At 34.3% G+C, this 69,046-nt stretch overlaps 2 protein-coding genes across 6 annotated transcripts; one reads left to right on the plus strand and one right to left on the minus strand.

Annotated features, from left to right (window-relative positions):
• The first annotated feature begins 291 nt into the window (after window positions 1-291).
• Window positions 292-15,009, plus strand: LOC111046894 (queuine tRNA-ribosyltransferase accessory subunit 2). The gene is made up of 9 exons (XM_039431579.1): window positions 292-692; window positions 1,562-1,711; window positions 2,094-2,212; window positions 3,001-3,157; window positions 4,414-4,605; window positions 6,001-6,164; window positions 10,689-10,790; window positions 11,918-12,043; window positions 14,329-15,009. Exons 1-9 carry the CDS (start codon window positions 561-563, stop codon window positions 14,408-14,410), a joined length of 1,224 nt encoding a protein of 407 aa, XP_039287513.1. The 5' UTR covers window positions 292-560; the 3' UTR covers window positions 14,411-15,009.
• An 860-nt stretch (window positions 15,010-15,869) lies between these two features.
• Window positions 15,870-58,335, minus strand: LOC111046879. Of its 5 annotated transcripts, none has more exons than XM_039431583.1 (5): window positions 57,946-58,335; window positions 55,549-55,690; window positions 25,233-26,370; window positions 21,018-21,890; window positions 15,870-18,399 (listed from the first exon to the last, which is right to left on the minus strand). In XM_039431583.1, the coding sequence occupies exons 1-5, from the start codon at window positions 57,962-57,964 to the stop codon at window positions 16,015-16,017; spliced, it is 4,557 nt and encodes a 1,518-aa protein (XP_039287517.1). In that variant the 5' UTR covers window positions 57,965-58,335; the 3' UTR covers window positions 15,870-16,014. The 5 variants fall into 5 exon arrangements, with proteins under 5 accessions (XP_039287517.1, XP_039287515.1, XP_039287516.1 ...); XM_039431581.1 differs by lacking the exons at window positions 55,549-55,690; window positions 57,946-58,335 and adding exons at window positions 44,105-44,520; window positions 45,878-46,001; XM_039431582.1 differs by lacking the exons at window positions 55,549-55,690; window positions 57,946-58,335 and adding exons at window positions 44,105-44,463; window positions 45,878-45,996.
• Window positions 58,336-69,046: the final 10,711 nt, after the last annotated feature.

Consider the following 69,046-nt stretch of genomic DNA (forward strand, 5'->3'; position numbering starts at 1 on the left):
ACTTTAGTATCTGAAGACAGTATGAAGAGGTAACGCTTGATAACATGATTTGTTCTAAACTTTCATCTGTGAAATTTCTTCAACCTTATTTTGTGATTTTTTCAATAATTTTGAGCAAGTGAATATCGCAACATCGATACAATCTATCAAGGTGTAGTATCACAACATAAATATCGATATAGAAAATAATAAGTATTGATACTTTTGTTTGAAGCAAAAGTATCGATACAATAAAACTATCGGTATCGGTCCTATCGGATCAACCCTATCGATACCCCATACCCATGCACATGGCTGTTGACGGAAGCAAATCAATATAACCTATAAATTCTAAACTAGGAGGAACATTGATTATTTGAAAATAATCTATGAAAAGTGATATAGTTTGGGGTTTTTCTTGTTTAAGAATAATATTTAATACCTGAAAATGATTGTGAAGTGTTAGAACTATTAGGGATATGTCATGATTTTGTAGTAATTCAATTGTACAAGCCAAGTGAGATTTTGTTCCATGCGGTGACAAATTGCTAATTTAGAAATTTAATTTCTTATTTTATACCATGAAATTCATCTTACAAAATTCAATACATTCATCAAATGGCTCTAATAAACTCAGATTTGGAAAAATCTGTTCATTATTCCGGTCTCCCAATTTGGAACTTGAAACACCAGTTCTATTAGTTAACACAAAGGTAAGATGCTCTTACTACACTATACCTATTATTCAATGATATTCTACTACATAACATATCTTTTAAAGTTAACAAGAATTTTTTGTTCCAAAATTCTTACGTTTTAATCGATTCTTGAGTCTTGACCGCCACGTAGTGTCGTGTCATTTCATGAAGATAAAAATAATTATTTATATTTTATGTAATTGGGTCTACTTCTCTACTATAACTCAAGAAATGTTCGATATACTAGATAGCCTATACTGGTTTGTTCAACTTACTACATAGTTACAACTTACATAATAGAGTTTTTTTTACCAAATAGGCTACTTGAACAGTGTTCTAAACTTGCATATCTATGTGGGCGAACCACATGGTTTTTGGGGTCAGACAAATGACCATGCAAATCATGTCATGATTTAACATGTGTAAAACATAATATATTTTTCTCGGGCAACTCCCGTGTTTTGGATGGACACGTCGAACTGTCGGTTCCGGCTCCCTAAAAAAAAAAACAGTCGTTAGATCATGTCAGAGGCCCTGAAACTGATCAGTTACGACCTTAAAACTCTGACACCAGACCTGAAACAGGTCACTCGATATTATTATTATTATGTGAAAAATTACCGCGAAAAGTGTACTCCATAGGCGTACAACGATAGATGTATTCATTGGGGCAATCGTAACGCAACTGGCTTTGTGACTTTACTTTTCTCTTGTCGACTGGAGTGTTATTATTATGAGTGGTAAAGAAGAGGGGATCTATGAATGTCAACTGGCGGAAATATTTAAATGTGCGGACAGTATTGGAAGGAATTATTACACAGTTCTTACCACTACTCTTTATGTTTTTATGTAATTATTTCTCACGTTTATTTTGTGTTTTTCAGGCTGGTAGCGTTATGCACCTGAGTCACGAAGTACTAATGAAAATTGATGGTCTAATACAATGTCTACAAGTTCCTCTTTCCAATAGTGCCAAATGTTATGAAGGAGCGAGAGGGTTCAAGAGAGGTATCGTGGAGTTTGCTGGAATGAAGGTATAATCATAGATAAAATAACTCTCATCTGGTACTGGTGATACAATAAAATTGACATAGTTTTTCCATTTATTGTAACAACATTTTGCAGACAGAATTCCAGATTTTTTTGAGTTCACAAGTGACTACTCCAATTTTTGATACTGTACCATAAAAATTAGTGTAATACGCGATCTATCCAAGTAATGCTTGGACATTGATCCACGAATGCTTGGAAATTGGTCCTGGAATTGGAAATTATTAAAAAATCAAGCCTATTAGATATTTGAGAAGAAATTGTTTGTTTTCTTATACTTGAGTATTTTTCACCTACACCTTACTAACTGCTTTGTTTACAAGGTATGAACTTTTTATAATGTAAGTTTATCATTGTTAATTTCAGGGCTACCTATCTTACTGCTCGGTCCATGATCCTGCGGAAATGTTGATAAAGGGTAAAAATGAGAAGGATCAAATTTCATTAAACACCTGCAATGGAAGGATATATCTCTCTGTTCAACGGTAATTGATATATATTATCATAGAGAAACAATAGCGTAAGTAGATATCCCATGGTATAGGGCGTTTATGTCGCAACTTCTACTGTTATCTCAAGCCGATTACTGTCTATCTACTTATGCCATTGTTTCTCTATGATATTATTTACTATTTGTAATGAATAAGGTATTTGATGAAAGAAAGAGATGCTAAAAGATTGGTACTCATTCATTTTGAGGTTCTAAAAATCCACAAATAAATAAATAGAGCAAATATTCAAATTTTGATCAGTCAATTACAAATTCTGTGTAAAGACTGTTTTGTTTCAATGAAAAACAAAAATGTACCAGATTTCAATTTGATTTCTCATTTTTCTAAAAAGTTCATCATTCGGTTCTTCAATATTGTCTATAATATCATTGTCTCATTCATTTAATTACATTGAATAATACACATATCGAATCATATGAATTGTGGTTTTCTATTCTCCATGGTTTAAAATGAATAGCACATTATTATTATTATTATTATTTTTATTGATTCAATGATACAAAATTATTATTTAAAATAATTTGGGGAGGATCAACAGGCACAGCCCAAAACTGTTCCTCCCCCGAATTTTGATTCATTAAAATAGTCCAGAAAAAAGGTTATGTTTCCTATGTTTACATGATGAATCGAGTAATAGAATTAGTTTACAATAATTGTTATTCATAAAATGAAGTGTTGTACAATTAATTTAATCAAATCCTGTCATAATTATGTAAGACTCTCATTAGTTTGATCTCATTGAAAACAAAATATTCTTCCAGGTACATGGAGATGATGGAAGTGTTCCAACCTGACATCTATGAGGCGTTATCAGATAGCTATAACGACAGCAATAGCTCTAATCGACGTTTATGTAAATCAACTGCAAATTCAATCAATTACTTCGATGAATGTATGAGCATACATGGAAAAAGTGAGGTTGGTATCAGGCATTTTATTCATTTCATGAATTAATTTATTCATCTAATTGAACTCATTGAATCGAAATTTTCTATTCTTCATGGGTTAAAATGGATTGCACAAGATGGTATTTATTTTGAAAAATGTATATCTTTTCTAATGTTTTATTAGAAATTGTAAAGTGTGTTATTTCCAATCAAATAAGCATCCTATTCATTTTGTGGATACATTTATTCATTTGATTACATTGAATTATATACATATCGAATCATATGAATTGAGGTTTTCTATTTTCCATGGTTTAAAATGAATAGCACAAGATGATATTCATTTTGAAAAATTTGTATCTTTTGTAATGTGTTATCAGAAAGTGAAGTGTGTGTTCCAACTAACAAAATTTAGAATTTGAATACGAGATCACATAGGCTATAAATATATTAATTATTTTAAAAAATAGAGATAAAATGAATGTAATTTCCTATAAAATATAAACAATCAATCAGATTATCCAAATAATTCATCTTGATCGACTTGGAAATTATTTGAAAGTTGAGACAATAGTTATTTGTGCAACTAGTGCGCAAAGTGACAGTTTTCTGCACCGAAAGAAACGTTTACGCCCGAGCCGTAGGCGAGGGCGGAATGGCTTCTTGAGTGCAGCAGAGGAACTTTGCGCACGTATTTTACATTTAATTTTTCCTACAGTTACCATTGAATATGAAAAGTGGGTAATTATGGGTAAAATTGCCTGAAATGCATCAAATGTTTTTCTGTGTAATTTTATTATTACTAAATAAAATAGAATAATGTATGTGTGTTTGAATGAAGGGGCGGCTGTGTGGGTGGTGGCTGTCCTCAAACTCGGTGTCCTTGATATTATGACACACGTGCAGTGAGGTATACCACAGTCATTGTTACCAACTTAATTTTTGTTTTCGTGCACTAATCCTCCATATAACCCACCAACTATTTTGCGTTGCCATGTTGCAAATCTAGAGTGCAGAAAAAATTTTTCCCGCACTAGAGCGGAAAAGTGATTCTTTGCGTTCTGTATTCAGTGCAGCAATGGTCACTTTCCAAGATAACTGTAGGAAAAAATATTATTGGAGTTTCTCAATAAATTCTAAATTTCAAACCTGTTCAGTCACAAATCAAGAAGTTTTGGAGAATTAGTAAAGTATAGTTAGATGAATTTCATGAGATAGTATTTCATTCCTAGAACGACTCTTTTGCGATATAAGTTCGACATTTCATTCTCTTATTTTGTGTTGCAGATTCTCAAAAAAGCCTCCGTATTTGGAGTAATTGAAGGCGGATACAACTCCATTTACAAAGAGAAAATAGCATCTCATCTACTCCTGAATCCCAATGTATGCGGATTTGTAATTGGTGGTCTACATTCCAATGGGCCAGAAGTTGAGAAAATACGTTCCAGTAGTATTGAATCTGTGGTTCATCAGACTTTGGTAAGTATCAATTAATATTGGAAAAACTGTTGGATAAAAATATTCTACTATAATGTTGAATAAAAAAGACTAAGAAATTTACAGATTTAAACCTGTGGTTTTTTAATAATTTCTTAGTCTTCTTCATTTAATATGAATAATTACCACAATATCAACTTTTCAACTACACAAAAAGTGATTCTACTAGGCCTATAACTTAATCAAATAAGAAAAATACAAATTTCTTAAGAAACATATTTTATACCTTCTTTTTCATTCATTATGATATTTATTATGACTTGACACTATATACAGTAGATTGTTTTAGTTAATTTTTTATATTAACATTCTAAATTCAATTCTACTTGATTATTTTGGGATCAAAATGTATGTGTTTAAAACTGCTGAAGAATCATAACCTCTTTTGGACTTATATGCAATCAAAATTCGAGAATGGAATAGTAAGGGCTGTCTGTACGCCTGTTTTTTCGTTACCAATCATTTTATGATTAAGTTGTTTTGTCATTGTTGTTGAATTATTCAAACTTTTGGAATCAATAGAGCCATAATAAAAGAAAAAAAACAAACTATGAGTTCAAGATCACAGTACTTAGGGTCCAACCCTCAAGTGAAATCCTACTTTTCAATTATTGTGAAAAGAAAAAAAACAAAGAATAAAAATAAAGAGAATTATTAACTCAATAATGTTATGAAAATTAATTATCAAATCATAAAAATATTAATCTTTATTATGAATATATACGTATATTTGCGATTTAATTGATCATTGATAACAAGAATCAACGATCAAAAAATTTGGTCAGTTGTGAAAAAATAAAAATTCTACCGGGATGACCACAATCACAATTCTTTTGAAAATGACACGGAAAAAGAAAACGTGACAACTATGCACTTCTATGAAATGCACTGACTTGAAACAAAAATATTCTTGAGAACAAGAATCAAGGATTAATATTAGGTCAGTTGTGAAAAAAAAATTCTACCGGGATGACCACTATCACAATTCTTTTAAAGAGGACAGGGAAAAAGGAAACGTGACAACTATGGACTTCTACGAAATGCACTGACTCAAAACAAGAATATTCTTGATAACAAGAATCAAGGATTAATATTAGGTCAGTAGTAAGAAAAGTAAATGCTACCGGGATGACCACAATCACAATTCTTTTAAAGAGGACACGGAAAAAGAAAACGTGACAACTATGCACTTCTATGAAATTCAATGAATTGAAACGTAAATCTCAACTTAGCTGTTCTCCTTGGTGTCAGTCGATATCTGCAGTTTGAAACTGTAGAAGATACTGATATATGTAGAAGTCTGCTGGGAAGTTGTAGCATATTATTTTGAATTTTTGATAAGTCAATAATTATTGATTATTACATTCTAATTTTCAGAAACTCTTACCAGAAGACAGAGTGAAAGTTGTACATGGCTGTTTCCGGCCTGATGTAGTCGTGAGACTAATAGAATTGGGCGTCGACATTTTTGACTCCTCTCTAGTGGATATTGTGACGAATCGTGGATGTGCGTTTGTTTTCGGCTGGAGATCGTTAGACAAGTAAGTAATGATTCATCTCGAACACTTTTGATAAGTCCTCCTTTAGAGTGATTACAATTCTATATTGCATATCACAACTACAGTTTTCTCCACGGCATATTATATTATTGGGATCTAGGCGCTCTAGATCGAAATTCAAGTGACACTTTTTCACTCACGAATTTGAACGGATGGATAACATAAACAATATGCCGTGGAGAAACCTAAAGTTGTGATATACAACATAGAAATAGTTATTTGTATATCTAGAGTGAAAAGTGCTGTTTTTTCTCCCTGAGGGAAAAGTTTGAAGTTTCTCCCAACAATTTTCCTGAGGGAGAAAAAACATTTTTCACCCGTGATATACACAACATTTTTCCTCCACCTACATTTTTATAAAAACTGCAAATAAAATAATTTTAAAAAACGTGCGTGACCAAACAATGTGTTACAACATAATCTAAAAAGTAAACAGAAACAGCTGGATTGTAATCACAGTTATCCGCCGACAGCGCTATCTGTCGGCAAAAATTGTAACAACAATGGCCGCCACAACTACAGCTATAGTGGAGTTCCCGTTTCAAATTTGATTAGTTAATAAGGAATATTCGTTGGCTGGTATTTTGAATAGCATGGAATGAAAAAAAATTATACATTTTTTTAGTATAGTGATATGAAGTTTGTAATAATTTTAGCATACAAATATATATTTCATATGTTGATCAAATCTGGTTGAGGTATTGAATTTAGTTGGCTCAATGACTACTCTATATGCTTCTTCATCTGATCTTAGACCTTCTTACTTATTATAATGTAAGTTTTTAAAATAGAGTTGCTTCCCATGTTATTCAAAAGGAGTCACTTTTCCTCCCTAGGGAGTTTTTCTGTTTTTTACTACCGAGAGCGAAAAAGTGACACTTTAGTATTATGTTTCAGGGAGTAAAGTAAGTACTTTAGACAGTAGGTGTAGGAAAAGTAATTAAAATAGTTAATTTTATTTTTTTCTAGAGATTTATATTTTTTCTAGTGATTTGTTACGTTGTTAAATTTTGCTAATAAAGAATTGAATTGAAAATTGAATTGGAATCACTCCAACGGTTTCACTTCAATTCTAACGAATTCACCAGTGAAGCTGGAATGGCCGTAGTCGAGTGGATTAGAAGCTGGCTTCATAATCCAGAGGCCCGGGTTCGAATTCCAGTCCGGGAAAGATATTCTTCTGGGGCCACTCCCGTGTTTTGATGGACACGTTACCCGTCGGTCCCAGCTGCCTGAAAAGCAGTCGTTAGGTCATGTCAGAGGCCCTGAAATTGATTAGCTGCGACTGAAAATTGTGACACCAGACCTGAGCTAGCCAGGTCACTCGATATTATTATATCAGTTGAACTAATCATTGATGACAAACTGCAGTATTCTATACATTGTAAAAGTGAACGATAAAAACGAAAAAAAATGAATTATATTATTTTTTCTCATAGTCATCCAATCTCAGCTGTTCCATGCATGAAACACTATCTCCGTAAACAAAGCCATAGTGCATGACAGGTGGTTGATGGTAACGTCAGCACGGGTAGGGCTCCTACACCAATAAAAACACTAGCTGATATACATCAGCTGAAATCAACACATTTTTATTGGTGTAGGAGCCCTACCTGTGCTGACGTCACCAGAATGCACTATGGCTTTGTTTACGGAGGTAGTGCATGAAATCAAGCCAGTAAACTGCTGTTTACAGAACAAATAAACATATGATTCTCATTACAGCATACTACTGTAATGAAACCATATGTTTTCTTTATAGTCGAGTATGTTTCTAGAGCCGAAATAGGAACAGCAAAACTGCTCCAAAAAATCAAGTTCAGCGCTCTAGGGAAAAGTTTTGTCAACTTCCACAAAATTCCTGATTTGGAATTTGTAAACTAGGTTATGTTTATAGAATGCATGTAGTAACTTCAGCACAAGCAGGTGGTAATGTTTTCTATTTCCTAATTATTCTTCTTTAGATTATTATGACAAAAAATAGTGTACGTTACTTGGACGTGAATGTCTTTTGCAGCGCTCAAATGAAATTCTAGTCTCGGCTAACGCCTCGACTAGAAACATCATTCTCGCCTGCAAAAGGCCCCTTCCCGACTATGTGACGTAAGATACTATAACTGCATTCTGGGGGTACAATAAATGAGCATTAAATTAGAATATGAACATGAAATATGAAATTATGATCTGTATCTTGTACTCTATGATACATAAATACCTCTTACCTGCAATATTCAATATCCTTGCCTCCATGGTGCACATTGGGTAACGCTAAATGGACTAGCAAATAATGGCGGTCAGACAAACTTATGTTCTCCTGACCGAAAACTACATAACATCTCAAAGAATTTGGAAATACACAGTGTATATCTAGGCATATACTTATTGACTATCTCTCATGAAAACTTTAAAAAAGTAAATACCGAACATGCTAAAACTGTATATCAAAGATGTAGAGCACTTTACAAAAAATCATTAGATGAGGCCAAGAGAGAGTCTATTGTTTCAATTATAGAGTCCTCGAATAACAGTTGAAGGAAAGCATGGCAAATAATCAAAACGATATCTTCAAGTAATAGTGTTCAAGATTTCACTACTCCAATGCCAAATATCTTGAATGAATATTTCATACAGTCGGTTGATGATGTTCATGAAAAGATAGTGAAGCCATCCATATCAGCCATCGAAATGCTAAATGGAAGTGTTGATAAAGAGCATAATGCCACTTTTAGTTTTCATGAGGTCAGTCAGGAAGTTATCTCTAGAGTGGTTCATAATCTAAAGCCATCTAAAAGCGAGGACTTCTATGGCCTATCCAGTTGCCTTCTTAAAAGTATTGCAGGTGCAGTGGTACCAGCACTGACTCGATGTATAAACATCTGCATTTCAAAAGGTATTTTTCCTAATGTGTTAAAAGTGTCCAAGGTCGTTCCGGTTTATAAGAAAGGTTCTAAAGAAGAACCGTCTAGCTTCAGACCTATTCAGATAGTGCCTGTGTTTTCAAAAGTGCTAGAGATTGTCATGTACATACAGGTATACGAATATATGATAAATATTAGAGTGTTATCAGAACATCAATTTGGTTTTGTGAAGGGAAGATCTACCACTGACGCCTTTGATTCCCTGATAAAATTTGTGATTGAATCATTTGAGAGTAAGTGTTTTGCTCAGGCCGCATTCTGTGACCTGAGCAAAGCATTTGACTGCGTGGAACACAATATCCTGCTGGATAAATTGGCATTTTATGGAATCACTGGGAAGAGTCTCAGTCTCTTTAGGTCCTACCTTAGTGAACGCAAACAGGTTGTATGTGTGGGCAATAATAAATCAGATCTTGCCAGAGTGAAGTATGGTGTCCCCCAAGGATCAATTTTGGGACCTCTCTTATTTGTGATTATGATTAATGATCTCCCTCTCTCACTCAATAGTAAGACTGTGTTGTACGCTGATGATACCACTTTTCTTCATTCTCACTCAGATGCACACACACTAAAGAATATGACAGCTAATACGTTAATAGAAGCTTCCAAATGGTTCAGAGCGAATGGCTTCAAATTAAATGAAGACAAAACTCAGTTTCTGACATTTAGCCAGAGAGATCACACACTAAACAACAGCAATAGTATCAAATTCCTTGGATTAATGTTTGACCCCAAGTTGACTTGGGAACCCCACATAAATTTCATTACTGGTAGGCTAGCTAGAGTTATTTATTTACTGAGACAATTGAAAACTTCAGTTCCAGAACAATATCTCAGGAACTCATACTTTGCCTTTTTTCAAAGCATAATTGCCTATGGTATCTTAATATATGGGAATAGCAGCCACATGAACAAAGTATTATTATTGCAAAAAAAAAGCAGTCAGAGTTTTGTCAGGTGCAGACTATCTGAGCCACTGTCGACCTCTTTTTAAGAAACTTAAACTATTGACAGTCATAAATTTGTATATCTACAATGTAACTATTTATACAATGAAAAACTTACCTAATTTGAAGACAAGATGCAAAATTCATGCTCATGATACAAGATATAAACATCAAATTGACATACCATATCAACGTCTCTCCACAAGCATGAAGCATTATGACAGCATAGGACTAAGAATCTATAATAAGTTACCTACAGAGATCAAATGTTGTGCTAACATTGTTCATTTCAAGAAATTACTATTTAATTGGCTTGTTGGAAGACCGTTTTATTGTTTGAACGAATTTTTTGATAGTACCTGAATGAATGTATTTTGTGTTCTATATTTTGTTTACTGTGTGACTTTGTCAATTACCAATGTTGGTTTATGACAATAAAATTTATTTATTTATTCATATTTTAGACTCATGAGCTATATATTTGTTGTGTATCTGCCATACGCTAAATAAATAAACCTGCAATAAATACCTCTTTCAATTTACGTTAATCTGGTCTCTTTGGTTTATTGTGTAATAAATCTAAAATTATAAACATGAAATGGTATGATGTAGATTTAATAATGCATTCATCTTATTTCCAGGAGTGATGCAATGGTTAATGGTAACAGTGATCACGCTGTCGACTGTCCTGTCAAGGATGAAGCTCCATCATATAAGCTTGAAATATCAATGAAAGACAAGGTGTAAGTTACCACTCATCATCAGTTATCAATCACTTATCAATTATTTAATCTCTGTACTCTACAAATTGGACGTTTTTAGCTTCACTATTGCCTCTACTTCAAACTGTGGTCTAATATTTATAGCAAAAATAATTTTTTGAGACTATTTGAAAAAAATTATTATCACTAAACTTTCAAGATTGTTTTTCCATGGTGGAGTGATTGAATACCAGCTTAGCTTTATCAACTACATGAATATATGGATTTGGAATAAATAAATGGACTGGGCACAGGCTCATCTAATTTGTATGCTAATACCTTTACTATAGGCTAAGCACAAGAAGGATAATCATATTTGTGAGTGACTCTAATAAAATAAATTTCTTTCCCTTGCTTGTAACAATTTCAGTTACTGTTTATTCTGTTTGAATTTCTCAAAGTTAGTAGCTATTGAACTAAAGTTACTATCCCATCAAATGTTTATGCTAATAGCTCTACTATAGACTAAGCTCGAAATACCAGATCGTGCTAATTAAAAGCGACTTTTACCAAATAAATTTATTTTCTTAGCTTGTAATAATTTCAGTTAGCCTACTGGTTAACCTGTTTGAATTTTTCAAAGCACTTGGTATTGGTTGTCTGAATATCCATTGTCTTTGAAAAATACAAAGTAATGAAATTGTTAATTGTAATTCAAATTCTTTCACATTCTTGAACATTCGAAATAATATTTTTGGAGTGGAATCAATTTACCTTTTGAAAACATAAATGTGATAGTCGAAAAACTGGTTAGTGCTGACGAAATCAATTTCCATGTTCATTTATCAATTTATTGATGATATTGTACCAAATTAATTATATTTTTAAAAATAAATTCATGGTTATTACATGTGAATTATGCTCCCCTTCTTAGTCCTTATTTTATTAGTCCTTCCCAATCTGTCTCTCATCCTTTATGACAAAACATTCTCTTTACTTGAGTTCATCAGCCTATGTCAATCTATGATCAATTGTACTATGATTATATTGTTTTTCTCAATTTCCTGATATTTTTCCGATTCTCTATAAAGTATGTTCTATAATATGTAGATTATGTGATTCTATGGTTACTTATACTATGATTATATTGTTTTTTATTCAATTTGCAGATATTTTGACGATTTTGGGCCGTTGCTTAAAGGATGCAGCTGTGTTGCTTGCCAGAAGCATACCCGAGCATATATTCATCACCTATTCCTCACGAAAGAAATGTTGGGACCAGTATTATTAATGATGTGAGTATCCTAATATATTGTGCTATTCAATCATACAATATCGGGCCACCGAGCTTCGCTCGTTATTTTTATTTATTGCTTAACAGAACACAATTCTCTAAAATGATCGTGTTTATATTTCACAGCTGGCTATACATCAGCTTATGAATTTCGGGGATGCGATATTTTGATTTTCCACAGACTCACTCGCTCACTCACTTTTTTACTATCCACAGATGACGAAAGTCTCAGCTGTTTCAGCCAAGAATGAATTATCCTTTTAATATCGTTCAGCGAGTTTTCTCAAGGATGAGACCTAGTGCAATCGAAGTTTTATATCATAAACCTACTATGTTCCAAAATTTCGTGAAAATCGTTAGAGCCGTTTTCGAGATCCGTTGGACATAAATAACCATAAATAAATATAAAGATCTAAAAATACAGAAATTGCTCGCTTAAAGTAATAGGATTGAATTTACGGTCATTCTGGTACGAATAAAATGGTATGTAAAGTAAGAATAGCTTGATATACAGTTACTATATAACCACTATAGTTACTGTAGCTTAATATAGTGAGGTCCACGTTATAGTGGCAGTGAATAAAAAATGGGAAACCAGCGTTGCCGATTCTCTACCTTGTCACTGCATTCAATAGAAGACAGCTGGTACCGGTATATCTGATGTAATATTAACTGTTAATTCTTGTTTAAAATGATCTATTAAGTTTCATTTGTCAATAAAATATATTATTCAATGTTTAATTAATAAATTCCCATAATTGATATACTATATAATTTTGTCAACCAATTATATGTTTACATTGTTAAAAAACGATCTTGTATGTAGCGGAGCTAGACAAGGATAGCGCTATCTGCTTTGTCTAATGATAGATAAGAATAGCAAAACCAATGTTCATCAAATACTGCCATTATAACGTGGACCTCACTATAGTTAGTAGAGAACTATAAATCGAGAAATATTCAATTTTATTTGAATCAGAGATCTTGAGATAATGCTACAAAATGCAATATTGAATTAATTGTTTCAAGAGCTCGATCAATTGAACTCTTCAGTTTTCAGCCATTACATTTCATGAACATTCTTAAAATGGAATTATAAGGTTTTATCTCAAACCGTATTATAATTAGCTTAATTGACAGCATTGAACGTTTTACTGCAATCTGCAATACCACATTTGATTGAACATATTTTTTATTCCATGTCATATTGCTAATCAGATATTCTATATTTTTGTAATGATGTATGTAAAATTATTTTTTCCTCCACCTACTGTCTAAAGTACTTACTTTACTCCCTGGAACATAATACCAAAGTGTCAATTTCGCTCTCGGTACTAAAAAACAGAAAAACTCCCTAGGGAGGAAAAGTAACTCCATTTAAATAACATGAGAAGCATCTCTATTTTAAAAACGTACATTTGAAATAGGTTAGAAGGTCTAAGCTCAGATGAGGAAGCATATAGAGTAGTCAGTCATTGAGCCAACTAAATTCAATACCTCAACCAGACATTTGATCAATATATGAATTTATGTTTGTAAGCTAAAATTATTACAAACTTCATATCACTATACTAAAAATATGTATAAATATTTTTTTAAACCATGTTATTCAAAATACCAGCCAACGAATATTCCTCATTAACTAAACAAATTTGAAACGGAAACTTCATCATAGCTGTAGTTGTGGCGGCCATTGTTATTACAACTTTTGCCGACAATAGCGCATAGCGCTGTCGGCGGAGAACTGTGATTACCAGCCAGCTGTTTCTGTTTACTTTTTAGATTATGTTGTAACACATTGTTTGGTCGAGTACGTTTTTAAACATTATTTTATTTTCAGTTTTTATAAAAATGTAAGTGAAGGAAAAATGTTGTGATATACACTTATATCACGAATGAAAAATGCCTTTTCTTCCCCAGGAAAATTGTTTCAAACTTTTCCCTCAAAGAGAAAAAACAGTACTTTTCACTCAAAGAGAAAAAACAGTACTTTTCACTCTAGATATACAAATAACTATTTTCTAATGAAAATTTATTATTTACCTATAAAAAACCTTCAAATCAGTTTCAAAATGATAGAAAAACTCTCGAGATGCCTTATCATCTCACTCTTGAGACAAAAATTCTTGACAATTGTCTTATTTTTATAGTAGTCTCAAAAGTAATTCATACCAACTTAATATTTGTGGGGGGTTTCAGGGCTGTGAAAAATAATAGTCATATATTTCAAATCTCAAATAATAATGATTATCAATTTAAATTTTCTTATTCCTTTGTATGTTTCAGACACAATTTGCACCATTATCTGTCATTTTTCACCTTCATCCGGAAAACTATAAGAGAAGGACATCGAGTTGAGATTATTTAGCATTTTCTGTTATTAGTTAAATTTTACTCTAATACTGAAATGTGATATTTTCCAAAAACTCTTTTTCCTAGCAAATTATCTCTGAACTTTAGAACACCATTTATAGTTACAAATAGACAACGAATTTTTTCTGTTTTGATTTTCTTAGGCTAACCATTGTGATTTGTACTTAATTAAAATATTGTAAGGTAGGACACCAAAGTATGGTCAGTGAAATATTCCAATAATTACGATAACAATCTAAAGATTGAAATCTTCTAGGATAATCTGTTACTAATAGTATTAACTTGGATGTAGTGTGTTGTCCTATTTATTATAGTGCTACATAAGCTAGTAATTAGAAACAAGTACCTATTCAAATTCACATGGGAATTGATCGCACGTTAACTTTTATTTTTCATGTTATAAGTCATTCCAAATGACGTTAATCTATTTATTAGTCTACTTATTTTTTTAAACAATCCATTTATATTTTAGTGTTGGTTTTTCAAAATACCTTAGTATGTAATCTTTTCTAAAAAGATTGCATAAATGTTCCATTTTTTCCTTTTTTTATAGTTTTTCATTCTTCTATTTATTAAGTTATTACATCACATCACATATATGCCTGTTCAATTAATTTTCTATAACCTACTCCTATTAGATCTCTGATAATGAACAAACTTGTTCCTTGTTTCCTATTGTGTTCATTTGATAGATAAAAATATACTCGAAATATTAATATTAAATATTAAAACACAGTTTTATTTTTGTCACAGTCATCTTCATTTATTATTAGACTTTCACACAGGACTGGAGTTTCGTGCTGAATCCAACACATCATCAGCTGTTGTGTAGTGATGTTGTGATTATAGCGATCAATACGAAACTGCAGTCCTGTGTGGAAGTCTAAAGCCCGGTTGCACAAAAACCGGTTAACTTTTAACCGTGTTTAACTTTACGAGAACCTATCAGAGAAGGCTTTTTTGAAAATAAGACTTCTCTGATAGTTCTTGTGCAATTAATCACGGTTAAAACTTGACCGTCTTTTGTGCAACCGGCACTAATGAATGTAGATCGGTAGATGTGACAAAAATAGAACTGTGTTTTTTCAAGTATGGAAAAATTCCACAATTCCAATTCTCAGTCAACAAAATTTCATTTCGAAATAATGATTTATCTTTGGAGTAAAATCAGACAGAATACATTGAAGTTTCTGATGAAAATAAACATGTGACTTCATTACAAAGTAATAAATTCATAACAGTTTGTAAAAATATTGTTATAATAGGTACTTTCTTGTCTACTCGTATATCATAGAGAAAAAAATAGCAGAAGCTTATGTTATAGCTTATGCTATCTTTTGTCTATGTCCTTATCAACCAAGGATAGATAGATCGGATGTTTAGTTGATAGATAAATAAATTTGAAATAATTATCTATCACTGGAGTAGAACCAAATCAAATGAAATGAAAAATGTGTTTGAAGAAAAGAAACATGTGACTTTATTTACAAAGTAATTCATAACAGTTTTGTATAAAGTTTGTTACAATACTTTCCTAGTCTATATCAACAAAGGGAGGGGTTACTTTTTGAAACCGAAAACTGAAAAAATTTGTAGTTATTATCGAGGAGGAGGGAAGAAATCCCAGTGATGGTGGTGGACCGCCTTGTCTTCACCCCCTAGGCCGAGCAACATCAACCCTGCAATCAGAACTAGCACGATGCAAACAGCTGTCTGGGCGTCTCTTCTCTTCTCCCCATCTGGGAAATAATGGTTGAGTCCTGTGATGATCTGCGAAATGATGTCTCCGAGGGTATCCCGTCCAATCAACATTAATTCATGGGTAAGGTGCGCTGCTGAGGGTCTATCAACACTACCAGGCAGGATGGGTCTTGGATTGGTGGCTTCTTCCGCACTAGATGACTTCACAACCGGCAGTAGACTTCCTGTATCTGGAGCCAAATCCCTTGGAGGCGATCGTGTCCTTGGTAGAGGTGTAGTTGTAGGTGAGGCTGCTTCAAATCCGGATCCGTAGAATGGCGTGATGTGTGCAGGGTGAACTGAGATAGTCTGCTGGGTAACTGGTCCTGACCCACTGTTCATCTGCGGTGGATAAATGATGATGGGCGTTTGTGAGGGGTACACCACCACAGGTGGTGGTTGGGTTGAATCCGCTGGGGGTATCTTCAATGAAGGCACATCTGTGGTTTCACTACTCTGTGGCTGCGACACTACATTTGTAGTCCCTGTTGTTTGTCCTTCCTGACTACTTGCAGCCTGTCGTAAACTTTGTAGAAACTCTGGTGGCAGCTCCACCCCATTAACAATCAGATTCCCAGCCTTGCTGCTGATTTCTGACAGCTGCATAGAAACTCCATCAATGTTTGACACAGATATTTTGTTGGCTTGCAACTCTGACACGTTTATTTTCTCCACATCAAGCTCAGACACTTGTAGCTTTTTTGCTTTCAAAAACGACACCTCTGTGTCTTCATCAGGTGCCACCACTACTCGCTTCTCTATCACAGTTTGGATTTGAACTGGGGCCTGCTGATTAGTCACACTGTCAGTCTTTAACTCAGATACTGAGGGAGGTGGAGAAGTGGACACTGTTCTGTTCTCCTCAGTGGTGGTCTGTTGCTCCTCCTCAACTGTGTACCCTTCAGGCAGAGGATCAGTTTGTGTTGAAACGTTAGCTTCCTCTACTTGAGGCTCCACTTGCCCGCTACCGGATCTCAGTGGAATAAACTTGAAAATAGGACTCTTCTCACGTGAAACTTTAGTCTTTTGTTCTGAGCTCTCCTGTTTTGTGGGTGATGTTTCCTTGTCCTTCTTTGGCTCGAAAAACTCTCTCTTCTTCTGTGAAATCATCTCCTTGAAAGCAGCAAACGGACCTTCCTTCTTTTCCACTTCCACTTTTTCTTGTACTACCTCTTTTCCTGGTGATGTTTTATTGTCTTCTTTCTGTTTCTGACCTTTGTTCACTTGTGCTGTAGTTGTTACCACCTCCTCCACTCTGGTACAAACCTCCTCAACTTGAACCGTGGTAGGTTCTGTGTCATCCACACCTGGCTCGGGTTCTTGTACATCTATGTCGGTGCGACTCCTGCCAGCCTCAGGTGTTTTTGTAATCTGGATGTCTATCTTCTCTGACACAACAATTTCATCATCATCAAAGTCACACACCTCATCATCGGCCAGGTTCATGCTTTCCTTCAGTTGGTCCTCAGTTTTTGATTTCCTGGGAGGTCGCGGGGGTGCAGGAAGTGGTCGTCCTTTCATCTTCTCTATGACGTCACCTGATTGGAGATCCTTCAGATCTTCAACAATGATGTCTTTCAATGGTTTATCGTCTTCATCTTCAGCCATATGTTGGATTTTGGGTGTTGATGATTCGATAGTCTCCTTCTCCGACTCATCCATGAAGGGTATGTTATCACCTTCTGCGTAAACCGGTTCCTTGAAGACTTTGGTTCTCCTGGGCGGTCTTGAGGGTCCGATTGTGCTGTAGTTACGCACGGGACGTACAGGGGGTTGTTGATCTTTGTTCAGGGACTTCATCGCTCTTCTGGGGTAGGTGAAGAAAAAGTTGATGCCCTGGTTTTTCAAGTGGATGCCCTGGTTCTTCAAGTTCATCATTTGTGTTGTTGCCTTTTTCTTGTTGAACCGGTTCGGCGGCGGGGGTCGGTTAGGTTTGTTGTTCTTCTTCTGGCGTTGTGGTCGCTCCAGAATTTTGCTGACTGGTGTTTTTTCGACGGTAGCGTAGCCGAACATGTCGTTTCCGTCATCCTCTTTGGACAGGATCCTCCTGACAGGAAACTCGTCGCCTGGCATCGATCTCGCCTCGGAGATGAGCGAATCACAGCCGCGCGAGGTGCGGTCCTCGTCGGCCAATGAGGTGGCTCGAGAGCGTGACTTCCTCAGCGGAGCAATAGGCGGCGAATCGTAGGTTGGCTGCTCAATGTTGATGGTGGGTGCTTTGGTTTCGATCTGTAGTGCCGTTATCTGCAAAAATTTAACTCAAAGTTTTTATCACGACCTTTAAAATAATTATCAGGAATGCAAATCAATTACTGCTTCCAAAGATATTTCGTAGTGGCTTAGCAACTAATTTAAGTAGGCTACATTCAGATTAGTTGTGAAAGTGACATTGTGGTAACTACTGTGGTAGTTATTTTCCTCAAAAACACTGTAAAACAATCAATCGAGAGTTAATAATTAATTAGTGATTGTACATTCAACACTGGAAAGATTGGCCCTTTCCACACTTACCGATTGCTGGCCCACACTCAGAATTGTCCTCTCATTGGCTGAAAATCAGCTGCTGGTAAGAATTAGTCAATCGTAGGACAATATTATTACGAGTGTCGGCCGACAATTAGTAAGTGTGAAAACGGCTAGAGTAGGATTGTTTCCTAATGGATTTTCAACCTGAGCACAGTTCCAGTTACTTCATGAATCGTTCTTCTCATGGTGATTAATTAATATTGAGAGTCAAGTTTTGAATGGATAATAGAGATCAAGATGACGTGTTGTGCCATTATCTAATCAATATTACATCAAGAAAAGTATAATATAAACAATGGTATGAATAATCCAGAATTATTACAGTTTCTGATTCATAAAATCATAAAAAAACGAAGCTACTTTTCTGGATTCTCACGTGAAGAAGGAAACTATTGTATGGTATTCCAAACCAGTAGAGAAGCTTTCTTGAAAATATTCCGAATTCAAAATTTTTAACATCAGTAATAATAATAATAAGTAATTTTGGGACGATTCTATTCAGTTTCTATACTGCCGACGCCCCACATTGCATAATTGAATATCGTTGTTGATAATGCATTGAAGGAAAAATAAGTAATTTTTCACAAACACAAAACCCTACTAAAGAGTTCCATCGATACTTTACTCAATATAATGAATAGCTCAGACTATAATATTGATTTCTCAGTGTATTTGTCATGTCAATTAGGTAAAAAATATGCTGATATTTAGTCATCATTAGAATATTTCAGTGAAATTTGAAAATCGAGAGTTTGAAATTAGTTTCTTGCCATGAACATATTTTCAAAGCTCATCACAAAGTTTCTTCTTGTCGAATATTCCTCAACATTCAACTTATCTTAAATTGTTCATTCTTTCCTTATTGAGAAATTGAATAATTCTATAGATTCAAGCATTCAACCATCTATTATTACTCAAATGTAAAGTAGAAATAGATTATTATAGATTATTAGTTGATTTCATTTGATGCATTTTTGCAAATTTCAAAAACAATAGAATCATTGAGAATTATGTCAATATGAGAAAGCTATCAGCAGAATAATAGTTAACAATCTTTCAATTTCATAACGCACGGTCGCACAACAGCCGGTTGAATTAAAACTGTGATAGCTCCGACTATAATATCAATTTCGTAGTGCATTTGTCATGTCAATTAGGTGAAACATGCTGATATTTAGTCATCATTAGAATATTTCAGTGACATTTTCAAATCGTGAGTTTGAAATTAGGTTCTTGCCACAGACATATTTTCAAAGTTCATCACAAAGTTTCTTCTTGTCAAATATTCAACTTATCTCAAATTGTTCATTCTTTTCTTAAATTAAGAAATTGAATAATTCTATAGATTCACGCATTCAACCATCTATTATTACTCAAATGTAAATTAGGAATATATTATTAGTTGATTTCATTTGATGCATTTTTATGAATTTCAAAAACAATAGAATCATTAAGAATTATGTAAATATGAGAAAGTTATCAGCAGAATAAAAGTTAACAATCTTTCAATTTCTTAACGCCCGGTCGCACAACAGCCGGTTGAATTAAAACTGTGATATATTTCACTAGAACCAATCAGAGAAGGCGTTTTTGAAAAGACGGCTTCTCTGATTGGTTCTCCTGGAATTAATCACGGTTAAAATTTAACAGCTGTTGTGCAACCGGTACTAAATGGTTTAAATTAACCAACTCTTCAACTTATTCTAGATTTGACAATAGCAATTTCATTAAATGAAAATCAATCAATAATCAACGTCGTCTATTGAATAGATTGATTGATTGCTACTGTTCTATTTCCTCTATCATCTCAATTCACTCAGTGCTGGTTACTCGCAATAATGTTATATATTGATTTTGCAATAACTAGTGATGGATAATTTATCAATACTTGAGGTAGACTAGTTTAATTTTCACTAACACCCGCTTATTCAAATAGAGAGGAAGACGTTTGGGTTGAACAATTTAAAATCTCATCTCCTCCAGTTTACTTTGAACTCTGCAGTATTTTCCAATCAAGCTACTCTTGAATAGATTGTATTATTGAAAAATTAGATTAGACTCACTAGAAATTGATAATGATGTAACAACCCAAACTAGTTTCGCATTATTCTGATGAATACTTTATGTTGCATTTCCAAGTTGTTCCACTCCAACCCAACATCTCTATCACTACTACAAGTATGATAAGGTTGATATGCGTTACTGTATGCGATCAAAGGAGATATTAAGGATATTTCTATTTTCGTATGATGCAACTAAGAAAGGAAATAACCCATGTATTTGTCAAAATGTGAGTAACTATTGTACGTTATATTATAATAGATGCGTATAGTTACCTCTCCAGGCACCATGAGTTGTGCATTGACCTCATCGAGCCAATCATCATCTGGACACACCTCGTCAATCATCGACTCACTGTCCTTGTTCAGCGACTTCTGGCTCTTCCTGCGCTTGGGTGGGAGGGGAGGCTGTCCTGCCTGAGCCCACGTCTCATTGGTCGACTGCGTGATGAAAGACTGCTGCTCGAAATTGGGAATCGAAACCCTCTCCAGGTCGACCTGGTTCATCTCATTCGACTCGTTACTCTCGTTATCGAGATCCAAGTCTTTGATATCAGCTGTTGTGATCGATTGTTTGTCCGCACTTTGTTTCCGACTGGGTCTGACTGGTGGATAGGTTTTGTAGTTTTCCCTCTCTTCTGGCAACGATTCCCTCCCTAGTGATGATCGACTGTGCGTGGATTGTTTCGATTTCAACGATCTCGAACGACTGGGGCGTTTCGGTTCGAACTCTTCCACCTCCTCCTCCTCCTCATACTCCTCAGGTTTAAACGTATCCTGAATAACTGATGTCAGTTTTTTCAAATCTTCCTCCGCCTCACAAATTTCATCATCAAACGGGTCTGTGTCCATACGAGCCAACGCGTTCTGGGGCGAACGGAACGCATCCCGTATCTCCAACGACAGGTAACGACTCACATCTACATCCTCTCTACTGAGCCCCTTTTCTCTGAGGAAAAACTCGTCAGAATCTATTTCCTCCAGCACTCCCTTCCTATGTCTATCGGAGGAACTCCCAGATGACCTCTGTTCCTTCTCCGAATCCTGGATACTACTAGCACTTATCGCTTTCAGTTTTCGTTTAGTTTCATCTAAAGACGTGGCTCCATTGAAATCCTGATCCCTGAACTCCGCCATATCATCTTCAACCTCGTCATCAAACGACGACATAGCTTTCAGTGAGGCACTCATTTTATCTGATTGGTTTTCATCATCTACAAACTTGATATCTCGGTATTTTTGTCCCCAGGTTTGGGTGTGAGGGACTTTAGAGCTCCCTGGGGATGACGGTATACTGTCAGTCTCCATTCTAGGGGGAGGTGTCATTGCCCGTCCTCTGATCCTAGCGTTCTCCTCAGCGATACGCTTTTTCTTGTTGAAGAATCTTGGATACGTTCTGAAGTTTAATGTATCAAATATATTTTTCTTTCCTCCGTAGGTGGTTTGGGCCGAGGAGTGGTACTGGTTCCGGTCCCTCAGGGGTCTCCTCAAGCTGCTGCTAGTTCTTGGTTTGGTAAGGTTAAAGTTTGGCATGGAGATTTTCGGACGCTGGGGCATGTTGAATTTGGGGCGATCTGGAAGGTTGAATTTTGGACGATCAGGGAAGTTGAACTTGGGACGATCTGGGAGGTTGATTTTGGGACGTTCAGGCATCTTGAATTTGGGGCGATCAGGTAGATTGAACTTGGGGCGATCAGGTAGGTTGAACTTTGGACGATCTGGTAACGATATCTTAGGTTTCGATAGGTTTTTGAACTTTGTTCGTAACCTTCCCGCTTGTGACTTGATTTTCTGTTGGAAACCACTCTTGGAATCGCTCGCACCAGCTTTCCGGGCCTCTCTTTTCAAAGGTAGATCCTCCAATGCTGAAGAATCAATCTGACTGGTGTTCAGCTCGCAATCAGTTCTTGATTCAGTGGTGGGGGAGTGTGCGAAGAACCTCTCCTCCATACGGTTCTGGATCTCCTGTGCGGACAGATCTTCATCCTCGAACTCCTGAGCGTCCTCTATGTCGGCGTCGGCGTCGGCGTCCTGGGAGACGACGATCTTGTCGTCGGAGGGGATCTGGAGGTAGGAGAGGGGAGGGGCGTCGTCGACGTCCTCGTCGCTGCCGTGGAGGGGGATGTGGATGAAGTTGGGGTCGTTGTCGATGTAGGTGATGCGAGCCGAGGGGCCTTTCTTTTGCTGCTTTGTCGAAGCAGGGGCTGCTTCCGTGTCTGTTACCTGCATAACAGGGGGAGGCGAACGCTGGCTGGCCATCGGGTTGATCGGCTCGTACTCGTGATCCCTGCAAACAAATAACTTATAATCAGAAATTGAATTGAAAAACTAGCTGGAAAATGATTTGACGAAATCATATTCAGAATCAACAGTATCAATTTCACAAATAATATTGACAAAGTGTTTAGAAGAGTTCACGCTATACTTTCAAGCTTTATCAAGCAATATCAAATGAACATAAATAAATAACAAACCACTATAATACATACTCGTACATATTGCATAGGAGTTGTTTGTTACATATTGCTGTCAATTATACTATTTAAAATTATATAATTATATTGAAATCATATCTTAATTATAGAATCATTATGTTTCAATCTTCAATCATACTATTAAAACATCAAATATTGATAACTCTATCGATTACTATAAATATCAAATATCGATAACCTATTACTTCTTGAATATCTTTCTTTTTTTATTTCACTAATTTTTCAGTTCTACCAAATTTTGATCTATGATATTCTTCTTGTAATCCAAATTTATGACCAAATCTGAAGCTTAGCAGATAATATCGGGCACCGAGCTTCGCTCGTGTTTTTTATTTATTGACAAACAGAACTCTAAAATGATCGTGTTTATATTTTACATCTGGCTATACTCGCTCACTCACTTTTTTTACTATCCATAGACGACAAAAGTCTCAGCTGTTTCAGCCAAGGATGAATTATCCTTTTAATGTCGTTCAGTGAGTTTTCCCAAGGATGAGACCTAGTGCAATCGAATTTTTATACAAGAACATATGTTTACAGATCATACATATGTATGATAGATCTAAATTGGTCGTTTAATAGTATAGGATTGAATTCACCGTTGAAGAAAATTTATTAAATGCTCTCCAAATCATTAACATAGAACATGAATTTGGGTCACAAGAAGAATATCATAGAATAACAATTGGTAAATATTGAGAAATATTTATAAATACAGTACCTATCACCCTATAAAAACATCAAATATTGATAACAGCTATACTCATCAATTTTCAGGTCTGGAGGTTTGTAATAGTAATTGATTATCAACTTCAATTCTCATGGATAGTGACTGACAGTCGTTATTAGAATCATGTTTCAAGTGAATATAGTATCGCAGTTTTTGATGAGATCGAAAAACGATTATTGAAAACTAAAAATATATGAATGGAATATGGAGGAGAAATACTCAAGTACGATACGTATTAGGAGGCCACATATTATGCAGTTGGCTTTTTACGATGATTCTCTCTGGAATGGGAAATGAATTTACTCAAATCTGTTGATCTTTAGTGAAGCATAATGAAGTACATTTTGATTCCTAGATTGTGTTGCAGAGAGTTCTCTGCAAATGGTTTCTGCTGTGTTTACAGATACTTGTCAAACATGGCTTGTAATGTTCTAACTGCTCCAATTTACTTTCCCACGAGTGAAAAACAGGAATAGCGGATTCAACCTTGAACCATTTTCTCTCTTTTATTCGGCCAGATGGATCAGAAAAGGAAGTAAGTCAAGTACACAAGTCAGTGTTTACAAGTAATGAACATCGTTACTCTAAACACTTAGTACCGGTTGCACAACAGCCGGTTAAATTTTAACCGTGATTAATTCCACGAGAACCAATCAGAGATGCTGTCTTTTCAAAAACTCCTTCTCTGATTGGCTCTCGTGAAATTAATCACGGTTAAAATTCAACCGGCTGTTGTGCAACCGGGCCTAACTCTATGAAGGAGTCTATTTTTGAGTTTCAAATCATCACCAAGCATGCACACGTATTGGGATTTTGATGTCTCTTCTCTTCAACCAACATAATTGTAAATTGAGTGTGTAACTGGAGAATGTTGAAGTGACACATAACCTACATACATTTGGACTGTTGTATAAATTAGAATTGAAACCTTTTTGGGCGTGAGACTGTAGTACTTTTCTGTAAGTTGTGTAATTCTGAATGATTAAATAAATAAATAATATTCGCATATGAACCGCAGCATATTTGCAGTTTGAAGTGTGATTTTTAGTCCAAGAAACACTCCAATTCATATATTACCCTTTAATAATAATTGCAATTGAATAATAATATTTGTACAGTCTACCTCATTGATACTTCGATGGCCAAGCCATATGAAGCGTTTTCATCAGGCGTTTTCAGACGAGTCGGCAAGGTAGAAAGCTCTCCAATTGGCTGATTGAATTGGCGTTTGGGAATCAGCTGATAATCAGCCATATCATCTTCAACCTCGTCATCAAACGACGACATAGCTTTCAGTGAGGCACTCATTTTATCTGATTGGTTTTCATCATCTACAAACTTGATATCTCGGTATTTTTGTCCCCAGGTTTGGGTGTGAGGGACTTTAGAGCTCCCTGGGGATGACGGTATACTGTCAGTCTCCATTCTAGGGGGAGGTGTCATTGCCCGTCCTCTGATCCTAGCGTTCTCCTCAGCGATACGCTTTTTCTTGTTGAAGAATCTTGGATACGTTCTGAAGTTTAATGTATCAAATATATTTTTCTTTCCTCCGTAGGTGGTTTGGGCCGAGGAGTGGTACTGGTTCCGGTCCCTCAGGGGTCTCCTCAAGCTGCTGCTGGTTCTTGGTTTGGTAAGGTTGAAGTTTGGCATGGAGATTTTCGGACGCTGGGGCATGTTGAATTTGGGGCGATCTGGAAGGTTGAATTTTGGACGATCAGGGAAGTTGAACTTGGGACGATCTGGGAGGTTGATTTTGGGACGTTCAGGCATCTTGAATTTGGGGCGATCAGGTAGATTGAACTTGGGGCGATCAGGTAGGTTGAACTTTGGACGATCTGGTAACGATATCTTAGGTTTCGATAGGTTTTTGAACTTTGTTCGTAACCTTCCCGCTTGTGACTTGATTTTCTGTTGGAAACCACTCTTGGAATCGCTCGCCCCAGCTTTCCGGGCCTCTCTTTTCAAAGGTAGATCCTCCAATGCTGAAGAATCAATCTGACTGGTGTTGATCTCACAGTCGGTTCTCGATTCGGTGGTGGGAGAGTGTGCGAAGAACCTCTCCTCCATACGGTTCTGGATCTCCTGTGCGGACAGATCTTCATCCTCGAACTCCTGAGCGTCCTCTATGTCGGCGTCGGCGTCGGCGTCCTGGGAGACGACGATCTTGTCGTCGGAGGGGATCTGGAGATAGGAGAGGGGAGGGGCGTCGGCGACGTCCTCGTCGCTGCCGTGGAGGGGGATGTGGATGAAGTTGGGGTCGTTGTCGATGTAGGTGATGCGAGCCGAGGGGCCTTTCTTCTGTTGCTTTGTCGAAGCAGGGGCTGCTTCCGTGTCTGTTACCTGCATAACAGGGGGAGGCGAACGCTGGCTGGCCATCGGGTTGATCGGCTCGTACTCGTGATCCCTGCAAACAAATTATTGACAATCAGAAATTGAATTATAAACTAGCTGGAAAATGACTTGACGAAAAAGTAATCATATTCAGAATCAACAGTATCGATTTCACAAATAATATTGACAAAGTGTTTAGAAGAATTCACGCTATACTTTCAAGCTTTATCAAGCAATATCAAATGAACATAAATATAACAAACCACTATAATACATACTCGTACATATTGCATAGGAGTTGTTTGTTACATATTGCTGTCAATATTGTACTATCTGAAATTATATAATTATATTGAAATCATATCTTAATTATAGAATCATTATGTTTCAATCTTCAATCATACTATTAAAACATCAAATATTGATAACTCTATCGATTACTATAAATATCAAATATCGATAACCTATTACTTCTTGAATATCTTTCTTTTTTTATTTCACTAATTTTTCAGTTCTACCAAATTTTGATCTATGATATTCTTCTTGTAATCCAAATTTATGACCAAATCTGAAGCTTAGCAGATAATATCGGGCACCGAGCTTCGCTCGTGTTTTTTATTTATTGACAAACAGAACTCTAAAATGATCGTGTTTATATTTTACATCTGGCTATACTCGCTCACTCACTTTTTTTACTATCCATAGACGACAAAAGTCTCAGCTGTTTCAGCCAAGGATGAATTATCCTTTTAATGTCGTTCAGTGAGTTTTCCCAAGGATGAGACCTAGTGCAATCGAATTTTTATACAAGAACATATGTTTACAGATCATACATATGTATGATAGATCTAAATTGGTCGTTTAATAGTATAGGATTGAATTCACCGTTGAAGAAAATTTATTAAATGCTCTCCAAATCATTAACATAGAACATGAATTTGGGTCACAAGAAGAATATCATAGAATAACAATTGGTAAATATTGAGAAATATTTATAAATACAGTACCTATCACCCTATAAAAACATCAAATATTGATAACAGCTATACTCATCAATTTTCAGGTCTGGAGGTTTGTAATAGTAATTGATTATCAACTTCAATTCTCATGGATAGTGACTGACAGTCGTTATTAGAATCATGTTTCAAGTGAATATAGTATCGCAGTTTTTGATGAGATCGAAAAACGATTATTGAAAACTAAAAATATATGAATGGAATATGGAGGAGAAATACTCAAGTACGATACGTATTAGGAGGCCACATATTATGCAGTTGGCTTTTTACGATGATTCTCTCTGGAATGGGAAATGAATTTACTCAAATCTGTTGATCTTTAGTGAAGCATAATGAAGTACATTTTGATTCCTAGATTGTGTTGCAGAGAGTTCTCTGCAAATGGTTTCTGCTGTGTTTACAGATACTTGTCAAACATGGCTTGTAATGTTCTAACTGCTCCAATTTACTTTCCCACGAGTGAAAAACAGGAATAGCGGATTCAACCTTGAACCATTTTCTCTCTTTTATTCGGCCAGATGGATCAGAAAAGGAAGTAAGTCAAGTACACAAGTCAGTGTTTACAAGTAATGAACATCGTTACTCTAAACACTTAGTACCGGTTGCACAACAGCCGGTTAAATTTTAACCGTGATTAATTCCACGAGAACCAATCAGAGATGCTGTCTTTTCAAAAACTCCTTCTCTGATTGGCTCTCGTGAAATTAATCACGGTTAAAATTCAACCGGCTGTTGTGCAACCGGGCCTAACTCTATGAAGGAGTCTATTTTTGAGTTTCAAATCATCACCAAGCATGCACACGTATTGGGATTTTGATGTCTCTTCTCTTCAACCAACATAATTGTAAATTGAGTGTGTAACTGGAGAATGTTGAAGTGACACATAACCTACATACATTTGGACTGTTGTATAAATTAGAATTGGAATAGTTTTGGGCGTGAGACTGTGGTACCTTTCTGTAAGTTGTGTAATTCTGAATGATTAAATAAATAAATAATATTCGCATATGAACCGCAGCATATTTGCAGTTTGAAGTGTGATTTTTAGTCCAAGAAACACTCCAATTCATATATTACCCTTTAATAATAATTGCAATTGAATAATAATATTTGTACAGTCTACCTCATTGATACTTCGATGGCCAAGCCATATGAAGCGTTTTCATCAGGCGTTTTCAGACGAGTCGGCAAGGTAGAAAGCTCTCCAATTGGCTGATTGAATTGGCGTTTGGGAATCAGCTGATAATCAGCCAATCGGAGAGCTTCCTGCCCTGCCGACTCGTCTGAAAACGCCTGATGAAAACGCTTTGTGTGGCTTGGCTCTGATTGTTTGATTTATTATGCGACTCATAACTGCACACATATTCCACAAGCATTACCTTCCTATAGTGAAACCCACTTCAAACCATTAGCATTGGTTCAAACCGTATCTACAATCTATTATCTTATCTATTCGTACCTATGATCTATCGCACTGTGGATCTTTTTTTGAGGAAATTCTTCATTTATATACGAGATAACATAGAATATTCCCCTAGAATAACATAGAATTAACATCGAATTAATATTTCTGGATTAAATACTTGAATTACGTTTTCTAAGCGACATAGACCCATATAGATTTCAATCCTTTCTCATCATACTCACACAAAATCTCTAGTCAAAAAACGGGCCAGTCAGTCTCCTATAAGTTAGCAGCACTGAGAGACGACTGTGACACTTGCCAAAACCCAGGCCACTAAATTTAGAACCCTTCCAACTGCAGAAATACACTCTAAGCCACGATCATGTTCTAAAGCGATTCTCACCATCTCATAGCGCCGGTTAATCCTTTAATTACTAGATATCAGGGTGTGTGACTGATTGCAAGACAGAAATAAGATAGCAATAGTTTATTTTGATATTGAGGATTCTCGCCTCCGTTCTATAAAAATTTCTTGTGAATCGTTGATCTTTCAAATTGAAATACCTGAATGAGTTGAAAATATGAATACAGTTGCAATAGAGGGGTATAAGCATGATCTGTTTATAACTGGATGAATAAATGAAGTGATAAATGTTTATTTTGGAAATATTGTTCTCCATGACTGGAAAAAAATAAAGTGATGAAATATCTATTCTGGTAATATGCTCTCTGAATTTCTCCTGAATCGTTAGTCTCATTACTCTCGTACAGTATCAACTAAATAATTGAAATTAATATGGAAGAGATACTCCTATCTTGAATGAAAGTCTGTTTAATTAGGTTAACGTATGTGACTGATTGAAGTATTGAGATGAGATTGCAACAAGTGGTCTATTCCCAAATTGGTAATATAATTCTCCATTCCTTTTGAATTAGTTCTGAAATTCAACATTGATTCCACTTTGAATATGGGAGTGAGTATTTGGGTACTGGTGTAAGAGAATCGCAATCTAACCAATAAGACACCACTGACGTCCTAGTTATGACAACAGACAATAAAATTTCAGTACCATAAACTAATTTCAAGCCAACTATTTAAGCAGTCATCTGGCGATCCCAGAGTACCGTACTGAAAAAAATTCAACAAATGACAAGTCAAAAAATATGCGATTGCATTTTCATGACAACATCCAATGGAGTTGAGTGGAAGAGAATCCAACCAATCACAAGCTTATCTTTCAGAGAGTGGAAATTTTGTTTGTTTGGAAATTTTTTTGAGTGGAAATTATCATGACAGCCATGAGAGGGGAGTAATTCACAATAATTTATTCAACTAATCGACAACTATCAAAAAAGAAAGTTGCATTTATTATATCGTAGCGAGAGTTAGTAAGAGAGCCACACGTAATTCAACTAATAACAAGCTAACCAATAGGAGAGCAGCAATTCCATTGTCATGACATTATCCAATAGGATTTCAGTTGGAGAATTTTAAACAATCACAAGCCAACCAATGATAGAGTAGCGACTGCGTTGTCTTGATAACATTGATCCAACAATATTCAAATACTACAGGAGAATATTTATTTGAAATTCTCTCGATAATAGAGGATTGATTCACAACAAGAATTAGGGCTCCTGTCAATACCTTGAGTGAATAAGATAACCATAGCAGATTACAATATTCTCGTATTTCTATTGTTTTTTATTGTGTCGCAATTAATCATATGATATTATATTATGTATGAATATAGTTTTAATCTGATTTTTGATGAATTTTACTCTGGTCAAAGATATTTCGTAGAAACTGTTGTTTTTTGTTTCTTTTTTTTTTAATGAGTATTCTCTTTTCTTCCTGCATTGAATATGGTATTTCTAGGTTTTCCTGAATTTATTTTTTTTCCTTTTTCCTAGTATTCAATAATTATTAATTTTAGTTTTAGGATGGACTCCCACCAGCGAGCAAGTTTTACTTTTGCTGGTGGAAATTTTCATTTTCATTAAATGGTTCATGCTGTGTATTGGAATCGTTAATTTTCATTATAATGTATCATGCATGTTGTATGAAGATGGAAATAAATACATTTTGATTTTGAAACAAGTTATAATAGTATTTTTACTATTTTGAAGAATTATCATTCTAGTACAATCAAAGTCATTCCCATCATTAAGCCTATTATGTTATATCAATTGGAACGGTAATCAATTAACTCATTAATAAATCAAGTCCTATTAATTCAAAGGGAATTGAAATGAGGTAATCCTACTGCAGGAAACTCGTTCATCACTTCAAGAAGTCGGGCTTGTAGGCCGAATGTTGAATGTTCAAGATGCAGGAGGCAGGATGCATTCATCGAGCATGAGAAATGCATCAGATTTTCCTTTCACAGAATAATTGATAGAGCATCAAGTTCATATAAGCTTATCAAACAATTACTAACATTCTTTGGATTATTCAGCTAGTGAGAGTAGGCTACGATACGGTGATTGAAAAAGTGCAGATGAAACTATCATAGTGCTGTAATGCATTTCATGTATGCATTTCAAGCGATCTTTTCATTCTCAATTATTGATGCTAATTGACTGTGGAGTTATGTGGATGAGAATGCAGACACTGATTCATTTATGATCAAATACTACTGAATTAAAGTCTAAAAATATGCCTATTTTTTCAATGGACATAGATTATTACTCATAGATTACTCAAGTGCTTCTTAATGAGTCGAGACGTGATTTTCTCACTTTCCCCCTCACTCATTCTCTTTTCTCTCTCACTTCTCCTGAAATATATGACAAAATTGAGATATTTTCTATTCAATGATACCCAATCCAACTCTTCGACTCAAATTCAATCCTATCCAATACCACAAAACCCTCTGCTTATACTTATTGTATGAATAGCTTCCACTCTCCTCTCGTAGCAAAGCTTCAAGTACTTGCATAAAAAACTCGAAAATATATTATTCGTTCAACAAAATTGTGATGAAATCAATATAAATATGATTTCTCGTTGAGCATACTACATGGTTGTCATCTTATTATACTTCTCACACTATAAACTCTCAATCAACTCATCCTGTATCTTCCTCAACAAACAAAAAGCTTCAATAGTTCAGTGTCAAAACAACTCTAATTCAATCCTATCCATTACCACAAAACCCTCTTTTTATACTTATTTGTATAAATAACTTCTACTTTCCTCTCGTAGCAAAACTTCAAGAAATTGCGACAACTCTAAAACAACTTTATTTGTTCAACAACATATTGTGATGAAATTAATATGAATATATAATTTCCGTAGAGCATACTATATGGTAGTCATCTTATTATACTTATCACACTAAGCACTCTCAATCAACTCATCTGTATCTTCCTCAACAAACAAAAAGCTTCAATAAACTTCAATAGTTCAGTATCAAACCAACCCTAATTGTATCCATTACCACAAAACCGCCTGCTTATACTTATTTGTATAAATAACTTCCACTCTCCTCTCCTAGCAAAACTTCAAGTACTTCAATAACGTGCATAAAAAACTCGAATAAATAGCTGTGATAAGTTCTAAATAGTGTATTTGTGTTCTCAGTCTCAAAATTTTATAGTTTTTCAAAGTTTGGAATTTTATGAATATTTGTAATTGATTTAACTCAATTTAGAAGCATTCTATCAATTTGAAAATGATTTTTGTGTGTTTTGAATTGTAAATTGAGTGTGTAACTGAAGAATGTTAAGTGACACATAACCTAGCTACATTTGGACTGTTGTATAAATTAGAATTGGAACCGTTTTGGGCTTATAAGCCCGTAGTACGTTTCTGTAAGTTGTGTAATTCTGGATGAATAAATAAATAATAAAATAATAATAATAATAACTCAGTATTAGGGTGAGTGTTGAACTGATCGACAATAAGCAGTTTCCTTCAAAGAATATCGATAATGAGACAAAAATATTATCCCCTTCAAACTTGTATTTTAATTTCCAGAAATATTGATTATTGTACGGTCCGTGATCTAAGTGACACGAGATTGTACAAGCATGAAGCTTCTTACAGCGATTGAAATATAACTTTGTTGACGACTTACCGGCTCAGCATCTATTAATTATGATTCAAATTTACCATCTAAATCACGTAACTGAGTTGTCAATTTCTCATACACTTGTACACTCATAACAATCACAAACACTTGGCCCCATTAAAATCACTCAATCTCTCAAGTCTCTTCAATCATGGAAAAGTTCCGCAACATCAATATTCACTCTACAAAATTATTCAAAATCACTAAATTGACTAAAACCACTATAAAGATTCAAAGCTCTTCCAACACTGCACTTAGATAAAGTTGCGCTGATACTTGTACCGTGCGAAAAATGATGCATTGAGAACGACATTGGAACCGACCATTCCATTCATCGATAATTATTACAATTGTAGACCGCTTTTTGTCTTATTTTCCATCCTTTGCCATTTCTGTTCCTGCAGATTTGTAGTTCTGCAGTTGAAGAGAGTGAAACGCGAGCGTCCGCGGCTGATTGTGTGGACTGAAGCTTCTCAATCAGTCAAAGCGTGAGTCTCTCACATGTTCTCTCTCACTCTCTCTCACACACACTATCTCTCTCTACTGTTAAGCTTCTTCTTCAATAGCAAAACATAATAATGGGATACGACCATGAAACTTGCAATGCAACGCTGTTTAGCGCGAAGGCTCTGTCCGTCTTTTGCTGCTGTCTCTTTACAATATTGTTACGTCCGCCGCTCAACTCTCTCGCTCTCTCTTCAAGAATCTATGTTCATAACTTCTTAAGTCTGAATAGTGATTATTGGAATATCAGTGATATTTATATTGTGAATCTTGTATAGGACTTTTCCCATAATTGCCAGCATTTTTGAGTTTAAGTTTTAGGTTTCATATTATCTATGCGAGGATCCTGATAATGGAATAAAAATCGATTAATTGATAATTAAAACCTTAAAAGTTAGGGAATTTGTATTTCGATCTCTGTAGATTGTTCGTCCATACATTGCTAGTTTACTATGTAACTTTTCCTGTGTTTACTGGGTTGCTACATAATATAATTGAATGAAAATAACCTCTTCTTCAACATTGCTCTGATCTAAGAAGATATCTCATGATCAAAGAATATAACTAACTGGTTAAACAAGATAAAGACATAATGTTAAATGAAAATATAACTCAGTACCCTATTTAAATTATAGTGATGAAATAATTTAAAAAGGGTACTCAGTTCTATATTTTTATTCGTATTAAAAGTAGCCCTAAAGAGAAAAGACATCATGATTCTTATTGCATTGTCATTTAACTCATAGGAAGTGATATAAGCTACCAATAAGACACGAAAATACTGTTAGTCTATCAACATGATACCTCTCTCGTAGGGTAGGGTAGGCTAATCATGATTCTTTCTGGATTGTCATCTAATCCAATGGAAATCATAAATTGTTTAACATCACTCAGATCAAAGAATAAACCAACAAAAATAGTCAATCACAACTCCAAAACACACAGTTGTTGAGTGATGAAATGGTGGTTACTATTTTTGAAAAGAAACAGGTCATACCTCTCATCACAGCAGAAACTTTGGCACTGTGTCACGGATAGACAATAATGTTTTGGTTGAATGATATTCTTTTTGTTTGAAATACTCGTATATAAGTTTTTTCGAGAAGAAATTCAATGAAGATGTACGATGATGATGATGTACGATAATGATGAATAATGATGTACGATTCAATGAAGATAATGATATCCCCTCAAGATTAAAGGAAGAAATAAATAATATACGATTCAATATATACATAACATTTAATAATATTTTTTTAAATTTTCAATTGACTGTTCATCACATCGTTTGTCCATGGTTTGACGAAACATCACAAGTGAAATTTGAAATCGCTAATCGAATCTTGGATTTCAATTCTGCAACAACGGAAGAATTGAAAGCCAAGATTGGAGAAGCGATTTCAGTAATTCCAGTTGTAATGTTACGTAAAATCATGAAAAACGTGATGAAGAGACTACAGGAATGTTTGCGTAGAAAAGGAACACACCTGCAAGATGTAATTTTCAAAAAATAAATGTTACAGTATTTATTCTAAAATGTGCATTATTTTTAAATGATATGAAAAACTTTATTTGAAGATTTGTTTTTCTTGAAATTATTCAACTTTCAAAATTTCCCGTTTCTCTGAAACACCTGTAGATACGATATCCACTCAAGATGAAACATCTTTTTCTCAAGATAAAAATTTCCGGATATTTTTCAAATATTCATTTCCTAGAGTCGTAGAAATTTCACTTTACATTCAATTGAATTTATTAAATTACAGAATTTGAATTTGGATTTGTTACAGGAAACTACAACGCATTTTTTAGCTTCAATCTTCCAATGGAGGAATTATATTGATCATTCTCAAAGTATTCCAAGTTCTTCCGAATTATTGATGCTCTATCACAATCTACTGAATAAGAACAAGATTTCTCATAGGAATCTCAAATCAACAATCTGGAACTAATCCATGATAGGCACTACAATCCAGGCCATGTTTTCCTGTCTACAATTGGATTGATAAATTCCAAGTTTTTTTCAGATTATTGATGCCCCATTCCAAATATCCCGAGTAGAAAGAAGCATTATTTCTACCACAGAGCACAAATCTATATTCTGGATTCTTTGAACCAATGTTTTGGCATTGAGACTTTCTAGGATTTATTACACTTTTCAATCTCCAACAAAATTGATGAAAAAAGGAGAAAGGAAGTTTGAGCTGAATAAAAGATGAGCTACATCGGTAGTAATTGTGATTCTACCTTCTCTGTGATTAATCATAGATAATAGTCACTTGCATGACCTTCAGTTGAATGTCTGAATTAAAATACGTAAACAATGACTAACACTCTCTGGATACTCTCACGCAAAGTTTAGAATTGAATTTAACGCATGCATTTAGTAAACAGCATTTGCATGGAGTAAACTTGAATAACATTTGCAGTAATGTTGTCCAAATCTATACGGATTTCACTACTGCGATTCTATGGTTAGCTATTCGGAAAATATGAAAGGATGAGGTTGATGGAGACTAACATTGAATAGGTTAATATCCAACATTTATTGTAATCAAAATATACAATACAATAATTTATCTAAAGTAACATAATTATAATGTAATTTAGTTATAGATGAATATCATATCAGTGCTGATATTGATATAATCAAGTATTTGATTGATGTAATCAATAAGAGAACAGTGATTTTATCACACGATTATCGGGTGTGGGATTCCATTAACAATGACAATGGGTGTGATAACAACTATAACAAAATAGCTTTATGATAACGATGTGATAACTGGATTTCAAGAACATAAATGTAACCAATCACAAGCCGACCAATGAAAGAGTAGCATTTGCGTCGTTATGACACCAGCCAATGAGAGTTGAGTAAAAGAGAATTCAAACAATAACAAGCTAGCCAATGGGAGAGTAGCAACTTTGTTGTCATGGCGAGAGCCAATGGAGGGGGAGTAAGAGAATCAAATCTCTCACTTAAACATGAGTATTCAAGGTCTAACTTGATAATTTACCTATCACATGAAAATAACTGAAATCTTTCGATCATTGCAGACTAGCTATTTCAGATGTTATTGCTCTCAAATGAATCTCGAATTAATAATATATTTAAAGTGAAAACTTTATTCACATAGTCCTCTATATAATATTTTGTGATAATGAAAACACTGGGTTGTTGTCGAAAATATCACTTATTTATTGTAAAAATCACAAACATTGTTCCAACACCAATGAATAAGTGATATTTTGACAACAACCCAATGTTTTCATTATGGATAGATATCACAATATCTCACCAGCAACAATATCTGTAATATTTTGTAATCATGTTATCATCCATGACATCTTCAAAAATTCTCACAAGTCAATGTAAGTAACTTAAATTGTACTTTTTATCGCTGAGAATCATGTCCACATTAAATAAATTTTCAGTCTTGTGTGTGAGAAATGAGAATGTTCTACGGTACTTTTATTTTTCCACGCACAATCAATAAATTTTGAAATGTTTAGAGAGCTGAGGTGAAGATCACTTGAATATTTCACTCAACCAGCTTCTCTATCTCTTCTGACGATGCTCTGTTGTCTTGGCTCATTGCTATTTCCAGAGTTGTGACAATTTCGAAATGCCGAGCGCGTAATAATTGTAATTCTCATTGAACAAGTGGATGGAATGTCGTCTGCCATTTAAAATTCTAAAGAGTTCAAGAATCGTCTTCCCAGACAACAAGAGTAGAGCATTCTCTAGTTTCTCCTATTCATCTTGATTGTCTGTGTACTCTTCAGGTCCAGCTTTTGACTCAATCTTATATTGAATACTGTATCAAAACAATATTCATATCTTGATATTTTCTGAAATGAAAGAAGACAAATGTTGATGCAATGATTTTATTGACCGAGCGAAGTGAGGTCTAAGATTCAAGTCGACGGTTTGGCATTTCTCTTAATGTTCAAATGTTTATATGTTGCGCATTTACGGCGAAACGCGGTAATAGATTTTCACGAAATTTGACAGGTATATTCCTTTTCAAATTGCTCGTCGACGTATATACAAGGTTTTTGGAAATGATGCATTTCAAGGATTATATAAAGGAAAAAGGAGCCTCCTTCTTACGCCAATATTAGAGTAAAAATCAGATTATAGAATTATTCACCATAAATAAGCTGTCTATTGGACTGTAATACATCAATATATTAGAGTAAAAATCATATTATAAAATTATTCACCATAAATAAGCTGTCTAGTGGACAAAAGCATCGAACATCTTGATAAGGTATCTTTCAATCAACGTTGTAGACAGTTGCAGCCAGACCTGATAACAGCGCTCACACTCACATTCCGGGACGACACGTCACGGTACGATAGGACAGAAAGCTCTATGTTTATTTAGGATTTTTTCTAGACATTTTAAATTTATAATTTATTTATTAATTTTTGAGAAAACATAACAGCAGGTCAATGTAACTTACTGAGCGCGAGGTCTACTGTTCACAGAACTACTAGTGTAGTTGACCTTAAGAAAATTACCATGTTCCCTCTCTGAGTTTCTCTTTCTTTTCATCATTGTTTTCAGCTGTGAATAACAAATAGTGAGAAGGCTTTTGAGTTTGTATTAAAATTTTTTAAATAAGTGCAATATTTCTAAAGTTTTTAATTTATTGTGATACATTCTGTGATTCATTTAGAGTATAAAATCAACCTTCAAAATTCAAAATTTTAAATTATCATTCCTGGACCGAAAATCAAGTGACGAAGCAGTGTGTGATTACATAACCTTATCTTTTGGACAACATTAACATTTTATAAAAAATTTTGGAGAGAAATAGTACAGGCTCAGCCTAGTTTTTCCTCCAATGTCATGATTGTATTATGATTATAGTATTTTATACAATAAATGAATGAATGAATGAATCATTCCTCCATCTTTATTCATCACCATTCATTATCCCATTCATTCATTCATTCTTTCACTCTTCATTTTCTCTATCTTCAACATCATTGAAAAGGAAGTCAAAGACATAAAATAAGCAAGCAACCTTGGCCCGCTCTCAGTGAACATATTCCCAAGGACGTGAGAGGTCTTTCAACTTTTATTCGACACTTGACATGTGAAGCGAGCAATCAAGGGAGGCGTAGGCCTACTCCCGTCATGGCTCGCTCGAGTGGTCTACTTCGCTTGAAAGAGACAACTTAAAAGAGTAGTCATATGGCGGAAATCAGTTAGCCCAATTATTCAACCCAACACCCACCTAGGAAGATGTAGGACTAGACATTTCAGAACTTCGAATATTATGAATTGAAACAAAGAGTTTATGTTGTAAATCACGTTTCTTATCAATCAAATTTTTTTTCATTCAATTGATTTGGTGATATTATGAATATTATGAATGAAAACAAAGTAAATATTGTCAATCACTACTATTATCAATAAATTCACTCTCATTTCATTCAATTTATTTATTCGTTGATATAATTACAAATCATATGAATATGATCGGGGTAGAACAACAGGCATAGCCCAAAACTATTCTGTTCCCAAATTTTGATAAATGATAAAATGTCCGTAAAAATTGTTATGTTCTTACTGAGGAAATTTAAAGTTCAAAGTTCTGTCCAAGAATATATATTTAGTGAGTATTATGAATGAAAACTAAGTGAATGTTGTCAATCACATATATTTTTTCAATCAATGTACTTTATTTTCATTCAATTGATTTGGTGAGAGCTATCTAAGCGATTACTACCGCTTATTATTGATTATCGCTTATCGCTGATCACTATCCAAGATTATCATCTCTTGCTAAGATATGCCATGTGAAGACTGAAGAGCATAGATATCGTGAACCTACTACAGCTTTAGGTAGGTTCCGAACCGAGAAACATTTTTGAAACTAATTATTTAGCATTTTAGATGAGAAGTCAGCTCCTTAAAAATTTACAATAACAAAGATAAATCAAGATGCAAGAAGACATTCACATAAACAAATAGAACTTGGGATATGAGGAGGAAATGAGATATGATCCCTAGTCGTTTAAGATTAGCAGGTGACTGCAAACGGGCGATAAGATAGGAGCCAAACCGTGGTATCAAAATTGCTTACTGTATTAGTATTATTTACGAGTATTAAGTCATATATATTCCTTATTACTCATACTAGTCATAATATTCCTTAAAAACAATTATTATTGTGATATTATGTTATTATTATCCAATAAGACTCACATTATAATTTCAGCATTCCTCATGAATAACACGAACTGTTTCCGTTCAAACAATGCTGACTTTTCAGAGTGAATCTCAGAAGGCCTATATAAATGTATGATAAATGAACACATTATTTGGTCGATAAGCTGGAATCAAGAGAATTCAAGAGAAGGAGTGTCTCATATACTTCTGAGAAAATGTTTTTACTAGATATTATAATTACTGAATCTTTTTCATTATCATTGATTCTAGCAAACAAACTAATTATTGTCTATGCTAGCAATACCATTAAAAAAATCTGGTGTGGCGCACTCACACAACTTTCCTTGCCGTTATGGAAATTGATCACCTGACGCTAGTGTCCCCGCGCATCTCAAGTCCACTATTCAAAGATTTGAGCCAGCTGTTGACAGGGCAATAACGCTGGAGACACACATGAGGTCTGCTATCTCTTCATAGTGAATGATTTAATAGAACCAACAATAATTTGCAATTGAATAATCACATTTTCTCGGATTTCGAGCTTATTTTAAATTTTAGGTGAGAATGTTACTGAACATTAATTGTAGAGATTTTCAATCTACTCCACTTGATTTTTTTTGTTTAAATTGTATCTGAAGCCTGATAATTGGGAATCTAAAATCGAACTTTGCATTGATGGGGCGGAGCTCCCGAAATTTTTACAGATATGGGACTTGTGGCAGTTGATAGAGCATATCGATGACTATTTTGGGTATGAATTTGATCAAAATCGTTGGAGCCATTTTAGAGAAAATCGCAAAAACCCCTATTTTTGAGAACGTTTTCGCCATTTTAGCCGCCATCTTGAATCGCATTCGATCGAAATTGTTCGTGTCGGATCCTTATAGTGTAAGGACCCTAAGCTTCGAATTTCAAGTCATTCCGTTAATTGGGAGGTGAGATATCGTGTACACAGACGCACACACACACACACACACACACACACACACACATACAGACCAATACCCAAAAATCATATTTTTGGACTCAGGAGACCTTGAAACTTACAGAAAACATTAAATTAGAGTACGTTAAACATTAAAATTTTTTTTGAAGCAATACTTCCCTTACCTATGGTAATAGGGCAAGGAAAGTAATGAAACGTATAGAAAACATGAAATTACGGTAGGCCTACCTTGAATTTTTTTGGAAAGCAATACTTTCCTTACCTATGGTAATAGGGCAAGAAAAGTAATAATTTGAGATCTTGAATAATTTTGTTTTCAAATTTCATCTCAATATCTCCTATAGCATCATTTTTGTTTATATTGTTCTATATTCATGGTTTGAGCTTGAACTGAATGAAAAAATTATTGTCTTTTTATTAGCTTTTTTATAGGTGTAAATTACTTTTTTCACTTCAGTATATTTGAGGGATAATTAGGCTAATCACCAAGTGATATTTATTTATTTTATTTATTGAATAGAGTAAACAATAAAGTGGTCGAAAAAGAAAAAACAGGCTATTGCCCAGAACCTCTTCAATTTCCTAATTTTGTCTTAAAGTGATATGGGTGATTTTGAAGATGGGATACTTGCATTTTGAGTTGTATTCTGCAGCCGAAAGACAAGAAGCCACTTACTACAGCTCTCAAGCCGAAGTACTAGTCCAATCTATTTTCGCACGAGTTATTTTTAGTTGCGATGCTTTTTATCTACTTCGAATTCAATTCTGTCCAGACGTGAGAGCCTTTCAAATTCCCAGTTGCACTGAACCTTATCACTTGAGATGAGATTGCAACTATAAATAAATAAAAGTACCCATTTTTCAAAGGGAAGATTGAACATGGAATCTCCTGCTAATTTCTATATCTAGAACTCTGATGTGTAGCAAAAATGTTGGTTGAGAGCTCTCTTCCAATATCTCTCTCAAATTTTGGTAGAGAGTTAGTGGGGAGGATATTTTTAATATTCTTTCCGAAGAATGGACATTGATATGTCCAAAGCTCCACCAATTTATGTAGATGCATAACAATATAATTATCCATAGTTATTATATTACAAATTACTTTTTCATATCATATACTTTCAACAATTATTTTCTTAGTCTATATTATGTAAATTCATCTATAATTTTGCTGTATTGTAAGCTATTGTATATAAGTGTATGAGCCAGTATATATTGTAATCTACATAAATAAAGTACTCAATCAATCAATCAATATAAAGTTATTACAAGTGAAGACTCTTATTCAAGTTCATATATTATTGATCTACCTTTCTATCATTTTAATCTCACTAATGATTGAATTCCAATAATATTTCAAAAGCAGTGCTGAAATGAACCAGGGAAATATTGTGATATATATAGAACTCTAATGTTAGTGTAGAGCAAATATATTGGTTGGAAGTTCCCTTTGAGATCTCTCAATATTATTACGAGAGAAGACCTACTTGAGTTCAAGCATCATCTCAATAGTTCAATACTGATGATTTATGAATCTCAAATAATAGCAAAAGCATGGACCAAATGGCTTTGAATCATTGTTATAATGATATCATAATATGGAAAAGGCTAAAATGTGTGCGTGTTTATAATAAATCTGTTAACCTAAATATGAAAGAGAATATCAACAACAGATCCTATAGGTCCTTGGAAACGATAACTCCTTGAATAATCAAACAACAATTGAATTCGCCCTTGATTGAAGTGGAAAATTAAACCATTATATTATTAATGTTGAATGAAAACTTATTTCCACTCAAATTACTGTGAACCAACTCACATGAACTACAAATTCTTGAAATAGTTTCATTAAATATTATAATAAAGTCTTGATAATGGAAGGAATAATTCTGTATCAGTTTAAATTTTACTATTGATGAATTTGAATAAAAAAGCGTATTGTATAATTCTAAGCAACAGGTCCCAGCGTCCTCAAATATCCAATATCGGAGCAGTTTAAACAACAGGTATCAGTGCAGAATGTACTGTTTTTGACGCATTAGGAATCTGGTACGGTATGTATCAGGCATGTCAACACAGTAACTTCCAAGGTTATGTTTACCATTACCAGGACCCTCGTGTTTTTCAGCTACGTGTATTCTATGTTTTAGAAAATTATTAATGTTCCCTGCCCCTTGATATACAATACTACACTAAAAATATTGCACGAACTACACTTGGAAAATGAAATAGTATTGGAACCGCATATCAAAGTACGTCTTCTTCAGCTGTTCCAATGCCGGTAATTTTCTTTTACTCGAGTTAATATTTTCAAGAAACTTTTGTTTACTCATGTAATCAATAATAACTAAAATTCCTCAACGATAATGATTATAGCCACTGTGTGTAACATTATAAAAATATCACACATCATTATTAAAGTTTAATTGAGAAGCATGCGATTTCCCTGGATTCAAGCAACAAGCTTCCAGTGATTTGTCAACTATTACCAAAGTACCTAAGGGTAAGCTAAGAGAAAAATCTAACTGTATGTTCCAATCTTCTATTTATTGTATGAAAAGGCCTGCCGCAAATTAGACCCACGTTAATCCACGAAAAGCAACCCACGCCGTGGGATATTTTGTAAACCAGTGCTAGGCGTCTCTGGACATCTGTGTAATACATGAAATGAATAATCCCCTTATCAGCTGATTGATTATGAATAATTCTATAGCAATGGTTTACAAAACAACCAACGGCGTGGGTTGCTTTTCGTGGATTAACGTGGGTCTACTATGCGGCAGGCCTAACACCTGAGAGCTATGTCATGAAACCTTCCAATGTAATATGATTACGTTGACCAAGTAAAATAATGATAGCTCTCAGCACGTGAGTAATCTAGTAAAAAATTAGCTTCTAGAAACTATCTCTTGAAATTATTAATAGCCTGAATTAATAAATAGTATTAATAGCACCTGTGCTACCTGGAAAAACTATCACTTAACAATCACTAAACTTAATAATATATTAGCACCGAAACTACACTTATATGATCTACTACATCATAACTTTGAAAAATATATTAATAAGTTCCTCAAGAAAACATTATGTCCCCCGGGTCTTAGGAAAACTCTTCTCAAACAATAAATAGCCATTGCACCTAAATCTATGTAATTCATAGAGCCTGGCTCTTTAGCCATAGAAACTAGAAGACCTCTGAACCTCAATAACCTTAAAGGAAGCTCACTAACCCACCTTCAAGAACTCTTACTAACTCTAACTAACCTTAAAGAACTCTAACCAAACTTTTTGTAATCCATTGAACCTGGTTCTATAGCCATAGAAACTAGAAGAACTCTGAACCTCAATAACTTTAAAGGAAGCTCACTAACCCACCTTGAAGAACTCTTACTAACTCTAACTAACCTTTAAAAAAACTCCAACTAAACTTTTTGTAATCCATTGAACCTGGTTCTATAGCCATAGAAACTAGAAGAACTCTGAACCTCAATAACTTTAAAGAAAACTCACTAACCCACCTTGAAGAACTTTGAACCAGAATAACTTGAAAAAACTTTTGACCTGAATAACCTAAAAGATTTCCTAACCTTAATAACCTGAAATAACTCTCAACCTAAATAGCCTAAAGGAACTCTGAACCTAGATATCCTAGAGGAGCACGTCACTAACCCGTTCATGTCTGCAGGCGAGGACACCCTCTCGAACTCCTGCCGACTGGAAGGTCGCGTCCCCACCAGAGACTGTCTCTCGGGGAGGAGGCTGTCGCTCTGAAAGTACTGGCAGCCGCAGCGAACCTCCCGCTGGTGGCTCGACTCACGGCTCGACCTCGACTCGTGTTCCCTCGTGTCACCTCGCGAGCCACTCGTGTCACCTCGCTCCCGCGAGCGACTCGTGTCAGAGCCGGTACCGGACGTCTGACGACGCATCCCCGAGAACCGCGATCGCGCTTCCCTCTCGCTCATCTTGTGAACGTCACGTCTAGCGGCTCATGTTGTGACGTTCAGTGGCGTTTAGTGCGCAGGTCAAAACTGTTGCCAGATAGTTGCGAGAGTTTTAGGTTAGCTGAAAACTCATCCCCCGCCGACCTAGCGAGTCAAGTATATCAAAAGTACTGTACTCTCTTTAGAATAATGCTATCCTGATTACTGTACTCTTCTTAGACTACTGTAATCCTGTCTCTTGTACTCTCTTTAGACTATTGTAATCCTGACTATGTACTCTAGGACTAGGACTAGGACTCTCTCATGTAGAGTCCTGTACTTTCTTTAGACTATTGTAATCCTGACTATGTACTCTAGGACTAGGAATAGGACTCTCTCATGTAGAGTCCTGTACTTTCTTTAGACTATTGTAATCCTGACTATGTACTCTAGGACTAGGACTAGGACTCTCTCATGTAGAGTCCTGTACTTTCTTTAGACTACTGTAATCCTGAATACTGTACTCTCTGTAGACTACTGTAATCCTGACTTTTGTACTTCCCAATTGTAATCTCTTCAGACGACAGTAATCCTGAATACCATACTTCCCTTTTGTAACCCTGACTCCTGTACTTTCTTTAGACTACTCCAATCCTGAATACTGCATTCTCTTCAGACTACTGTAATCCTGACTTCTGTACTCCCCTATTGTAATCTCAACTCTTGTACTCTTTTCAGACTACCTACTGTAATCCTGACTAATTTATTTCCCCATTGTAATCCTGACGCCTCTACTAGGCTACTATAATCCTAATTACTGTACTTCTTCCCTATGGTGATCCTGACTCTCGTACTCTCTATAGACTTCTTTGACTCTTACTATTGTACGTCAATAAAAAAAATAATTATTATTGACTTGGTGAATGTTGAATTCTACGAAATGTGACCGTGCGATTATCACAAAACAATACGAATGTCTAGATCGAGTTATTTATCCAGAAATAGATAATGTATCACTGTAAAGGGAAATTATAATATTGTGTTAATTAAACAAAGTTATAATAAAATAATATTTCCCTCTTATTAACTCATAATATCTTGATGCAACTATACTCTTAAAACCGTTACACATACTTCAAGCACAGAAAACATAGCATACATAGTAATAGCTACAGCTATTTATTCCATATAGCTTGCTGATAGCTATATAGCTATGAACGATATAACTTAAATTCAATTTAATTGCTACCCTTATTCAAATCCCAGGAGGGCGAAGTTGGGGCACAGCCCTTTCTTACACTTAACCCTCCAATACAACTCCAAAGTTACAAACTAGTTTAAAACATCACACAAACTTATAGATGAAAAAATAACAAATATATTGCTGATAAAGCAATATAGCTATAATGTGATATAGCTTGCTGCTAGCTGATAGCTATAGCTATAGCACAATATAGCAATAGATAATGTAGCTGCTGATTGCTATACTATCTGTGCTTAGAGGTTAGCTACTCGTTGTTACCGCGATATTTTTTAGCTAGAATTCAACACTTGTTCGCCTCCCCCTGCCCACCCGTGACTAAAGTCGGCAAAACTGCACTCTCTTCACCGATTACTAAAATACGACTGGCAACCTCCAATCCCTACTAGCTCTGTCCTCCCCCCTTGTCGCCATCACCCTCAACTCTCTCCTCTCTCTGATCTTTTTACTCAGCCATGAGTTCTATTTCACCTGCCAATTTTTTTTGTAAATTGTTTGTCGTCTGCTTTCGGGGATTGGGGGACATTGTCTGGCGATAAACTGCCAATTTTGGGAGAGTCGAAGTGAATCACGTAAAATTTGATAGTAAAGTGGCTTAATAGATGAAGAATCAACAAATGTTGAATGTGGATTGAATTGTGTAACTTCTCAATAATTGATAAAAGTACAGTTTCACAGTTTGAATTTTGTCACATCGACATTATTATTGAATGTGTTGACAGGACTGCAGTTTCGTGTTGAACACATATCCAGCTGTACTGATGAAAAACTATTAAATAAAGTGGATGTGACGAAATTGAACCTGTGTTTTTGACAAATGTTGATTATAAAATAAATATTATACGTGTACGTACTGTGTACGTATCCATGTACTGATTTTTGTACAGTAGGATGATTAATAATAAATTATAAATTATTTTGATAAATTAAACATGTTGTTGATTTGTTGTATCACTGTATAGCGTTCTGTAAAAGGCTAGTGATAGAGTAGCGTAGAAATAGTTTTCTGAGCTTCCAGAGATTGAATTAATCTAATCTCATCTTTCTTTGGGAACGTTTTTTACTCGATAGTGTAGTCGAGAGTGACGTAATTTTCATAAAGGCGGAAAAGTGTCTTTTCCCATTATGCATGCATCAATTTTCCTCCATTAGACCTTAATATCGGGGCACTGAGATTCGCTCATTATTTTTATTTATTGATAAACAGAACACAATTCTCTAAAATGATCGAGTTTATATTCCACAGCTGGCTATACCATCTTATGAATTTCGGGGATGCGATATTTTGATTTTTCACATACTCACTCGCTCACTCACTTTTTTACTATCCACAGCTGTTTCAGCCAAGGATGAATTATCCTTTTAATGTCGTTCAGCGAGTTTTCCCAAGGATGAGACCTAGTGCAATCGAATCTTTATAATATCATAAACCTACTATGGTTCAAATTTCGTGAAAATCGTTAGAACCGTTTTCGAGATCCGTTGGACATAAATAACCAGATAAAAAATAGCCAGATAGGCCTACATAAATACATAAATTGCTCGCTTAATATAATAGGATTGATATTTCTGCTGATAGTGTTGCTTGTACTGTTTAAGCTCCAGGCTTGTACGTTGGTAAGAGACGGATGATGATGAGAGATAGTGGATCTACAGCTTATTAAGATGGGCTCCGAACCACCGGTAAGTGATTTTAAACTCCTAAATTATATGGAAAAGTAGACTCTTACAATGGGTGTGCAGTCACGTGGTCACTCTTACAATGAGATTTACAACGTGAGAACGTGGTCACATAACCTTACTCTTGATTTCTGATTCTCTCCTGATTGAGCAAAAGTTTTTAATGCAACTCGGAATTCCACCAGTAGACGGCAGCACAACATGTTGGCTCATATTTACAACTCCTCCTACTCACTCGCTATCTCTCCTGATTGGCCGACTGTTTCCAATGGATTTAATTCCAAACTCTATCTTTAGGTAGCAGCATTTTCCAGGTGGTCAATTTAGATAGAGGCTTGTCAGCTTGCGATTTTTGACTTTATTGTTAGTTTTCAATACCTTTTGAAAAAGGAGAACAATCTGCTGTCTACAGTTGACTCTGTAGCAGACACTATTATTTAGAGTGAGATATAAAGTCTACATTACTAGTAGTTCTGTGAACAGTAGACCTCGCGCTCAGTAAGTTTCATTGACCTGTTGCTATTTTTTCTCAAAAATTAATAAATAAATCATCAATTTAAAATGTCTAGAAGAAATCCTAGATAAACATAGAGCTTTCTTTCGTGACGTGTCGTCCCGGAATGTGAGTGTGAGCACTGTTATCAGGTCTGGCTGCCGTCGATAAGCCAATCCAATCAACCCATCAGAGAACATTCTGTGTCGTGTTGGTGAAAAATCGGTGTGTTGAAATTAACAAAATAAACTACCATAATGCTGATTTCCTACAAACTTCATTTCTCACTTTTCATGATTTTAGAAATCAATTTCTTTTCTATAATATTTGTTGTAATTTTAATCATCAGATTAAAAAAAGGAAAAGGAAAAAAATGTTTTCTATCAATAACTCCAAACTCCAAACTAGAATCATGGCCTCAGCTTATGGAAAGACAAAGTTAGTAGACACCTGTCTCCTAACGTTGATGGAAAGTTACATTTTCAAGATGATCGATGTTTTTGAATGGGTAGTATTATAGCATAGCCACCTCTAATTGACCGAGCGAAGTGAGGTCTAAGATTCAAGTCGACGGTTTGGCATTTCTCTTAATGTTTGAATGTTCAAAAATGTTTATATGTTGCGCATTTACGGCGAAGCGCGGTAATAGATTTTCATGAAATTTGACAGATATGTTCCTTTTTTAATTACTCGTCGACGTATATACAAGGATTTTGGAAATTTTGCATTTCAAGGATAATATAAAAGGAGAAAGGAGCCTCCTTCATAGGCCAATATTAGAGTTAAAGTCAGACTATAGAATTATTAATCATAAGTCAGCTGACAAGTGATTACACAGATGTGTGGAGAAGCCAAGTCTATTGCTGTATTCCCATGATGTCTATAGTTTCAATCAGGTACTTGTGGATGTGAATACTGCGTGAGGTCTACTGTTCACAGAACTACTAGTACACCATAGTCCACAAGACAGCTGATTTATGATGAATAATAATATTCTATAGTCTGATTTTTACGGTACCGTAATATTGGTGTTCGAAGGAAACTCCTTTTCCTTCTGTATTATCCTTGAAATGCAAAATTTTAAAAAACCCTTCGTATACGTCGACGCGAAATTCAAAAAGGAACATATCTGTCAAGTTTCATGAAAATCTATTACTGCGTTTCGCTGTGGATGCGCAACATATAAACATAAAGAGAAATGCAAAACCATCGACTTGAATCTTAGACCTCACTTCGATCGGTCAATAAGAATATGAGATATGAATAATATGATATATGAATATGAGATATGAATATGAGATATCTGATTGATGAAATGTAAGTGTCATATTCTGATCGATTGGTGCTGTAAGCATATCTGTGAAATACGGTATTCAGCAAGCTTACCCTAGCTTTGAACGTAATACAATCATAACTTAAGGTGAAAACCAATCAATATTTCAAGTCAAATTATCCTGATTGATTTTTTTGTTGCTGCATTAGTTAATAGCTAGAATTCATCAACAACATTCTGAACAGTAGCTTTATAGAGGCTTGGCAAGCTGTCAAGTAATGAAACAATCCAAGTGAACGTCATTAACACAAAGCATAAATTGAAGTGCTGCTGATTTGTTCAGGATCATTTGTCTCATACCTTCACATCTATTCTTAGAAGTCTATCAATGGAAAAAACGCTATTCTCAGCTCAACTTTAACCTCAACGTTGAAGATCACAAGATCTGAAAGTTATTTTCTAAAATAATTTTATTGAAATAGAAATCAATCTTGTGAATAAATTCAGGTTCAATGGTTTGTTTCCACTCCGATACACTATTCGACCAATATCAATAAACTCCTAATTAGTAGTTAGGAGGGATACGATGGTATTTTTGTCTCTCTTTCAGCGTTGTAGACAACTAGACAACTACATGAAGCTCTTCAAACAATTTTGTATTTTTAGCTGGTACAACGTTTTGTAATAATATGTTGTGTGGAATGAATTATTTTTTGAAAAAAAATCCTCGAATCAAATTTCCACAATATACCTACAAATCAGAGAAGTAAGAAGAAAATACACCTATATGAATAAAAGAATCATGCTACTTCCCCTTCACTTTAAACTTTTCCACCAATACAAATTGAGAAGGCGGTTCCTGATTGGCGTTCACTGCTTGCTTCTGATTGGATTTTGTTGGAACAAGATTGCGTCAAATCCACCTATAGACTCGTACTGGCTTCTCATTGGTTGATTGGGTTCGCTCAGACAAAGTAGCATATCCATATGAGTATCCAGTACGCTTGTCTGTGAATGGACGAAGTCCGTCTGATACTATAGGTACTACTTGTTTCTTCGTCATTTACATTATTGTACTTCAGGAAAAAATGTAGAGCAAAGAGATCAAGAAATTTACAGAAAATTGTCTTAAAATTTGTTCTAGATATTGTAGTGTCGGTACCTATTCGTAGTATGTACTTCTGGTAGCTTAATAAGTTATTAGTTCTAGTCTGTACTGAATCTTGTAGTTGAGTTATCTTTGGTAAATTGGATAACTTCTTGAAAAATTGATATTTCCAGAAAAATTTTGTTTTAAAAGATCAACAATACCATGAAGAATCCATCCTCTGAATCTAATGGATTTATATCTTACCAAATTTGAAATGTTTTGTCCCAAAAATTCAAACTTCAGGCGCTCATATCTCAAAAAGTAGGCCTAATGATCGAAAAAAAATGTTTTTCTGGAAAAACTTTTTAATTTTGATAGGTTGATGATATACAAATCAAAAAACTTGGAAAAATATCTCGAGTAGAAAGTTTATTTTTAGCCTTTGCACAGCCTCAACGTGAAAAACCAATCAATATTATCCTGATTGATTTCTGATTTTTTTGTTGCTGCATTAGAATTCATCAACAACATTCTGAACAGTAGCTTTATAGAGGCTTGGCAAGCTGTCAAGTAATGAAACAATCCAAGTGAACGTCATTAACACACAGCATAAAGTGAAGTGCTGCTGATTTGTTCAGGATCATTTGTCTCATACCTTCACATCTATTTTAAGAAGTCTATCAATGGAAAAAACGCTATTCTCAGCTCAACTTCAACCTTAACGTTGGATCTGATAGTTATTTTCTAAAAGAGTTTGATTGAAAATAGAAATCAATCTTGTGAAGAAATTCTGGTTCAATAGTCTGTTTTCTCACTTCAATACTATTCAATAGACTAATTCAATAATAGTAAAAGGGATACGCTAATCTTTTACACTTTTGTCCCTCAATTAGCGTTGAAGACAATGAGAATGAATAACACATCAAGGATGAGTCGAATATTATTATTATTATTATTATTATTATTATTATTATTATTATTATTATTAGCGTATGGCTTTGAATGGTGGGGAGATCCAAGGGTAGGCGCCTTGCAACTTCTGCTTTCTCACTTCCTCCCAACGATAAGTTTGTGGTGGAACAGGAGGTACTTGATTTGGTTTGTTATCTGTTTATGAAAAATGGAAAACTGGTTATAAAATTGTAGCAATAAAACATATTTAATAAATAATTGTCAGAGAACGGACATTGAGAACTCAAATAGGAATATCACTAGTCTGGGGGAGAGCTTTCATGGAGTTTATTAAAAAGTATTGTTGTACTTTCTGTAACTATGATATATTGCAGTTAGATTTAGTTATTACGATTAATTATTCAATTTCAACTATAAGTTTTATTTATGATGTTTTATTTGCAGAAGATGTAACGTTATTGTATGATTTGAATTTTTGTACCCTGTTATCATGGATAATAAAAACCAATTTGATTTGATTTATTATCTTACATGATTTATACCGTAGCCTTTTATATTGATAAATTGTTGACGCTGCAATATTTACGTCATCATAATTATTGCTCACATTCATTGCTTTTATAGGTATAGGAAGAGGTTGGAAGTTTGCTTCCAATTTGTAATCGATAACAGAATAAAAGGTTTACTCACATCACAGTTCTTCGAAATCTTTTTACGGTGGCTGCAATTTCATTATGAATTACTCACTGTTCCATTAAATTGGAAGTTGAAAAGTTCGTCATTCAACTCTCACTTTAAATTTAGATGAATATTTAATTTGTTTTATAATTGTTAGATTTTTCGAGATATCTGTTTGAAGATTGAGGTGGGTCCCAGAACTTTTTTTGAATCTGAAAATTGCTTCAGAAGGTTCAGTTTCCTTCTGAGAATGATACTTCGAAAGAACATTCGAAAGCAATCACTTTTGAGAATTTATGAAAATAATTTCAAGTTAACAGTAAAAATACTTTCAACAATATTACCTTCAGTAGGTTAATGAAAATGAAATGTTTCAAATGTAGGTATTTATTGTTCAAGAAGTGTCTACACTGAATAATATCTGAAGTATCAATTTAATTCTAAATTATAATTTCTAGTGTTATAAAATTATTCGTCAAGAAATACGCACTGTAATTAATTAATATCGGGGCACCGAGCTTTGCTCGTTATTTATTTATTGACTTTTGATAAACCGAACACAATTCTTTAAAATGATTGGGGAAGTACTAACAGGCACAGCCCAAAACTGTTTTCCCCCTAATTTTGATTTATACACTTTAAATAATAGTCCAGAAAGTGGGTTATGTTCCATACACTTGAATTCAGGTTCAATTTTCTGTTTAAACATTATTTGAAAACAAAAAAATTATAATTTAGAGTTAAGAGATCAAAGATTAATAGGGAATCTGCTCATAAGTTCATCAAGATTTATTAGTAGAGACAAATGATACAATTAAATGTAATGGTTTTTTTACTCCATGATATTGTCAGGAGTTTCTACACTAATAAAACACTTGAGGCGATTTATACTGATGATTAGATTTATTACTTATAACACTACAATGCAGTGCAGGAGTAGGTCTCAAGGTGAATGCTAACAAAACCAAAATACTGACTTTCCATAGAGGTCGATTAAGCAAATGTCATAAATCCAGTTTCAAGCTCGGGGAGGAAAAAATAGAAATGTGTAGCCAGTATAATTATTTAGGAGTTATATTTCAATCTTCAGGAAGATATACTGAGATGTTAAGACGATCAATAAGTAGGGCTAAAGCGGAATCAACAGTGGCGATTAATGTTTTGTCTAGAGTCAGATCAGAGAAATGGATAGAAAAGATGAAGTTGTTTGATACCGTTGTCATCCCATCCTGCCTATATGGTTCAGAGGTTTGGGGTTTGGGCTATGAAGAAGCAATAGAGAAAGCACAGTTATTCTTCTTGAACGTCTACTGCTGCTGATCCGGTCGACGCCGAGTTGGAGTGTCAGATTGGAGACTGGTAGGCCGAAACTCAAGTTTCATGTCTTTAAAAGATGCCTGTCATGGTTGATCAAAGTTGTAAACATGGCAGAGTCTAGGTACCCTCATGTGTGTTATCGACTTCTATTAAAAACAAACTTCGAAGGTAATTGGACGTCTTATATGGGGAGGGAGTTGGAAACTGTTCAGTTTCGGGATTTATGGATGGAATATGGATTTGATGCAGTGGATCTGCTTAACAACAGAAATAGAATACTGGAAGCGTATTCGGGGAGGATGATAGAGGAGGATAGATGTAGGTCTGACAATTCTCAGGTGTCTCCTTTGTAAGGAATGTTCAATCCTGATTTGGTACTGGGAGAACAGCTTACTTTTCAGCTGCCAATTCGAATGATTAGATGCGTAACACAGTTGAGATTATCGGCAAATAGTACATTCATTCAAATTAATGGTAACAGGTATCAAGTTGAGCCACAGAGAATATGCCCCGCTTGTGAATCACACTTAGAAACAATTCTGCATTTTCTTCTCGTTTGCTCCCTCTTATGAAGACCTCAGGATTCAATACATTGCGCCTCATGTTCATAACATAGTTCAGAACGTTGATAAAATAATGGTTTTATTATCTAATTTTAATGTTGAGAAAATTGAACATGTTTATCAATATACTACTAAGGCACTGGCTAGGAGGGATACTATGGTCTCTGAAATCGTAAGGGCTACATAACCAATAACGATTCTTTTCGATGAAAATATTTTAAAATGGTTTTTGTTAATTGAGTAGGTTCTTTTTATTAAAAGTGAAGTCTGTAAACTAATTGAATTAGATAAGTTAACTAAAATTGTTAAGTTTTGAGTTTAGTGGATTTGTTGAATGTATTAAATTTATTGGATTTGCTGATCTTGATGAATGTATTTAAGTTACTGAGTTGTTTGAATATGTTGAATCTATTTATATTATTGATTAGGAATTACCTTGTACCTTTTAATGTGAGCTTGTTGAATGTAATACAATCATAACTTAAGGTGAAACCAATCAATATTTCAAGTCAAATTATCCTGATTGATTTTTTGTTGCTGCATTAGTTAATAGCTAGAATTCATCAACAACATTCTGAACAGTAGCTTTATAGAGGCTTGGCAAGCTGTCAAGTAATGAACAATCCAAGTGAACGTCATTAACACAAAGCATAAATTGAAGTGCTGCTGATTTGTTCAGGATCATTTGTCTCATACCTTCACATCTATTCTTAGAAGTCTATCAATGGAAAAACGCTATTCTCAGCTCAACTTTAACCTCAACGTTGAAGATCACAAGATCTGAAAGTTATTTTCTAAAATAATTTTATTGAAATAGAAATCAATCTTGTGAAGAAATTCAGGTTCAATGGTTTGTTTCCACTCCGATACACTATTCGACCAATATCAATAAACTCCTAATTAGTAGATAGAAGGGATACGATGGTATTTTTGTCTCTCTTTCAGCGTTGTAGACAACTAGACAACTACATGAAGCTCTTCAAACATTTTGTATTTTTAGCTGGTACAACGTTTTGTAATAATATGTGTGTGGAATGAATTATTTTTTGAAAAAAATCCTCGAATCAAATTTCCACAATATACCTACAAATCAGAGAAGTAAGAAGAAATACACCTATATGAATAAAAGAATCATGCTACTTCCCCTTCACTTTAAACTTTTCCACCAATACAAATTGAGAAGGCGGTTCCTGATTGGCGTTCACTGCTTGCTTCTGATTGGATTTTGTTGGAACAAGATTGCGTCAAATCCACCTATAGACTCGTACTGGCTTCTCATTGGTTGATTGGGTTCGCTCAGACAAAGTAGCATATCCATATGAGTATCCAGTACGCTTGTCTGTGAATGGACGAAGTCCGTCTGATACTATAGGTACTACTTGTTTCTTCGTCATTTACATTATTGTACTTCAGGAAAAAATGTAGAGCAAAGAGATCAAGAAATTTACAGAAAATTGTCTTAAAATTTGTTCTAGATATTGTAGTGTCGGTACCTATTCGTAGTATGTACTTCTGGTAGCTTAATAAGTTATTAGTTCTAGTCTGTACTGAATCTTGTAGTTGGCTACCTATTATTTGTAGTGTGAGAAATAGTAGCATGGAGAAAATTAGCATAATAAGATATACCATGGTATAGATCGTTTGTGTTTCAAGTAAATTATCACAGTCACTCAACAGATTATTGTGCACTACTGTCTATTATTACTGTTTTGTCAGGATGAGAGTGAAGAATAGTTTCACGAAAAATAACTACTAGGACTATCGGCTTTAGTTAACAGTGAAATTTGGAACATAAGCGCCATATACCATGAGATATCTTCTTATGCTATCTTTTCTCTATGGTGATACCAGCCCACCGGTATACTTATTTATTTTCATTCAAATTCTCACAAGATTTTCCAATTCTCATTTAACAAAGCTACATACCTCTCTTTCTCCCAAGTGGCGTTATCGAATGGTGGCTTAAAAAGATGTGTCCACGGGTAGGCGCCTTGCAACTTCTGCTTTCTCACTTCCTCCCAACGATAAGTTTGTGGTGGAACAGGAGGTACTTGATTTGGTTTGTTATCTGTTTATGGAAAATGGAAAACTGGTTATAAAATTGTAGCAATAAAACATATTTAATAAATAATTGTCAGTGGACGGACATTGAGAACTCAAATAGGAATATCACTAGTCTGGGGGAGAGCTTTCATGGAGTTTATTAAAAAGTAGGTATTGTTGTACTTTCTGTAACTATGATATATTGCAGTTAGATTTAGTTATTACGATTAATTATTCAATTTCAACTATAAGTTTTATTTATGATGTTTTATTTGCAGAAGATGTAACGTTATTGTATGATTTGAATTTTTGTACCCTGTTATCATGGATAATAAAAACCAATTTGATTTGATTTATTATCTTACATGATTTATACCGTAGCCTTTTATATTGATAAATTGTTGACGCTGCAATATTTACGTCATCATAATTATTGCTCACATTCATTGCTTTTATAGGTATGGGGAGAGGTTGGAAGTTTGCTTCCAATTTGTAATCGATAACAGAATAAAAGGTTTACTCTTATCACAGTTCTTCGAAATCTTTTTACGGTGGCTGCAATTTCATTATGAATTACTCATTGTTCCTTTAAATTGGAAGTTGAAAAGTTCGTCATTCAACTCTCACTTTAAATTTAGATGAATATTTAATTTGTTTTATAATTGTTAGATTTTTCGAGATATCTGTTTGAAGATTGAGGTGGGTCCCAGAACTGTTTTTGAATCTGAAAATTGCTTCAGAAGGTTCAGTTTCCTTCTGAGAATGATGCTTCGAAAGAACATTCGAAAGCAATCACTTTTGAGAATTTATGAAAATAATTTCAAGTTAACAGTAAAAATACTTTCAACGATGCTACCTTCAGTAGGTTAATGAAAATGAAATGTTTCAAATGTAGGTATTTATTGTTCAAGAAGTGTCTACACTGAATAATATCTGATGTATCAATTCAATTCTAAATTATAATTTCTAATGTTATAAAATTATTCGTCAAGAAATACGCACTGTAATTAATTAATATCGGGGCACCGAGCTTCGCTCGTTATTTATTTATTGACTCTTGATAAACCGAACACAATTCTTTAAAATGATTGGGGAAGTACCAACAGGCACAGCCCAAAACTGTTTTCCCCCTAATTTTGATTTATACACTATAAATAATAGTCCAGAAAGTGGGTTATGTTCCATACACTTGAATTCAGGTTCAATTTTCTGTTTAAACATTATTTGAAAACAAAAAAATTATAATTTAGATTATATACATACCAAGTTGAATAATACTCACTAATCACTTGAAATTGTCAAATAATGATCAACTCTGAAAATTATGATATACTCTAGTTTAGGAGGATTATCATGTCATGTCAACAAATCAGATCATGTTGATCAAATCGATTAAAAATTGTCTAGCTAGATAAAATTTCTCGCTGATTGATTATGATTACACAGCTGGAAATAATTCTGTCTCTCTTCCACACAGGCACACGCATCTTCTGTTATCGAGAGACAACGAAATTATCATCTGTTTTCCAAGGATGAATTATCCTTTTAATGTCGTTCAGCGAGTTTTCCAAGGAATGAGACCTAGTGCAATCGAATCTTTATATCATAAACATACTATGTTCCAAATTTCGTGAAAATCGTTAGAGCAGTTTTCGAGATCCGTAAAACATAAATAACCAGATATAAAAATAGCCAGATATAAAAATAACCAGATATAAAAATAACCAGATATAAAAATAACCAGATATATACAGAAATTGCTCGCTTACTATAATAGGATACTTTATTAAGAGATCTCATATGCTTTCATTTCCATGAAAGAGTCATATACATTAATTTAAGAGACGTTCGAATTTATTGTTCGTGAAATACCTATGCTAGAAAAGCCCAAAGTCCTAGAAAATACCTAAGCTAGGTTAGAAAACCTTAGAACTTATCAAGAAAACCATATAAATTTATAGAGAAGCCTCTTATAAATTCATTTCAATGATAATTGGTACGGTAGATAAAAATCATAAAAATCCAAAGTCTCATTTACTCTTCCCAACTTCACTCACGGCTCAATTTGCAGTAGGTAGAGCTTAAAAATTGCAAATCATAGTCTGCCAGCTTTGCCAAAGAAGTCAACAGCTGGTTCTTATTTTGGCTTGAGTCTAGGCGACAGCCTACAAGTTGACTGCCATCGTTAGCTAGTATAAATACACCGACAGGCCTTAGCAAGTGCTCAGATACTCAGTTTGCAAGATGGGCACAATAGTTCACAATCACTCAACCACTTACCTTCAGTTTCATCAGCCATTTCAGTCCTCCACTGTGTTTCAGCGTACTTTGTGTCTTCAGCAGCTGTTTTGAAGTTTGTCAGAGCGCAGACGCGGTTCTATCTACTTGAGAGATTCAATTGACACTGTAATGACACTTCCCCTCACAAAATAACCATCCATTAAAAAATAAATCACCGACTACTTTGTTGCATTCTTGAAAGAAAATGAAGTTTGTAACTAGTGTGAACCTAAACCCTCTACCCCATATTGTTGAACTGACGGATAAATTTTGAAATTTACTCGACTGGTGTGTGGTCAAAGCTTGTCAAATTTCGAAATTTTGATCTGCGTCCAAAGTAATGACCTTATTTCCTCCGGGCGATGTTGTCAGGGCGATGTTGTCAGACACTGAATGAGTAGTCAGTTCTACCGTTTCAGAAATTTGGAAATGCTCCAGGAACATTTCTACTGTCGCTAATGCCCCTGTGCTCCAGTGCGCGGTATGCCGAGGACAGGAGAGAGAAGGTAGATAAATAAAAGAGAGAAGTAAGAGGTGGATAGTGAGGGGACGAGAGAGAGAGAGAGAGAGAGAGAGAGAGAGAGAGAGAGAGAGAGAGAGAGAGAGAGAGAGAGAGAGAGAGAGAGAGGGAAAGAGAGAGGGAAAGAGAGAGCGCCAGAGATAGATTCATTTAATGAGGGCTGCAGTAAGAAGGAGCTAGAAAATGAATAAATAAATAAAAGAGTTCTACCTTTTCAGAGAGTGTGAGAGAGAGACAGTGTGTGAGAAAGAGAGAGAGAGAACGAGAGAGGGTGTGAAAGTGAGAGAAAGAGTGAGTAGAAGTGTTAAAGGGATAAAGTGTGAGAGAAAGTTTGAGATGGAGAAGACGAGAGACGAATTTAGATGAGGGGTACATTGTATGTGAACAGGAGTGAGACTTTAAATAAATAGAAGAGAGAATTGAGTGAAAAGAAATATAAAGAAAGAGAAAGTTTGTGTGAGAGAGACAAATCTCAATCAGGGGTGTATGGTATGTAGGGATAAGATGATGGAGAAATGGAAGATGATAGTGAAAATGGAAAACTTTTGGGAGGAAAACTGTTGCGAGAGGGAGAGAAACAGACACAGAAAGAGAGAAGAGACAGACAGAGAGAACCTAGACAAGGAGAGAAAGAGAGAGAAAGCTTGCCAGTGAGAGAAATAGAACCAGGGAGGTAGTCAAAAAGATATGAATCTGAATAAAAAGTACAGGGTTTGAGGTCAGGATTGTTATGAAAATTGATTTTATAAATTCGAGATCGGTAAAAAAAGATTTCTAATCTCCAGATCAGATATAGTAAGATTATGAACCATACAGCTCTTAATTTATAGATAAAAAATTAAATAGTTGAGATAAGATTATGCAGATTACAATGGTGAGAGAGGGACAGGCGAATCTGAATGAGAGGTACCGCTGTACCGAAAAAAAATACAGTGAGATGAAGAAATTAGATTGAGTGATGTGAGAGGGAGAGACAAACATGGATGAGGGATGCAAGGAAGAAGAAAAGGAAGAAGCAAGTGAGAAAGTAGAAGACTAATCTATTTTGGTGACTAGAGAAATGCAAACATCTCAATGCGTCATGGCACAGGTTGTTGAAATTCTGTGTCTGAACGACAGGAATGCAACTATAGACTGCAATATGCAATAACTTATGGTGCATACAAGTTGCAATTTACAACAATGCAATCAAATAAACCTAATTTTATTATAGTCAACTCATGGGCCACTTTTGATTGAAATGTATCTCTAGTGTTGGAAATTTCTTTTCGCCACACTGCACAGAAAGCAGCTGTTTTCCAGTCCCTACGTAGATCTGAAAGACCTTGTTTGCAGACGACGTCAGAAAAGGGTTTCTTTTCCGGTCTAGGCAAGAAAGTTGTCACTTTCCAGCCGCTCATGGAAGTAGTTAATAAGTCATCCGCTAGATCGGGCGAGTGTCCACTTTCATCATCAACTGAAGTCGCCATGATTTCAGTTCCAGTTTCGAATCAAACTAATTCGCTTCACAACCAGTTTTATTCAATTATTTATTGTTGATTAGTGCATTCCGAATTTTCAAAAATGCTTGAAGATGACTGTGGTATTCCAAGTGAAATTTTAAAAGAATCTGAAATCCTGACTGCAAATCTTCTACCACTAAAATCAAGAGATAGGTACGATAGCTTAACGAGTATTCTTTATTTTGTATTCTTGAAAGAAAATGAAGTTTGTAACTAGTGTGAACCTAAACCCTCTACCCCATATTGTTGAACTGACGGATAAATTTTGAAATTTACTCGACTGGTGTGTGGTCAAAGCTTGTCAAATTTCGAAATTTTGATCTGCGTCCAAAGTAATGACCTTATTTCCTCCGGGCGATGTTGTCAGGGCGATGTTGTCAGACACTGAATGAGTAGTCAGTTCTACCGTTTCAGAAATTTGGAAATGCTCCAGGAACATTTCTACTGTCGCTAATGCCCCTGTGCTCCAGTGCGCGGTATGCCGAGGACAGGAGAGAGAAGGTAGATAAATAAAAGAGAGAAGTAAGAGGTGGATAGTGAGGGGACGAGAGAGAGAGAGAGGGAAAGAGAGAGCGCCAGAGATAGATTCATTTAATGAGGGCTGCAGTGAGAAGGAGCTAGAAAATGAATAAATAAATAAAAGAGTTCTACCTTTTCAGAGAGTGTAAGATAGAGACAGTGTGTGAGAAAGAGAGAGAGAGAACGAGAGAGGATGTGAAAGTGAGAGAAAGAGAGAGTAGAAGTGTTAAAGGGATAAAGTGTGAGAGAAAGTTTGAGATGGAGAAGACGAGAGTCGAATTTAGATGAGGGGTACATTGTATGTGAACAGGAGTGAGACTTTAAATAAATAGAAGAGAGAATTGAGCGAAAAGAAATATAACGAAAGAGAAAGTTTGTGTGAGAGAGACAAATCTCAATCAGGGGTGTATGGTATGTAGGGATAAGATGATGGAAAAATGGAAGATGATAGTGAAAATGGAAAACTTTTGGGAGGAAAACTTTTGCGAGAGGGAGAGAAACAGACACAGAAAGAGAGAAGAGACAGACAGAGAGAACCTAGACAAGGAGAGAAAGAGAGAGAAAGCTTGCCAGTGAGAGAAATAGAACCAGGGAGGTAGTCAAAAAGAGATGAATCTGAATAAAAAGTACAAGGTTTGAGGTCAGGATTATTATGCAACTTTTATAAATTCAAGATCAGTAAAAAAAGATTTCTAATCTCCAGATCAGATATAGTAAGATTATGAACCATACAGCTCTTAATTTATAGATGAAAAAAATTAAATTGTTGAGATAAGATTATGCAGATTACAATGGTGAGAGAGAGACAGGCGAATCTGAATGAGAGGTACCGCTGTACCGAAAAAAAATACTGTGAGATGAAGAAATTAGATTGAGTGATGTGAGAGGGAGAGACAAACATGGATGAGGGATGCAAGGAAGAAGCAAGTGAGAAAGTAGAAGACTAATCTATTTTGGTGACTAGAGAAATGCAAACATCTCAATGCGTCATGGCACAGGTTGTTGAAATTCTGTGTCTGAACGACAGGAATGCAACTATAGACTGCAATATGCAATAACTTATGGTGCATACAAGTTGCAATTTACAACAATGCAATCAAATAAACCTAATTTTATTATAGTCAACTCATGGGCCACTTTTGATTAAAATGTATCTCTAGTGTTGGAAATTTCTTTGTTTTCTATAAATAATTTAGGATGCCTTCTCACTTGATCCGTTTTCGGACGAATTTGTACGAAAATACACAAACGATCCTGGTGTCGGAAATAGACGTAAACTCTCACACATTACATACATATGAGTGAGTTTCACTTCAAATTTTCAGCATTGATTGAATTGGAAGAGCATTGATATTATACTTAGGGGAATGCTGACAGTGTGAATCTCACATGCTTATATACAACTTTGACACTCAATTTTCATTTAAACACTAGCAGGTAACCCGTGCTCCGCAAGGGTCCAATAAAAAACTTGATAAACTGAGAACTTGACCTACTGGAGTCTTGAATGTAGCTAAATTAGTGTTTCCTTTCTTTCTAACAAACTTATAATATGCAACTCTGGTTTGCGCACAGGCATTTTTTGCCCATGCAGACCATTCTCTAAAGATTTATTTGGCTTACTGTATTCATGAGGTTGTTTTTATTCTTTGTTGTTGTTTTATATTGATAATGAGTACATAAGATTATTACTTTGTATGTAAAGTGCATTTTTTTGAAATAAATATCTTTTGTCTGTCTGTCTGAAGAATTTAAAATAGGCCTTTAACCATCCTCGGTAAATTAGGAATCACTATGTAAAATTTCAAGCTATTCAGTCCAGTAGTTGAGACGTGATGATGCTTCATTCGTGAATGTCCTATCCCGTACGTGTATAGGCCAATTATTTCTCTAATTATATTATAGATAACCATAACGTGCTATAAATAAAGTACCATTTATAACGTGCTATAAATTTTCGGCTCTAAATTTAATATTTTCTAAATTTGGCTTAGTGGTTTTGTGTTTTGGTTTTGTATATGTTTGGACTTTTTAACATCAAAATGAACTTTATTCCGAAGTGAAAAGTGTAAATTTAAAGTATTGTGCTCACTATAACCTTGTTATAGTTTCCCATTAGGAAACTTTGGACTATATACGGTGAGGTGCAACTACCCTTAGGTCTCCCCACCATTCAAAGCCATACGCTAATAATAATAATATAGATAACCATTCTCGGTAAATTAGGAATCAATATGCGAAATTTCAAGTTATTCAGTCCAGTAGTTGAGACGTGATGATGCGTCATTCGTGAATTTTCTATTCCTAAGCTGATTCTTTATTATATCAAAGAAGATTCAGCATTCGAGGTGTGTGCAAACTTGGAGAGGTTGACGTTATGAGTTCCACGATCTAGGAATCTGAATACATTAAAACAGAAGTTGATAAACTGTTGAATCAGTTCAATGATAATAATATCAAGTGACCTGGCTGGCTCAGGTCTGGTGTCAGAGTTTTCAGGTCGCACCTGATCAATTTTATAGAAAAATGATCGATGCATGGAATTTTAAGGTCTCTGACAGTTGAATCAATGTGAGAGAGTCGTCTATCATATTATTGAATTAATGTTGAAGATAAAAATACTAGCTCTGTCTGGATAGTATCTTGTTCTCTTTTCAATTTATTTTCAATTATTGAGGGTTCTAACTAGAACGGTATTTGACCGCCTCAATTTTGTCCGTAGAAAGAACGTGGACCGCAGAACTCAGAACGCCTGACCGCTCTCAGTGTGAACACACCCTTATGTGTCAAGGTCGATCAAAAACCTTAACTGACACCAAATGAAAGAATTGAACACATTAAATAATTCGATAGATATACAGTGCAAATTAATAAACATGTTTTATTAAGTTTTTTTTTTATTTTTGGATTATAAAAATGGAGTTTTATAAAAACAGCTGTGAGTACGAAAACTAAATTGTAACAATCAAATTTTTCAATAAATTATTAGAACTACATAAACATTTTCTTGCTGAGTCAAAATTCGTATCTAATTAGTTTAATACAAGACTCTGCGGAGTTTCCTCTAAATTGTCACTATTTTTAAGTTACACAGATGTTGAGACTCGGTACGCAACCATTGATTCACTTGTAATTACTTCAAGAAATTATGAACTTACACAGAGAATTTGCAATCGTCATGAATGAAACATCAAATTTCAATTAATAAGTTTGAGACTAAAATATCCCAAGGCATATCACAATGGAGTAGGGCGAAAGAACTACCATATTAAAATTTATCCTTCTGAGAAAGCCTCTGTCAATTGCAAAAAACTTCATATATTTCAACTTATTCATTGATATAATATCGATTTGTATTCTTATACAAATATAATTTTAATAATCAATGTATCACGAATAAGTTATTGATGGATGAAATTACACATAATCAAACACCCTCAAAATCAATAATTATGACTAGAATAATATTATTTAAATAATTTTGATGATAATATTCACAAATTTATTCAGCTAGGTATCTCATTTACTCAATGGTTTTTGTTCAAAAAAGTCAACTACATTCATTTACTACGATTAATCAATAACAAATAATTACATGTAATGGTGTTAATTTGTCTCGAATTGTGTCATCACAATTCAAATAATCTAAGATCTATCATTCATCAGTTCATGAAATAGATAAAATACATTCAAATTTGAGAAACAGAATCGAGAAATATATTTCTATCCGATGACAGTCGATAATATCAATTAATGATTACACTAACAGCATAATCATATCAATAAATTCACAGAATTAATATTGTGACAATAAAATAATTCTTCAGAAATTATTATAAAGAATCATTTCTCTTGTGAGTTCAGCTGTATTATTCCGAAAAGTATACTATAAACATACTCATAGTATTGTAATAGTTAACAATTGATCATAATTTATTCAATATGCAAGAATTTTACATTTATTCATTGTAATATCACATATTTATATTATTGATATACTTATATGATTCATACCATAGCCAAACAATCTTCTGATAAATTATATGACAATATTTTCAATTATATGATATTGTCCAGAACATATCTATCAACTTTTGAATTAATTGATATGGTATTCAAAACGTAAATAATCGCTTTGGATAGTATATACAGAGTGTAAAATTATTTTCACGCTTCTATCAATCTTGGAATATTCGAATAGATATATCATTTGGACAAAGCTTTCCAATTTGGAATGATAAGCTAGTTATTACGTAACAGTACCATTTTTTCCAAAAATATTTAAATAGAATATTTTATGATTACTACAATGATTTTCTAATAAAAAAGATGATGAAAGTAATTAATTCTTGATGTCGATAAACTACGCCTCTCTTCACCCTACATTATTTGTATCACTATCTGCTGAAACAAGCATTGAAAAAAAATCTTGTACTTTTCAAAAACAATTTACTGCTTTCAAAAATAGTTTACAGTTTTGAGAAACATTGACAACACAATAATGATAAAAATCTATAAGAATTCTGCAATATTATTTCAAACAACGTATTTCCATGTGGTAACCCCTAATTTTCAAAGAAAACATGATTTTCAACAACGTTTTTTTCTATGTATCTATAGAAAACGTTCTCCCAAATTTAATTGCCAATACAATTTCAAATTTGAAGCAGAGAATAGAACATATTACCGTGTATATTATTCAATCGTGAAGAGTAATTAAAACTGAATAAATTTATTATACTTGGATAAGTTGGACACAAACAATTAGAGTAATTAGAACTTTTTCAATTATTATCAAGATTTGTCCGCCCAAGCTCATTATATTCCCTCAATATATCTCACATGAGGCAAATAAGAATACCTTCACTGAATTGAAGAAAATTAAGTACCATAGATATAATATTTTTACCAGATTATAACAGATGAACCACTCTAAGACGTCATTTTGTATTCTGTATTTTTCCCAATACACCAGTAAAATGAGATAAAATTAAAATACAATGTACTTTTATTAGAGGATTCACGATTCGGGAAATCATGTTCATAATACGGTAGCTTTAGAGTATGTCAATTAAAAAAATCGATTATTCCCAACTTCCTTTAGTTCTTACATGCTACAATTATTATTCTCATTTACAAGGATATTGGCAGTGTTTTATTCCTGAAATTCCAACAGAAACGTTTGAATATAATTTTGTACAAGCATAGCAATGATAATGATCTGCCAATTTTATTTCCAATTAGACTACAGTACAATGGGTAATAATTTATCAGAAGCATAAGTTGTTTTTAATTTTCACTCTGATATATTTTATTATAGTTATCAATGAGAAAATGTTTTGACTAGACCACATAAAAAGCCCTTCTCTATTATTATTCATATAATATATGTTCAATTTTATATTATATACTTTATCATAATAACGTAGAAATATAATATGATAAATTTGACTTCTAACAATCTTACATTGTCTTACAACCTGCCACCGTATTACTTATTATTTGTACAATACTATAGTTATTTTAAGTTAAAAATTAAAGCTTAGTCACGAGTCTTTTCAAATCGACTCAATGTTTTGAGGTGCAAACACCTCTAGGTATAAGGTACGCCTCAAGGTACACCTCTGAGTATTTATTATAACACCAGTCTCGACGATTAAAAGAGAACTGGATTCTTCCAACAAGCTCTACCGAACTACAGAAATTCAATTACAAATTCAACTTTGCCATATCCTGTATCCAAATATTCATTTTCTCGCAAATTATTTGACTAAGGGGCCGTATTAATGATTGATTTTAGATGAACGTTCTTAGCCAATTACTCTTTGGTTGTCTAGTAACTATTATAGAATGTAGCTCTGATTAGTTCCTGTTGAAAATCAATCAGAACGATTCTAGAAGCTTGTTACTAGTCATACAATGCATGATTTGCTAAGAACGTTCTCAAGAATCATTCATTAATACAGGTCTAGATCTATATAAGTTTCATTTTTACTAGATAAAGTGATAGAGTCTGTCAATCAGAAATCAACTGGTACTTTTCAAGTTGCAATAATCAATTTCCATGATTTCTTAGAATCTAGCTCGTGGTTTTCAATAATTCATAATTATAAAATTATTTGATAAATCAACTTGATAATAATAGACAGTAACCCGTAGTAGGCTGATGAACATTTCACAGAAAAGTCAAATCTGTATACACACAATTGAATTTTTTGCAATTTGTGTGATTATGATACATTCTAATTTCACTCATAACTTACAGCATAAGACTTGATCTTATTCAGTTTTTTATAATATGTGATCCCTAAAGAAAATACTGCATACAAACTGAAAGATAAATAATTTCCCATAACCAAACTACACATACTATGTTTTTAGGGGAGAATTATTGATGAAGAGTTTGATATTTTTGTAGGTACATTATTCATTTTGATTACACAATTCACTTGAAAAATAATCTCAATTTATCTGACCAGCAGATGAGATTGGTGCATTATACACATTTTAAACCAATAAGTCGCATGTGATATTATGGTATTCGACAATGAATATTTCACTTGGAATCAAGAAATACGTTTTCCAAAAACCATTTATTTTCCAATTTATCAAATGGTTATCTTCTACTCATACAAGAGAACTCATTCAATCCTTCATGGTTTCATCTTATATACTATCGAAATTAACATTTTAATTTGATTTAATGGTACCAATTTTAACTTGGGTACAATTTTCATGCTGTGTAGAGCATTCGAATTGATTTCCGTAATTTCTAGTGTTAGGGAAAGACTTGATAACATAGTTTCAATTCAATAGCATATTACTTTCATAAAACATAGTTTGCAAATAACTTGAATTTGTATGAAATTTTAATCAATCCTATTTATATTCCCCCAACACTGTTACGAGATTTTATCAATAATATGATTTTACTGTACCTCAAGGATAATATTTGAGTACAAAGTACACTGTTCATAAGTACAATGAATACTGAGGGCACAAGATGTACCATTTTTTCATATATTGTTCACATTATTTGCACCTTATCAAGTAGGTACTATATAGTATGTTATTATGAACCTCTTCATTTTATGCTAAGCCTTTCTTATTGGAATACATTATTGACATCCAATTCCGCCTATTCTTCTGTTGATACACTCTAAATTTACTCCACAAAACCAAAACCCTGCACTGAACCTGCAGTACAGTAAATAATATACTGTTCCAGACAGTAGGTATAGAAAACAATAATTGATTTTCAAAATGAATTTTCAATTATGGAACGTCCCCACATTATCAATCATACTAGATTTCTTCTCCCTATCTCATTTAACAAGGCCACTTATTACACTTATTCACCACGACATAATATATATATACAAATACTTACAACAAAATTGGTGATTTCAAAATTAGTGTTTCCAATATTATAAACACTTGACAAAAATTATACACTTATCATACAAGGCGCATTTTGTTGCGTTTAGATCACGCTATGATTACAACATACTTATGATGGACATCAAAAACAATAAAGGTGAAAACCATCAATTCGACCTTTCATTATTTGGGCAACACACTTAGAGTGAATTGATGAAAGTAATTTTCGGGGTAGGCTATTCAGACTTATTTAAACGATGGTTAAAACAGATTTTCAAACAGCTATATATGATTGACAAATAGAATTATCTTAAAAACATTTATTATTGCTGAGTGATAAGCTAGAAATTGTACTACCGTTTCACGATTGATATGGGGAAACGTTCCATAAGTGAGACTGATCTGACATAATTATTATGACAATATAATCAATGTCCATGATATTCATTCCATTCTGTTCAACAGAGTAATATTTCACACATGATATCTCATTTCAAACTGTGTACAGTACAATATTATTGAAAAAGTGTGAAAGTTATCATTCCAAGATATAGCATTCAATACATTTTAAATAATTTTTTTTTTGCTCAGTAACCCACTTTCGAGAAAGAATTATAGATTAAACAAAATATTTTTATGATGTTGACAAACCAATTAAAAAAAAAAAATATTTTTTGTCGGGTTGTTTAAAATTAATTATTTACATCTTCAACTGAGAACTGGCTTTATTCTATCGAAAGATGACATTATAGGGTTGGTTTATTGTATTATGATCATGATGATAATGCACCCAACAAATAATTATAATGCTCAAACTATTGAGTTTGGTATTATTCAATTATACATGTAAATTAAAACTCATTGGAATATGTAGTCAAATATAATCTGTAGAGAAAATCTCAAAACAAGATGAGGCCAAATCTGAGGTTGAACTATTTTTATGATTTAGAGTGAAACCTAAGGAAAAACGTTACAATCAACTCTTATTCACTCTTCTATTGAATGTGATAAGCTGACTAATTTGAATAATTTCATTTGAAATCAAATGAAATTGACAAATAACAAATTAATAAATATTACAACAAAACTATCTCCTATGATGGAAACTATTGTAAAGATCTACTCCAGTAAATCAATGGATTATCATTTGAAACCAAGTATCTTAACTTCATAAACTGCG

The sequence above is a fragment of the Nilaparvata lugens genome, chromosome 6 (genome assembly GCF_014356525.2).
Source record: "Nilaparvata lugens isolate BPH chromosome 6, ASM1435652v1, whole genome shotgun sequence".
Classification (NCBI taxonomy): domain Eukaryota; kingdom Metazoa; phylum Arthropoda; class Insecta; order Hemiptera; family Delphacidae; genus Nilaparvata; species Nilaparvata lugens.

Coding starts and splice junctions, on each gene's coding strand:
- LOC111046879 (XM_039431581.1), bottom strand. CDS start 44,397: ATGAGCGAGAGGGAAGCGCGATCGCGGTTCTCGGGGATGCGTCGTCAG. Junction 21,891..25,232: donor TGTCGTCGTTTGATGACGAG/GTTGAAGATGAT, acceptor TTTGATGACGAG/GTTGAAGATGATATGGCGGA. Junction 18,400..21,017: donor AACTCATGGTGCCTGGAGAG/GTAACTATACGC, acceptor AAATTTTTGCAG/ATAACGGCACTACAGATCGA.
- LOC111046894 (XM_039431579.1), top strand. CDS start 561: ATGAAATTCATCTTACAAAATTCAATACATTCATCAAATGGCTCTAAT. Junction 1,712..2,093: donor TGGAGTTTGCTGGAATGAAG/GTATAATCATAG, acceptor TGTTAATTTCAG/GGCTACCTATCTTACTGCTC. Junction 10,791..11,917: donor ATATCAATGAAAGACAAGGT/GTAAGTTACCAC, acceptor TTCAATTTGCAG/ATATTTTGACGATTTTGGGC.